This window comes from Engraulis encrasicolus, chromosome 5 (assembly GCF_034702125.1).
Source record: "Engraulis encrasicolus isolate BLACKSEA-1 chromosome 5, IST_EnEncr_1.0, whole genome shotgun sequence".
NCBI lineage: Eukaryota > Metazoa > Chordata > Actinopteri > Clupeiformes > Engraulidae > Engraulis > Engraulis encrasicolus.
Window position 1 is genome coordinate 46,838,506 of NC_085861.1, and position 72,089 is coordinate 46,910,594.

General features: G+C 42.3%; 4 protein-coding genes across 4 annotated transcripts; all 4 read left to right on the top strand.

Annotated features, from left to right (window-relative positions):
* Positions 1–3,949: 3,949 nt before the first annotated feature.
* LOC134449572 (fucolectin-like) lies at positions 3,950–39,327 on the top strand. Its single transcript, XM_063199588.1, has 4 exons — positions 3,950–4,000; positions 4,174–4,235; positions 16,921–17,218; positions 38,453–39,327. The coding sequence occupies exons 2-4, from the start codon at positions 4,175–4,177 to the stop codon at positions 38,601–38,603; spliced, it is 510 nt and encodes a 169-aa protein (XP_063055658.1). The 5' UTR covers positions 3,950–4,000; position 4,174; the 3' UTR covers positions 38,604–39,327.
* Positions 39,328–43,792: 4,465 nt separating this feature from the next.
* Positions 43,793–45,229, top strand: LOC134449819 (fucolectin-1-like). The gene is made up of 3 exons (XM_063199927.1): positions 43,793–44,064; positions 44,580–44,706; positions 45,164–45,229. Exons 1-3 carry the CDS (start codon positions 43,793–43,795, stop codon positions 45,227–45,229), a joined length of 465 nt encoding a protein of 154 aa, XP_063055997.1.
* Positions 45,230–45,351: 122 nt separating this feature from the next.
* Positions 45,352–52,627, top strand: LOC134449570 (uncharacterized). Its single transcript, XM_063199586.1, has 12 exons — positions 45,352–45,391; positions 45,478–45,760; positions 46,049–46,197; positions 46,633–46,713; positions 46,929–47,211; positions 47,961–48,112; positions 48,647–48,763; positions 49,322–49,604; positions 50,314–50,468; positions 50,965–51,042; positions 51,735–52,017; positions 52,332–52,627. The coding sequence occupies exons 1-12, from the start codon at positions 45,373–45,375 to the stop codon at positions 52,504–52,506; spliced, it is 2,058 nt and encodes a 685-aa protein (XP_063055656.1). The 5' UTR covers positions 45,352–45,372; the 3' UTR covers positions 52,507–52,627.
* A 196-nt stretch (positions 52,628–52,823) lies between these two features.
* pkdc (protein kinase-like domain containing) lies at positions 52,824–54,108 on the top strand. Its single transcript, XM_063198283.1, has 2 exons — positions 52,824–52,965; positions 53,094–54,108. Exon 2 carries the CDS (start codon positions 53,103–53,105, stop codon positions 54,060–54,062), a length of 960 nt encoding a protein of 319 aa, XP_063054353.1. The 5' UTR covers positions 52,824–52,965; positions 53,094–53,102; the 3' UTR covers positions 54,063–54,108.
* The last annotated feature ends 17,981 nt before the right edge of the window (positions 54,109–72,089 follow it).

A 72,089-nucleotide genomic window follows, 5' to 3' on the forward strand; every position in this document is an offset into this window, starting at 1 on the left:
TCACTTCTAATTCCACTTGTTATGAAGAAGGCATTGCATGCAAGTTATGAAACTGCATGTCAGGTCTCTTTCAGCTCTTATCTGAACCAAGCACCTGGTAGTTTCCTCACACCATTGCGACAAGTCCAATATTTTGTAATAAATTGCTACATGTTAAAATGGTGACAGAAAAACTGAAACATTTGTATGCTATGTTCAGTTGTTCATGAAAACAATACTGTTTACTTTCTTTGACAAATGGAAAGTTTGTAATTTCTTCAACTCTGTCAAAAGGTATAAGAACAGACATAATTTAGCTAATTCTAGAGAGACGCTGGAGCACCCAGCTTTATTAATCCCTTATAGCCTTACTGTCACCAAAATTGTAACGGCTATGTCTTAATTGGTTACCTAAGGCTCTCAGTACTGTCATAGCAATGTTGTTATGATGTAGTGGAGTATTTTCAGCAAATAGTCAATAGGCCCGACGGCAACCCCATCTGCAGTAAGAGGCTAGGGCCAAACATCAGACTAACATGATGTTGGAACATTGTTGCAAATGCCAATAGAGTTAGAACGTTGTCCGCGCGCCTCTAAGTACTTGCAACAATATCTAAATGACTCGGAATGGCTCGGAATGACAATCAAATACTGTCTGAATGGCGGTGTGTCGGAATGGCCAATGCCCAGCATTGTAACATTACTACAAAGCTAAATATAGCATTTTCACTATGACAGGCCTATGAATGTGGATCAAAAAGTAAGTGATCTCTACGTCTGTATACTGTATGTCTTTCCCTCCTTCTATTCCCCATTCGGTGCCTGGGAGGGATCCCTATTGCAGGTGAAGATTTCAGCATGGGTTTCCATGCTGTCCTTCACAATGGAATACAAGTATCTTGTTTTAAAGTGATACTGTGCCATTTTTGGAAATAAGCTCGTATTATACCTCCCCTTATACCTCGTATTATACCTCCTCTTATTAACTTAAATGATTGAGTTTTACGTTTCTCCTGTACTTTCAACCGTACTGTCTCCTGTACTTTCACCCACGTGTGCGCGCGCACACACACACACACATACACGCACACACACACACACACACCGTACAGGGTACAGGGAGGCTACTTTATTTCACGGCATGTTTTACTTTTAGTAAGCCTATACATACGACAAATAAAACTCCTCCTAAATAAACTTGTAAAAAATCCTCCTAAAAAAATAAACAAATAAAAACATTGCCCACAGCTTTGGCTAGGGGACCAGGTTGTCACTTCTAATTCCACTTGTTATGAAGAAGGCATTGCATGCAAGTTATGAAACTGCATGTCAGGTCTCTTTCAGCTCTTATCTGAACCAAGCACCTGGTAGCTGACTCACACCATTGCGACAAGTCCAATATTTTGTAATAAATTGCTACATGTTAAAATGGTGACAGAAAAACTGAAACATTTGTATGCTATGTTCAGTTGTTCATGAAAACAATACTGTTTAGTTTCTTTGACAAATGGAAAGTTTATAATTTCTTCAACTCTGTCAAAATGTATAAGAACAGACATAATTTAGCTAATTTTAGAGAGACGCTGGAGCACCCAGCTTTATTAATCCCTTATAGCCTTACTGTCACCAAAATTGTAACGGCTATGTCTTAATTGGTTACCTAAGGCTCTCAGTACTGTCATAGCAATGTTGTTATGATGTAGTGGAGTATTTTCAGCAAATAGTCAATAGGCCCGACGGCAACCCCATCTGCAGTAAGAGGCTAGGGCCAAACATCAGACTAACATGATGTTGGAACAGGGAGGTCAGGGGGCATTGAAACCTACACCCTTCAAATTGAACATTTGAGACTGGTCAAATGCAATTTCAAACTTCTGTGCTAACCCTGTTACATAAAGTTTTGACAATAAAGTACACTTGACTTGACTTGAAGGAACATTTCCCTAACCATTAGACCACAGATACCCATGCTGTTGATGTGCAATAATTTGTAACCCTTGCTATACCTAACCTCTGTTATGAGGCATATCTGGACTGTTGTGTCACTGCTCTTTATCCTTTTTTTCTTTAGTAATGCACTGACTATCATGTGTTAACTTTTATAATGCAATTTTACTTTTAATGGGATGGCCACAGCTACCATAATTATCAAACAAATAATTATCCAGTAAAGTTAACTCTTATTTTTATCTAAACAGTGCAGTCCTCCATCTAGCAATGTCACAATAGTGAACTCTAATGTTATGCAGTCTACATTTCAAAAGCATACCCCAAATTATGCACACTTTAAACCACTGTGTAGGCTATAGGTGTTTATTAAACATATAAACAGTGCAAATGTCAAAGTGTAAAAGAACAACCTGCACTTTATTGTTTTGTCACCACCACCTACTCTCAAACTGATGTGTGAGGTCTACGCTATGAGACTGGAACTGTGACTGAAAGTGAATGCAGCATTTGAAAGTGAATGCAGCCTTTGAAAGTGAATGCAGAAGTATTCCAAGATAGGCCTAATTGTGTCTGAGTCGTATTTTCAGCAGTGCCTGTGACGGAGGTCATCTTGCACCTGTTCGCCCCCCTCGCGGCGCGAACGTACGACTTCGTCAACTACATCGGTCCGGTAATGGGAGGCACAGTACAATACTGCTGGACTAAAGGACAGTCCCCCAGCCCAACGGCATCGACACTGTATGAGGTTATCAGGAAGGAGGTTTACTAACGTTCCACACCAACTCTGCTAGTTAGCCTCCGTTACACTCTCCCCCTTCAGCCTCACTCCCATCCCGGGTCAATCGGCACCACTCTGACGGAGGTCATCTTGCAACTGTTCTTCCCCCTCGGGGCGCGAACGTACAACCTCGTCAACTACATTGGTCCGGCAATGGGAGGCACAGTAACATAGGCCTGCTGCTGGACTAATGCAGTGGTTCCCAACCTTTTTCTTCAGGGACCCATATTTTTACCATTTTAAGCTTTGGTGACCCAGCGGCCGCATGAGAGAGTCACATGATTCGCTCTATTTCCTGCGAAAACTCATTTTAGTTATCATTTTATCCCTCAATTTGTCTTTGCTACATTAAACATTTATTCTGTTTTTGAACAAAGTAAATTTTGTTGCTTCTATGCATTTGTCATTTATTCAACATGGGCTACATATGGTATTAAAATGAAACCCCTTAAAATCAAGAGGGCTTCGCAACCCCCTGTGGATCTTTGGTGACCCATAGGTTCGGTCGCGACCCATAGGTTGGGAACCACTGGACTAAAGGACAGTCCCCCAGCCCAACGGCATCGACACTGTATGAGGCTATCAGGAGGGAGGTTTATTAACATTCCACGCCAACTCTGCTAGTTAGCCTCCATTACACCTGGAGAGTGATTGTCAGCTTGAGAACAGGATGTGAAAAAACAATGAAAATTATTTATTACGATTTGAAAATGACACAAATGTTAATAAACACTTTTTTCAGGCCACCCTGCATGTGTACAGTACAGCCTGGGCCCATCCATACTAACTGTGATGCTGCCAAAACTTTCACTTCTCATTTAGTCAGGCCATTCTCATTATCTAGAACATTTCAATAATTAATGAGATACAGGACCAATCAATTTTGAGAATCTCCAACATCTCAATGGCATGGCAAGGCAAGTTTGTTTACAGAATAGCCCATTTCATACACATTCAGGGCAACTCAATGTGCTTCACAAATAAAAACATAATCTTTGCAAATAACTGTCACCTCCGCCATTCCACTGAGGCCCTGCTGTTTTTTCTTCACTGTGAAAAAAATATAATTTTCTTAGAAGTTATTTCATCATGAACTGTTTTACTTCCTTTTGTTGAACTGGTTGGTCCTTGAGGCCTTCTTCTGTAATTGGCTGGCCTTGGCTGTGTGGAAACCACGTGGCATGGCTGGCCAGCAGCATATAAGGACACATCAGTACACACCTCATAATATCTCGCAATCCGCATGATCTGAGACATCTCAAATACTTGTTAAGATAACTCAAGAAACACAAGGTGAGTACAGGCCACTGTGTTGTTATTTATGTTAGGCTCTGAGGAAAAAACATTATGAAAACATTATTAAATTAAAGCACATTACAGACTGGATTTGCTGTTGTAGGCCTATTGCAGATAAATTATCACATATTATTTCCAAATTTTAATCATTGATTTTCTTCCATCTCCAGAATGAAAATCGTTTGCCTCCTTATCGCTTTTCTTACATCAGCGCTGTTCACTGGAGTACAAGGTAAAGTATGCAGCATCATTACAGTTGATTTAACTTTGATTTCTTTAGTTTAAGATATTTACAGCATGTCACGAAAGTGAGTATACCCCTCACATTTTTGCAGATTTGTAAGTATATTGAGAGTACCATGATCTGCCTCAGTAGTCACAGTGCATGTTGACATGCATGTTTCTTTTAGGTGCATTATAGATTTCCAATGTTGACGGTGAAAACTTTTTAATAATTAAGCTAAAATGGGGCATTGTGAGACTATCTGAGAGGGATTTTTTTTTTTTTTTTTTACTTTTGTGCTCACTCTAAAAGTAAAAAGATGGTGCACTTCAACATGACTGAAAAAATAGGAACATATGCCCCCTATGAAATGCACTAATTAAGCCATTAATTAGCTGTAAAAAAGCGGTGGAGTTCAATTATCAGGAAAAACAACTAAACCAACTGTGAGGTGTGGGGTAGGCTACCTGTTCACTAACCATGCAGACTTCCACAGACGGCACACTTCAGGATTTGGGAAGGGGGTAAAGTTCGGACACAACTCTCTCACACCTCTCTAGGAAACGTCTATCTGTGACTGATCGTCTGGACATCTTCATATAATCAAGTGCCTTCTTAGAACTGAGAAATTTGGTGTATAACTGTGCCAGCCCAGCCAACCTAGAGACGCGCTTTTTCGCTCTTTCAAAGTATGAAGGGCGGGACTTAGATTGAGCTCGCGTTCTTGTTATTGGCTGTGCCGACAAACATAAATACTGTGATTGGTCAAACGTCATTGTGTGGCATCTCTCCAGTGATTAACCATTACAACAGAACAGTGGCAGCTGTTTGAAATTTTCTGCGGTAGGCTCTACACTTTTCTCCTCGCTTTTATTTTTTCTTTCCGGGACAGACCATAAAAATCCGGGACAATCAGGAAAATCCGGGACAGGTGGCAACCCTAGAAACAGCAGAATACGAGGAACACGTGACGTGTAACCAAGCTTTCATTAATGGAGCTCTTTTGAGAAGAAATACTTTTTAGGAAAAACAACTAAACCAACTGTCGCTGTTACATCCACTCATTCACTTCTCAACGAAATGCTTGCGTCCCGTTTGTTGTTAGTTGTCAGAAAGGGCCTGCCGAATCACGATGTTAAATAGCATGCAGTTGTGCATAACTTTACGGCGAAATTAATATTAGAACAGAGAGCGGTTAAGCCATTTGATCATGAGAGGTGTGGGGTAGGCCTTCCTGTTCGCTAACCATGCAGGCTTCCACAGTTAAGTCCAAAGGCGGCACATTTCTGAAAGGGGGAAATAGTCGGACACAACTCTCTCACACCTCTCTGGGAAACTTTATCTGTGACAGATCGCCTGGGCATTTTCATATTGAGAAAGTAACTCCGCCAGCCCAGCCGACCGAAGAGACCTCGGTTTTAAACTTTTGCGCTGTTTTTCAGAAGTATGAAGGGCAGGAGCGGGACTTAGATTGAGCTCGTTGTTATTGGCTGTGCCGACAAACACAAATACTGTGATTGGTCAAACGTCGTTTTTGGTTGTGGCATCTCCTGTCATTACAACAGAGTGAGAGCTCCTCGCTCTAGACCCCCCCCCTAAAATTTTCTCCTCGGATCTGCACTATTCACAGAAATTACCCATTTTGATTTGAAAACGTCGAATTTCGCCGAAAGTTGGCAAGTTTGCATGCCTGGGACTTGAAATGGACTTCATTACCCATGGGACCTTGTGCGTGTTACGTCGTACACAGAGCGCTTTCTTAAAGGGACACTCCACCCATTTTCATTAGGCTTTCCATTGCTAGACACTAGAGCATGACACGGGAGTGGATTTTCACTCCCGTCCCATCCCGGTCCCAGAAAAAAAATCCCATCCCGTCCCGTCCCAGAGTGGAGTAAAAGAAACAAATCCCATCCCGTCCCGTCCTGAAAAGAATGTCTCCCAATCCTGCCCACTTCCACTCAAAATCAACCCCACTCCTGTTTCGTCTAAAAACGAGGCTTTTTTTGTTTGTTTTTCAAAGACAAAATACGCAGCATTCCCGCACCTGTTCATCTTTATTTCCGCTCATGCCCGCTCCCATTCATCTTTATTCCCGCTCCTGCCCGTTCCCGTTCATTTTAAAAAATTTGACTCCCATCCCGCGGGAATCCCGCAGGACCTGCGGGACCCACGGGAATTCCTGAAAAATGTCATCCTCTACTAGACACCCAGTCATACTTTTGAATGGTCATGCAACACTCTCTCAATTCCCCCTGAGACAGGAGAAATCCGTATTCACCTCTTAACACTTCCTCCTACAATGATGTAAAAATCGTCATTTTGCATCATTGGCTACGTTTTCATGATGTTTTGGAATCAGATTTAATAGATCGGATTTAAGTAGATCGGATTAAGAGTTATTTTGCGACGTGTATACATGGCACTTTCACTTAAATCTGATTAAACGTCTGGTGTAGAGGTGTGTCGTTCACGAACGAGCCGGTTCTTTTGAACGGCTCCCTGAAGTGAACGATGGGAACCGGATCACAGCTGGGGGAGCCACTCGACTGTTATTTCGTTCATTTTTCATTCATTTTAAGCATGTGACCTCGACCAGAGTAATTCAATTTGGGGAAAAAACACAATTGTTTGCCTTAAAGAGTGGCAAAAACGGTATTTAGAAGCAGGAGGACAATCAGTTGTTGTTTGGACAAAATTTCCTTGAGGTGGAGTCAAAATATTACATTCTTAACACCGAATAAACCATTTTAAAAAGAGCCAAAAGAGCCAGTTTTTGGAACGGCTCTTTGAAAGGAACAAGTCACTAAGATCCGGATCCCGCTAAAGAGCCATAAATCCCATCTCTAGTCTGGTGAACAGAAAGCATTGCGATTGGACTGAGGAGTAGAGATGGGATTTATGGCTCTTTTTCGGGATCCGGATCTTAGTGGCTCGTTCCTTTCAAAGAGCCGTTCAAAAAACTGGCTCTTTTGGCTCTTTTTTAAATTATTTATTCAGTGTTAAAAATGTAATGTTTTGACTCCTCCTCAAGGTAATGTTGTCCAAACAACAACTGATTATTCTCCTGCTTCTAAAGACCGTTTTTGCCTCTCTTTGAGGCAAACAATTGTGTTTTTTCCCAAATTTAATTACTCTGGTTGAGGTCACGTGCTTAAAATGAATGAAAAATGAACGAAATAACGGTCGAGTGGCTCCCCCAGCTGTGATCCGGTTCCCATCGTTCACTTCAGAGAGCCGTTCAAAAGAACGGATCGTTCATGAACGACACACCTCTACTGAGGACGCACGTGCTGAGCGAACCAAATAAGGCGTGGGGCGTGGTCGTTAACCTTCATAACTACCAGGACAGGTGCTAACCTTCTGCTAACTTTCTGCCTGAAAATGAATGCCTTCAGTCGGACATCCCATCTCTGGTTCTTTCAAAATGCTAGTTAGCTTACCCACCTAGCTCAGAAAAATGAGTGGTCAAAGGGTGATGTGCTTGGGTAGTAGCCATGTTTGTTTTTCATGTTTCCGGTTGACAGGGAGGTGGCGCACAGCATGTTGGGTATCAAGGCAGCGAAGTCAGCATCTGATGCTGCCCTCAAAATATCCCTGTTACGCCCACAAATGCAGTCAACTGCCAAGGGAGGAAATAAAGCAATTTTTCGTTTCGATCCACACTTCATGACTCGATGTCCAGTTAGCTCACTGGAAGGACAGCTGCCTTCCCTGTTACGAGCGGACCCTGCGATGCTGTCTCCATTTCGACCATTTAGCACTTAAAATATTATTATTAGATCATTACCATCATTAGAATGTTGTGGATTGAGGAGGCTTTATGATTATGTGGCTTATTATTGACAAATTTACTAGCGGCGCTCATATCAGGAAATATTTATATATTAAAATAATAATAATAATAATAATAATAATAGTAAAACGCATAAGGGCCTACCCCCTTTAATTTCGAGACGATTCGGGCCAACACGACCCCTTCTCTACCGGATTTTAATCTGGGATGTACTCACTTTTGTGGGTACATGTTGAAACATTAATGACTGTATTTTGATTTTTTGTGAGTGAACAACAAATTTAGGCTGTTCGAAGAGGGGATTTCTGCATTTCAGCCTTGGTGGTGCTCACAGTTGAGGACAGCAGTATCAAGACAGGCTGGGCTACTTCAGAGTGACTAGACCCAGGGATGACTGGAACACAGTCGGCCCGTACCCACACAGAGTAATTCCGCTCCGCTCTCATTGGCTTTGAATGGGGGCGATATCACGCTTGACAGCGCGGAGGTGAAGCGATATCGCAGCGGGACGCGATTTGATATAGACGAGCTCTCTATATCATGCAAATTTGATGGTCCAATAACCAATCAGATGGGCGTATGGGTAGCAAGGGCGGGAGTTACAATAGAGTTCTTCAGCGGAAGCGGAAGCATGTAGTAGATTGTAGTCTTTCATGTTAGCATTTAAGGACGTCCTGGTTCCTATCGGCTTCCGGCCTCCATTGAGAATGAATAGGGGTAAATTTCAAATAAGCTCCGAGTGCAAGCACGCGCTTAGCGAACCCCCGCAAACTGTCGAGGGTGTTAAAAATAGGCTGTAGGTATGACATGGTTGATCATTTTGTGTCAAACTTCGACATAAATACGATGTTGCGTCCATATGCTAAACCCGGAAGCTTTTGGCGACTACAAAAACGGCGCCAGTATCTAACGGCATGTACGTGCGGAAGGTTGTACCCATGGCAACCAAAGGAAAGTATGTAGTTCGGAAGTTTTAATGATCAGAAAGGGGTTAGCAATATTGAATTATAATCGTCATGATTTAACATGTGAATACACCAACATGATGATACGATCCGTTCCACTAATGAGAAAGGGATGCGGGGACACGCTAATGTTCGTTGTTGCCGTGCAACTTATATTTTTGCCAAACCTGAATCTCTATGGCGTTTTGCAATGTAAAAAATCGCCAGGGAACCGGTAGTCCAAACGCCGCATACAAGTTGACGTCAACGCTGAAGAGCTCTATTTTTTTAAAAAAACATGGCGGCGATTTCTGTGATTTCCAACATCACGTTTTTGCTTAATATAAAGACCCTAAATGCTTATAAATGTCATGACTACCACGGATTGATGTAAAAATGCACCACGAACTTATGTAACACAAATAGGTTACTCCACATTGCCATTTGTTCACTCAATGTTTTGAGCTAACCGGGTAAGCTAACGTTAGCATTTTACCAGAACCAGGCAGCTACAAGCTTATATTAGACTACTTCTGTACTTCTATAATGATATATAACAGGGCTTAAATGTTATCTAGGACCAAAACACAATCGTATTTAAGCCATGTACACACTGTGTTGTGATATTGAGTGAGTAATGTGTGCAAACGACCGTTCGCCGTTTGTTATCTCGCTCGGTCTACCCGGTGTCAGCTGCGAGACACAGCCCGCGCCGCGAGGCTCGAAAGTCGGGTGAGCAGCGTAGTTAGCCCCGGGGAGAATCTAATGGGAGTATCCGTGACCACACCCCCAGCGCGATATTGCGCGTCGCGGATCCTGCCTGGTAGTTTCCCCATTGGGTACTAGCTGTGAGGAAGGTGCAGGTGCGCCAAAACGTCAGTCATTTTGTGCACCAAAATAATTTAAAAAAAACCCCTCAAAAACAAAAAAAGTTGCTGAGTGCTCCAGTCATCCCTGACTGAAGTAAAGGCCTGCGCGGGACAGATTTTCCAGTCCCGCTCCCGCAGTGTTCAGTCCCGCTCCCGCAAAGAATTATGATTTTCAGTCCCGCTCCCGCTCACACCTGTAATAGTTTGTCCCGCTCCCGCCCGCACTTCCCGCATGATTCTGATGTTGGCCTACTGCTCAAGGCAATTCGTGTCATTAGTTTGAGAAATTAAACAGGCTGTGCTTAGCTGAGCACCAGTGTTGCCAGATTGGGCGGGTGCCCGCCCAATTGGGCTACTTGGGATGAGCGTCGGCGGGCAAAAATGGGAAAAATTGGCCATTTGGCGTTTTTTTAAGCCGTTTTGGGCCCATAGAAGTCAATGTAATTTGTTGAATTTGGGCGGAATTTAGAGCATTTTGGTGGTTTTTGAGAACCTATTGGGCGGGATTTGGTCAGACACATCTGGCAACACTGTTGAGCACATTACTGGCCGATTCTTAATCATAGTGCATGACGCACGTTAGGTGGCACGAGCTGCAATAGCCTACAGCTCCATCACAGCAATACCCAACTAAAATACCAAAATCTACTTAGGATACCGGTATTACCGTATATGGTACTCATCATCACGTTCACATATGAAATAAAAATATAATAAGTTAAAGTTAATCATTTTAAACACCGTATGGAGACCCACCCCTCGAGTGCATTTGACCATAATAGCTGTCGACAGCTCACGTTACAATTGATTTAAATGCAAACAAGTGAAATGGAAAAAAAATATTAACCTTTTCTGAATCCAGAATATTGAAAATGTAACATGTAATCCTAATAATTAGTATTATTTAAGTGGGCTAGCCATGGCCTGTCCCCCGTGGTGCATCTCCTGAATAAAAGGAGCGATGGATCGCGCTATTGAACCTTTTCCGTCGTTTTAAGCAGTAGGAGAAAGTGGTTGTTGCCTATATGATATAGTCTAATAATTGAATAATAATAGTAGTAGCAGTAGTAGTACTAACCTACTAGTATTATTAATGATAATGATGAGATCAGTAGACAAGCATTTAAGTCCAAGTGGACATTTTATATTTATTTTTCAGCAAAACATTTGGCTAACCCAGCATTATGTTATAGCCTAACAAAACACAGTCCTGAATGGCGTTGACGGACGCTCCTCATATAGGCCCTAACAAAAAAATCAACAGTTGGCTACATAGCAGTCACTATTTAAACGTCTGCATATTTCGAAACTAGTTGGGCTCGAGTCCCCAGCGCGCACGGCTTTGTATGAATAAGAAAAAGAGAACATTGCCTAAAACGTGGGCAGCCTTGCATGTCAAATAAAAAACTAGAATTTTATGTAACCAAGTGGAACTTTAGATATTAATTATCCTTAGATAATAATTACCAATATTATACAAGCACTCGCACGACTACGCCACTGGGGGAATTTCGCCCCCAGAATAAACCCCTAACTAACCAGGAAGGAAAGATAAGGCGACACAGGTTTGTAAGGACACCGGAGGCAGGAATCTGGGAAACAGTGAATCTTCTTTTTATTAACACAGAATCTTAAAATATTGTCCACAATGACGTTAACCAGGCGCAAAGCACGCGCGCACACACAGATTAGACCTGGACAGGGCCCTAATGACCAAGACTACCCCACATGCCCAAATTAGGAATGTAAAACACTGCAATCCACCCAGTTAGTACACACCCTATTGAATAAAATCATTCAGAGAACGTGATATTGACACTGCACACAGGTAGTCACACCACGGTGCCACAACGCACCTGACACTGCAAACGAGGAAAATTAATATGGGCGTGGGATGGCCTAGACCAGTGTTTCTCAACCTTTTTTAGGCGAGGCACCCTTTCAATTCATGAAAAATTTCAAGGCACCCCAAACCAACAAGCCGTAACATGGCATCACATCCGATACCACACAAGCTTAGAAAAGTAACACATTTGGAGACGTCACACGACCTACGTTCGAAGTTACAGCTGACTGGGGCGACCCAGTATATATTTACTTTATTGTGCGTAAATGGCAGATGAAAGATTCCACTGACTAACATTAACTTATCAATTTAGACAAATATGTATTATACATTATTTTATTTACCAGCCACATTTCCGCGGCACCCCTGAGGGTGGCCCTCGGCACCCCTGTTGAGAAACACTGGCCTAGACCTTGGACTGGTCAAAATAAGTGGCGGCGTGCACAAACAGGGACAAACAAAAATAACAATAAAATTCAAGTAAACAAAAAGACAATCAAGAGGACTTATTTCCTCGTTATTGATGGAGGCCAGAACGGGAAAGAAAACATTCAGCTACGCACACACATTCACACGCACCACATTCATTCACGGTCACACGCGCTCAAGGACGCGCGCAATTACGCGCATCGTCTGTAGCCCAATCCTCACACAGAACAGCAACCCGGCCCAAGCAGGCTGCCTCCGTAGATCATCAAACCTGTACACACATATGTCACCCCACATAAGTACACATTCACTATAAAATTCACAATAAACGAGGGAAAGGATTGTGACATACCAGGGAGGCACAGGGAGCCTGCTCGGCAAAAACAGCAGCGACGGCTACAGGGATAGGAATGCCTGACATCCAGTCCTATATTGGGTAATTGCAGCAGTAAGATACCCACGCAGTCTTAATGACTCATTAAACCATATCAAACACTGTCATCAATTGGTACGTACCAGAATACGATATGCGTAGGCGCTTAACGCCAGTGAGATCAACAACTGCAACTCGGTGGGTCAACACTCCACAAGAACAGCCAATTTTCTGTGGAGTTTTAGGACTGCTGCATGAACTTAGAAATTGAGAATGAAACTGGCGAAATCGACGGCCCTCAGCTCTACCGCCCTGCTGCAGAAACCAGTGCAAACGATTTAAAAGGGGATCTAGATGCCGGCAATTAGCGCGACTCCAATCAAATGACGGCGCACAATTAAGGAGGTAAGATGATGTTAAAGACGCAGGCCACTTATGCCACATTTATAATATAAAATATATATATATTTGTTTTTCAGCAAAACATTTGGCTAACCCAGCATTATGTTGCAACAAAACACAGTCCTGGCATTGACGGATGCTCCTCATATAACAAAGAAAATCAACAGTTGGCTACATAGCCGTCACTATTTAAAACATCTGCATATTTCGAAACTAGTTGGGCTTGAGTCTCCAGCTCGCGCAGTTTTGTATGAATAAGAAAAAGAGAACATTGCCTAAAATGTGGGCAGGCTTGCATGTCAAATAGAAAACTGTTTAATTCAAGAAACAACTAGGCACATCGATTAGGTAATCGGGTTCTTTGCACAGCCATGGAGAAACAGCAAATTATTCACTGTTGAGGGCTTCAACATGCTTTCCTCCAGTATGCGACCGCAAATGCTGAATGCACGCTCGGATGGTGCACTTGCTCCTCGGATGGCCAGCACATGCCGTGCCAGTTTGGCAAGTGTGAGGAAGTCGTAGCAGTGTTTTTTCCACCACAGCAGGATATCTTCAGATTGGTGAAGTTTGACTCTGAGATAGTCATCAATCTCCATGTCTAAAGTCTTCGATTCAGCACCCGTAGCACCGACATCCTCCCATTCCTCGAAGTTACAGAAAGTGACCTTTTTAGGTGGCTCAGCGCTTTCATCAGTTTGGACATCAAACCCCAAGTCTGCGCTCCTTTCTTTGGCAGCTTCCATCACGTGATGTCTTTCACTTGCATCGATCATCCTTAGATGACGCAGCTTTGGAGTAAGGAAAGTCGCTACTTTATAGAGCATGTCAATTGAGTTTGGGACAAGGTGACTTGGAGACAGTTGTGCGTCTAAGCGTGGCGCACACGCAGATGCGATGGCACTGAGTAGGGGGTCAGCCTTGGACACTTCACAGTGGTCCCTTAACTTCACGGACACTTGTCACAACAGGCAAAGGGCAGCTGATTTCCTTCTGCGTCATACACGAGTGAGAATGACTTCCAAATATCTGATTTCAAAACTTTCGATTTTTTCACGGTGAATGTTCCTCTCTTTAGACCAGCACTTACTTCTGAAGCATTATGTGTTGTTTCAAAAGAGAAGCCACGCTCTTCTGCCATGATCCAGAACACGGAAGAGCAGAACAGAATCGGATATGTGAGATTACACATCCACAAATATATTCCAAAATATTTTTATTAATAGAACGGCTACCAAACACAATATCCAGCACATTGTGATATATATAAATGATAGACATGGACTTATAATTTATGACTTTATTTTACATTTTAAAACACGTTTTTAGTTCGCGGGACTGCCGCTTATCACCGCTCCCGCCCGCACCCGCACTGTGCGCTCTCCCTCCCGCCCGCACCCGCAATGAGCTTTCAATATTGTCCCGCGCCGCACTGCTTTGCTTTGGGTCCCGCGGGACTCCCGCTGGAGTGCAGGGCTCTACTCTGAAGTAGCCCAGCCTGTCTTGAAATTTAAGCTGTTATATAGTAGGCTATGTTGATAACAGGTCACTAATTCTTTAATGTTGTCCTATGAAAAGATATACTTACAAATCTGCAAAAATGTGAGGGGTGTACTCACTTATGTGACACACTGTAAGTTAAAGGACCAGTTCAGTCAATTTCAACATGCGGTTGTAATGCTCACACTACCCTGGACTTGTCAGTGCGTGACATTTTTTTCAGCCTTTTCCGAGATCCTGGTCATTGTAATGGGGGCTGCGCTTTGTTTACATTAAAAAAAAACATTTTTAGTTATTTCCAAAAACATCCAAAAGGTCATACAACATCAGCAGACAACTAGCAAACAGCGGTGCCTTTTGGGAAAATATTTGGAGTAGGCCTATGTAAACAAACACTGCCCCGATTAGAATAGCTCATATCTCGGAAAGGGCTGAGCCGAAAAATGTGGCATCACCTGGTACTGACAAGTCAAGGGTAGCGTGAGCAATACAACAGCATATTGAAATTGACTGAACTGGTCCTTTAAGGATGAGGAATAAAGTCAAGTCAAGTCGGCTTTATTGTCAATTTCTTTACTTGCACTGGTCATACAAAGGATAGAAATTACGTTTCTTACTTTCCCATGCAGACATAGACATACTTTAGGTATAGACATACACTGTACTAGACAGCACACATACCTGTACAGTACACCTAGAGTACTCATACAATACACATAGGCTTAGAGACATTCAAAGCGCAAGATTGGACAAACAGAGGACATACAGAGAACATATATTAAAAAGAGGTATTGTTGTGCAATTTAGTGTCAATTCTGACAGTGATAGTAGCATTGTGAAATATTCATATTAATATTAATAAATAGCAAGTAATTTGTAATATGCATGTATCAACATTGTCCTAGTATGGCATTCTAAAAAGTGGTAGTAGTATTTGCAAATAGAAATAAATACACAGTTTAAAACAGAACTAGACAGCTAAAAAGTGTGTTGTGTGTATAATTATATTTGGGTTAGTAACTATTTTTTTCAGTACAGTCATTCAAGTGTAACAGACCTGTGTGAAGTTGGCACCCCATATGTTGAAAATCTGAATAAAAACATTTTGGTTCTTTTGTGCATCGTTTGTGCAGGCAAAATGAGCGTTTGTGCACAAACCCTCTTTAAGTTATTTACATTTTAAGAGGTTGGTGACCGTAGGTCACTCAGCACCCCGGCATTAACATCCAAATGACTCAAAAATGGTTAGAATTGTTTGTGCAGGCAAAATTAATGTTTGTGCACAAACCATTTTTTTATTATTTAACTTTTAATTTTTTGAAAGTAGGTCACTCAGCACCCCGTCAACCTCCAAATGACTCAAAAATGGTTGGAATCGTTTGTGGACGTTTGTGCAGGCAAAATTAACATTTGTGCACAAATCGTTTTTATGCTATTTAACTTTTAATTTTTTGAAAGTAGGTCAATACCCAATACCCCGTCAACACCTAAATGACTCAAAAATGGTTGGAATCGTTTGTGCTTCGTTTGTGCAGGCAAAATTAATATTTGTGCACAAACCATTTTTAAGATATTTAACTTTTAAGAGGTTGGTGACCTTAGGTCACTCAGCACCCCGTCAACATCCAAATGACTCAAAAATGGTTGGAATCGTTTGAGCTTCGTTTGTGCAGGCAAAAGGTTGTGCATAAACCGTTTTCATATTATTTAACTCTCAATTGTTTGAAAGTAGGTCACTCAGCACCCTGTCAACATCCAAATGACTCAAAAATGGTTGGAACTTTAATTTTGCCTGCACATACGTACGTGCACAAATGAAGCACAAACGATTCCAGCCATTTTCATTTGGATGTTAACGGGGTGCTGAGTGACCTACTTTCGAAAACATTAAAAGTTAAATAACATAAAACGGCTTGTGCACAACATTTTATTTTGCCTGCACAAACGATTCCAACCATTTTCAAGCCATTTGGATTTTGACAGGGTGCTGATTGACCTACTTTCAAAAAATTAAAAGTTAAATAGCATAAACATGATTTGTGCACAAACGTTAATTTTGCCTGCACAAACGTGCACGAACGAAGCACAAATGTTTCCAACCATTTGCACAAACTTTTATTTTGCCTGCACAAACGATTCCAACCATTTTCGAGTCATTTGGAAGTTGACGGGGTGCTGAGTGACCTACTTTCAAAAAATTAAAAGTTAAATAATAACAAAATGGTTTGCACAAACGCTCATTTTGCCTGCACAATCGTGCACAAACGATGCACAAACGAACCAAAATGGTTTTATTCAGATTTTTAACATATGGGGTGCCAACTTCACACAGGTGTATAACCTGCATGATAAGCAGCAGTAACATAATTGTGTTTGTGTGTTATTTATTTATTTATTGTTATTCAAAATAACAGCTACTTAACAAAATCCAACAATGTGGCAAACTGTCAAAAGCAATGTAATCACCATACAACATGGTCTCAAAATATGTATAGATATGTATATAATTTAACTTAATCAATATCCATTCTTCAGCTGCTGAAAATTTGGCTCTGTATGGAAAGGCCACCCAATCAACCATTGTTAGGTCCCCCTGGACCGCTGAGGGCAGTCCCCGAAATGCCATTGATGGAAATTCTGACGGAAATTTCCATCATGGATCCTGCAGTCACACTGACAGACAGCTAAAGCCATGGTGGAGGGTTGACCTGCTGAAACGCTATAAAATCACATCAGTGGTCATCACCAACAGAGATGGCTACGCTGAGAGACTCAACGGAGCTGAGATTCGCATTGGCAACAACTTGGTTGACAACGGCACCCGCAATCCATTGTAAGTTACCTTTGAGGGAAAATAAATTAAAAAACAAGCTGTACATGTGTAACCAGAAGGGGGCGCTACTGAGCATGAAACACCTTTTTACCTCTTAAAGGTGCCTTAAAGGCCAACTTCCGATAAAACACAGTTTTACTCACTCCTTTTGAAGATCGGACGGTCACCCCCAGTTAAACTCACTTGCAAGGCTCTCATAGCGGTGCGTCACCTCACCTGGCTGTGTTTCCCGGTGTTTCCCAATTTACATAAATAATGCAGAGAAACGAGCGAATCACGAAAGCCTTTCTGTGTTTCGTCACGTCGAAAGAAAGCGATGCCCACAAAGTTTTATGCCGACCCATTTTTCTAAAAACATGTTGAGTAATTTTTTTCTGCTTGTTTTCCGCCTGGTCGACCGAAAACTAGCGTAGCTTAGCTATCAGCTGGTTGCTTCTCTCAGGTACACACAGAGCACAAAGCCTCATCCATACAGCAAGCCCACTCTGGTTGCTCCGTGCCTGCAGCTGTTCTAGGGGTCGCTGTCGAAAGAGCACAGCCCTGAATGGAGCATGCACGCCTCCGTTGGCGCCCCTATAGTGCAGTACCACCCGGAGAGGTGGCGACTCTGCTTCCCATTACATTCTCTCCAAGAACAGGAGGACTGAGCCAATCAGAGACGCGTTTCCATGAGAGCAGGAGGAGTGAGCCAATCAGAGACGCATTTCCACGAGAAACACGGAACACCCTCTCGTTTCTCCACAAGCCACCTTTCTAGCTTGCAAAAACAGCTTTAAACAAAGCAACCAGAACGTTTTTTAAAACAGGACCAACGCGTAACACATTCAATAACAATGGGGAACACAGCAATATTAATCAAATGACATTGAGAGGCCATCTTTAAAGAAGAACTGAAACGAATATTTATCTAATCAAATTAAATATTTCGCCTATTTCAAAAACATCAATCCAGCTTTAAAGGGACACTGTGTGAGATTTTTAGTTGTTTATTTCCAGAATTCATGCTGCCCATTCATTAATGTTACCTTTTTCATGAATACTGACCACCACCATCAAATTCTAAGTATTCATTATGACTGGAAAAATTGCACTTTTCATACATGAAAAGGAGGATCTTCTCCATGGTCCGCCATTTTGAATTTCCAGAAATAGCCATTTTAAGCTGCAAAAATGACTGTACTTGGGCCATACTAGAACATATTAGTATATTAATTAGTAAACTTTCATGAAAAGGTCAAATTTGGCAATAGGCAACACAGTTTCAATGAGCAGCATGGTTGCAGTACCTTTTTTGAGGTTGCGAGACGATTCGTCGAATGAATTCTTGAGAGGGGATCATTAGTATAAACCTTGGGACCATTCGTATAAGGCATGGGGTGGTTCGTAGAGTACCTGAGGACGTTTCGTAGAAGACCTAAGGACGTTCCGTTCAATCCATGCAGACCTTTCGTGCAACTGGGCAGACGTTTAGTTCAGTCTGCCTATTTTATTATTATTTTTATATTTTATTAAACGTGTGTGCCTACCACCACAATGCAATGGCCACAAACAAAAATTGAACCATGTAGAAAGTGCATGCGCCTCCATTTTGTATTATTTTAAATTTTATTTCAGGGTGCCTTTATTATTATTATAATTATTATCATTAGTAGTAGTTGTATAGCCTATTTTATTAATTGTGTGTGCCAACCACGTTATATATTGTAACAGACTGCCTCTGCCTCCTCCCGAGTGAGAGCGCAGAGTTACTCTGTGTGCACCACATGCTTAGCCTATAAAATGGCGTTAATTTCAATGGCAGGTGAAACTATCAGCACAGTGGGTTTACATACAGCAGGGCTATTCAATTGGCAGCCTGCGGGCCAGATGCGGCCCGGACGCGGCCCAGATCCAGCGGCCATTCACAACAGTGAAACGCCATTGTGGAGTCTCCAGAACAAATTAACATTTTAAACCCTCGGGGAAACCAGTTAGTTTGTCTCTCTCTCTAACAGTTAGTCTAGTCTCTAATAGTTTTGCAGTCTCAATGTGCCAGTTTGTGGACTATGCCTACAACAAATAGCCTATTTTCAATTAGACTGCGTCGTTGGAAGAGGTGCCGTTGCGCAACACGCAATGTGCAGCACACGCTCGCGTGCCAATGCTGCATTGTGCGAGGTGCCTGCGTTTGAGATGTGTTACTGTTGCATTATAGGTCTGTGCTTCTTGTGGAAGAGTTGTCGACTGAAAAAATGAGCAACTGTAGTCATGGAGCGTCTTACAACGGAGATATGAAGTTTGACAACACAGTTCATGCAACACGGAGACGAGGCGGCATCTAGAAGTTATGTTCTTAAAATAAATGAAATCTACAAAGTCTGACAAAACGACACGGCAGCGCTGATGAACATTTCACACTGTGAATTTGAACTGTGCATGTAGCCTAAATGTCCGTATCCACCTGAGAGAAAGAAGTGTGTGACCGTCAAGTAGGCAGGGAATGCAGACGAGACCATTGGGCATGTGGAGAGGGAGAAGACGTTTAAGTAGCCTATTTTATTACAGCTGAATTGGAAGGTGTGGATGACAATTGCAGCATTGACTGGTTTTAAAGTGAAGCTGCAACGGGCAGGCTGTGCTCTCTCTTGAGCCTCAACGTAGTTAGTCAAAGCAGTTAGTTTTGTTCCATTCTAGGTCTGCGCTATCCGTATCCCGCAACGGTAGGGGCAGCGACAGGACAGGAGTAGCGACAGGAGTAAACTAGACGTGTCTGTTGTTTTGTAGCCACACAGACTCGGCGACAATGAAAACGAAACAAATATTTATGTCACATGCATTTTTGATGGCACTACCAGCCACCGCGGTAGTTTGGAAGAAGTGGATCAACGCTTGAGAGGGGGGGAATATTAGAGGCGCATTCAGAATGCAGATTCTTCGACTTGTCAACTCACTTCAATGCTCCTTCAACAACGTGTGTCTGGCAGTAGGCTAGTGTTCTATGGCTACAGAAATATGATCACTCATGCCCGTAACGTCCGTTCCAATTTAGGATGTGGTCACTAATGAATGATTTCAAGATCACTTGCCATTTATGAGGTCAGATAACATTAGTCATTGAACTGTGCAATACTGCAATATATTGTGTCCACCATATTACAATACAATCCACCATATTACAATTGTGCTAATTGTATTGCACAGAGTAATTTTTAAACTATTATTATTACCTTTATTTAAATAGGAAGATCCCATTGAGTTACCTCTTTTTTCCAGGGAGTGTATGATAGTCACCCCTGCAGATTATTTCAGTAGGCCTAAGTGCTGTAGCACTGCAGTTTTGATTTTGCATGGACAACAAATTATTCTCTTTTTTGTGAATCTCTGTCCTGATTGTAGGATTGAACATTCAATGTTAAGATTAAAGCTAGCTTTTAAAAATCTAGAAAAAGTTATTTTACCACCTATAGCCCAGTGACCGGCGGCGGCCGCTGACATGTGCGGCCCACCTTCACCTCTTGGTTTCAAAATGTGGCCCACTTGAAAAACTAATTGAATAGCCCTGCCATACAGTGTTGAATCTCGCCCTCAAACCCGTGCCTGCAGTTCACCTAGGGAGCGCTGTCGAGACAGCAGAGCTCATAAGGCTGGCGCTAATAACTGACAATTGTGCTCGCTGTCTACTGAAACTTGACAATATTACTGTAAGTTCTGAGAAACCAATGTGGATTTCAATGAAATGTACAATAACCTGGGAGTTATGTCCTTCTGATTTCCTACAGCTTTGGCATTTATGAGTCAGGCTCCGCTAGCATCTTGCTAACAAAATTGCTTTACGGCCGTCGTGATCACAGCAATGCAGCCGGCCGCCCAATCCAAACGCAGTGTGTGAAGCCACTCGTGACGTCATATTGACAATAAAGACGTATTTTACAAAGATCCAGCAAGTTTAAACATTCAAACTAACTGCTGTTTGAAAGGATAATCTATCCTGCCTTTTGGAAAAATAAAATGAAACGATGATACCAATTCTCTCCCAAAGCAATGGCAGCATCGTGGTTGAGCTCCATGGGATTTCAACAGCCTCTGCGCTCCTTGGCGCTCCTCTGCACTGTCTGGATGGTGCCACTTAGTGGACAGTACCACCCGGAAAAAGTAGCGAGATTCCTTTCTCGTACTACCCATAAACTCTCTCTGCTATCAGGGAGCAACAAGCCGAGAGAGCAAGAGAGAAGAAAGCATGAAGTGTGTGCGCCGTGAAAATCACAATTTCTAAATCGTTAAAGCCAGACATTTGCGCTGTTCCAAATAGAGACCAAGCGCGAGTCTGCAAACAAGGGTTTACTAAAAATAAGAAAAGATATTCGTTGTGTTGAGTTATTTCCAATGTGTTGGTCACTGTTTTTTAATTCATTTTTGGAAAGGTATAAGGCTACACTGATGGCAGTAGGCCTATTATTGCTGCCTGGCGCGTCGGTTGCACCGTTAGAATATGGACGAAATGTTTTAAAATGTACAACAGTAATTTAAACATTCAATTTAAATGACATATCTTTATAAGTTTGTGTTGTTATAAAGATTTTTCAATGTCATTTGAGAGTCTGAGATTTCGCTTGGCCCACAAACCGCGCCCAAAAATCAAACATAACTGTCGCATGTGAGGCGCAATAGCCTAGGAGGAAACCAATGGTGTTTAATTTTCAACAACAAAGATTGTCTAATCAGCAGACGCGTTCACAAGCTGTATAAAAATCCCTGCCGTGAGAGCATCACGAAGCAAACATAGCCTACAACGGAGAGACTGGCCGCTGTGTTGTGTAGCGCGCATTACCAAATCAGGCGCAGTTAAATTTCATACTTATATGATTCTTATGTATATTCTTGTATGTACATGTATATGCAGGAATATAGATGTATATGTCTGTGACTGAATCTATATAGTTCCAGTTGTGTTAAGTATTGGGTAAACTGTGCTAGAGTGTGAGGGCTGTCAGCTGAGGTGTGATTGAGCTGATTAGCATATGAGAAGACTCTGGGCTGGTTGGGCCAAGGGCTAATAGTCCACGGGCCAGGTGAGATGTCGGTACCACTCAGAGGGGCAAAGGTTGCTTATATTTTTTTAAAAGATACATGTCTGAAGTTAACATTTTTGTATGATAACCCTTCTGGAAGTACAGCCAAGTTAGGGTTATCAGCCGTTAAAGTAACACCCCCCCATCAAAAATAAAGGTTTTTAAGATGGGTGTCTGTCTTTCTACTGGCCCTTGTTTAAGACATATAGGGATGGTTAATTTTGTTATGTGTGGTATCGTTGCGAAGGGGAGACTCTGAGCTTTCATCCGACACCTTTCGAGAACATATTGGTTAAGTATAGCCCTCCCTGCAGCTCTTCAAACATTTACTCAGACACATTTTTTTCCATTTTCGCCGATATCATCTCTTGTCTTTTCATACTGTGGCATCAGGGAACATCAGAGAAACCTATTTAAAACTCTAAAATACTGTCTTGAGTATCAGGAATCTGAAAATATATCCTTTCACTATGTTATCCCATTTTTAGGGGGTGATTTTCAGTCTTGTATCAGGGATGCCACTTTTTTGTTTTTTGTTTTTTGTGTCTCGTATAGTCAGACCTTTTTGAGACATTCTGCAGTTGGTTATCATAGCTTGTTATATATCATCAAGGAAGCCGACGGGGGGGGGGACAAAGGGATGTCTTGTCCCGGGCCCAGGGAGAGAGGGGGCCCAGAATTTGATCCTCATCACATTGTATGTATTGAATTTGGGGCCCTTTCCGATGTCTTTGTCCCGGGCCCAGCCAAGGCTGTCAGCGACCCTGTATATCATATGAAAGCTTGGATTGTAGTATACAGATATGACCATGTATTTGGTGTACCTATTTGCATAGTAACATATTTGCATAGCAACGGTTGCCAATTTGTTGTTATGACTGAAACTTAATTATATGTCCAAAATACCTCAAGACGTTTCAACCTTGAAGATGAATTTGAGTGGTAACCGTAATATATCTGACTCCCACTCCACTTTTCTTTTTTACACTGCATTGTACATGACCCCACACTACTCTATCAGTTCCATGTAGTGGTAAACTGGCAACGCTTCTAGGGCCATTCTGCAATTGGTTATCATAGCTCATTATACACCATATTAAAGCTTGGAGTTTGCAGTATATTATGATATATTTTGCTGTACCTATTTGCTTAGCAACGCAGGTAAAGCATTTTCCTTACCAACCAGCATCAATGATACAGTTTCTCAGCGATTCCATTGTGTTATGATATGTGAATCCTGACTACTTCTCCTAATATCAGTGTTGTGATGCAAATACATCAAGAGGTTATATACAACATCTGCAACATATGTGATAATGGCCCATTTGATGTTAGTCTTCCAACCGAAATCATAGCAAATGTGTGAGAAATACAATAGGCCTTTAAACATATCGTGTCAACTTTTGTAGACATATTGTGTCATGTTAAATATGACTTAAAAATGTTCGGTTACTACATGTCAGACCTACATGTATCTTAATTTTACATGTGCTTAGCAGAAGAGATGGGAAAAGAGTTGTAGTTGTACTCAAGTGAGCGTAGGCCAATCTTACTCGAGGGGTAAGTAAAAGTCATGTACTCATCCAAAATCTGCTCAAGTATAGGTAAAGTAGTTAAAAAAAAAAGTACTGAACTTAAAATGTAATTTGATGAAAAATAGTTCTTTGTTACTTTCAATAAGATTTCCTCTAGTGGCCTAGGCCTCTTTTTTTGGTCTTTTATGGCTCATTTTGTGACAGGAAAGGATTGGCGAGAGAGAGAGGCGGCAGTCTGGTGCCCTATCTAGCAACGGTCCATGCCTAGTCCTTTTGAGATGCTCTTCATTTAGTGGTTTTGTTTAGTCAATAATGACACATCTGGTGTTCCCAGGCAAGCCCTCTTGCAGGAAAACCAGCAGGTCTATCATCTACAAACCTAAAGGCCAACTTCAGTCTTGGGTAGTGGTTTGAACAGGCAGCAGGGCTTTGTTGCATCTGGTATTGGAGACCTAGACTGTATCAGAGGTGTCATGATATATAGCAAAATGTAAAACCTCTCTGTGATATAACAGTTGAAGATCATGAAGAAGTTTAACATATTGCAAAGGAAGAGTGAGGGACAATACCATCAGAAAAGTGCAAAAAGCTCATTGATGAATGAAAAACATGTTTGGAAGCCGTCATTGTCATTGTGCACCCAAATACTACTGGTGAGGACTGTATACTGACCATTCAGAAGACAAAAATATAATTTCAGCAGGGGATGTTTTCTTGGCACACGTTGGGCCAGTGTACAGTTTTATGCTTAAGTCAGTATACAGGTGGGATTTCGACCTGCAACACTCTGATCTGATGTCCATCTCCTGAACCACTACGCCACAACTGCCCCATGTGCTGTTACAGTATGTGTAACATGGCTGTTATGTAACTGTATGAATGCCACAGTTGGTCCTACTCTCTACATTTACAGTGCATGTGCAGGGAGTACTATTCAGTGTGATATGAGGTTCTGTGCTATTGTGACATTAGCACATGTAGAGTAGCAGGGCAATAACAAACCCATTACATCTACTGTAACTACCAGGTTCATAGAGTTCAATGCTCAGCATGGTCTCCAATTGTAATGCACTGTACTCTACTGAACTATACTCTACTGTACCATACAGTTGTCTACTCTACTTCACTCTACTCCATTGTTCATTACTGCTGCTTGGGTCTAGGGATGGGTATCAGTGTATGCCTGGAAAGTGAGCTGCAGTTGCTCAGTTGGTACACCAACACATGTGAATACAGTACATGTATGCATGTTGCTTCATCGGTGGCATTGTTGCAGCAGTATGAAGTTCAGAAATCGTGCTGTCTTTGTAAAGCTCTGATGACATTGTACCCCACTCTTCGTTTGCAAACCTCTTCATGATCTTCACCTCAAATCAAGTGTTCTTGCAGAGGGTTTTTAAATGTTGCTGTAAATCATGATACATGTGGTACGACCAAGGCCTCCAGGAGGAGAGAAGTGCCGCAAATTCTCGAATTAAATAAACAAGTTTTTAATGTGACAACTCGAGAGTGTGCAGCACTTCTCTCCTCCTGCAAGTGTGCAACTGCACTCAGGACCCGCCAGGTTAGTGGGGGGATTAATTAACCAGTGCTCTCCACCATCCTCTTCCATGACTGAGGAACCCCAATTATGGTACCGTCCCGCTGCACTGCTGCCTTTCGGATGCCCTTTGGGGGCTGCCCCCTTGCACGGGTGAGGCATAAATGCAATTTTGTTGTGTGTCGTGAGCACAGTGTGTAGTGTGTTGTGGAGTGCTGTGTCACAATGTGAATGGATGTAGGAGTTAACTAGTTGGACTTTCACTTCACTTTCTACTACTAAAGACTACTAAAAAGGGACAAGTTAAGGAATGAGTTTATGTTGTGTTTTTCACACAATTGCTATGATTTCAGTTGCAAGACTAATATCATAGGGGACATTATCACATATATTTCTGGTATATAACCTCTGGGCGCATAACATTGATTTTAGGACAAGTAGTCAGGATTCAGACACAATGGAATCACTGAGAAACTATATCATTGATACTGGTTATGGAAAATGATTTGCCTAGTTAACATTGCTCTGCAAACAGGTACACCAAATATGATAATATATGAATATGCTACCCACTCCAGGCTTTCATATGGTATATAACAAGCTATGACAACCAACTGCAAAATGCACCTAGAGGTATTGCTTCCTGAACTTTATGAGAAAATGGTAAAACTGTGTTTTGAAAAAAATAACATGCCTCATACAAGACTGAAAATCACCCCCTAAACATGGGATAACATAGCGAAAGGATACATTTTCAGATTCCTGATACTCAAGACAATATTTTAGAGTTTAAAATAGGTCTTTCTGATGCTCCCTGATGCCACAGTATGAAAAGACAAGAGATGATATCGGCGAAAATGGAAAAAAATGTGTCTGAGTAAATGTTTGAAGAGCTGCAGGGAGGGCTATACTTAACCAAAATGCTCTCAAGAGGTGTCGGATGAAAGCTCAGAGTCTCCCCTTCGCAACGATACCACACATAACAAAATTAACCATCCCTATATGTCTTAAACAAGGGCCAGTAGAAAGACAGGCACCCATCTTAAAAACCTTTATTTTTGATGGGGGGGGGGTGTTGCTTTAACGGCTGATAACCCTAACTTGGCTGTACTTCCAGAAGGGTTATCATACAAAAATGTTAACTTCAGACATGTATCTTTTCAAAAAATATAAGCAACCTTTGCCCCTCTGAGTGGTACCGACATCTCACCTGGCCCGTGGACTATATAAAAGACCCAATGATGCCACTAGGAAGGTGTGTTTTTTACCAAAGAAACTCAAGAGAAAGAACAATCTCTTGGCGGGGAATGCATTGGCCACGGTGTAGTACGGGGGCGTTGCCTGAGGACACGAGTGGATGGAAAATTAACTCCCTTGCGCATGGTCATTGGTCAGTGGGTGCGATGGATACCATTTTCGTACTCCCTTGCACATGGTCAGTGGGGGCGACACCATGATGGATAATTTGTGGCCAAGTAACGGCAGCTGTTGGTCAGCAGTAATTGCTGGGGGTAATTAAGGACAGCTGACAGACATTCACGCTGTCCTATGACCTGTTCCACAGTGAATAACATTTCCGTACTCCCCTCGCCATCATTTCGTACTACGCTGTTATGACGTGAGTAAGCCCTCTTGTCTCAAGCCTCTTTGCTTTTTACCGAGAGAGATCAGAGAAGGATGTTTCTCGCTAAGACGTTCCCTGTTCCAAATCTGGAGCAGTAGCCTAATAAAATCTGCAGTAAACTCACCAGACCAAAAGTGCCTGTCTGACATTAATGAAGAAAAACCCCGGTTAAAATATTTAGAGTTGAATAGAAATGACAAACATGCCCGATGATGCTACCAACCACATTCCCATTGCAATATTTGTAAGCGCTGATACTCTCAAATTAACCTCATATGCGTTCCCAACCGTGGCTCTCTGATCATAGCTGACCTTTTAAAAAAAAAAAAAAAAAAGTTAAACGTCGACTATAATGCACCTTCTGCAGACAGCTGCTGGCACTGAGCAGAAAGCTATATAGCAAAATATTGGTTGTATTTTCATAACAGCATTTAATTGTGTAGGCCTACATTTTTTCTGTGCGTTCCGGGACCTCTGTCCAACTCATGATCGTTGTGATGCCATGTGTATTTAGCGTTCAGTTACCTTGTGATTTAGAAATATTAAGCATTTTAGTGCTGTTATTATCGGTCAACACCATGCACTTCACAACTCAGGCGCATTCATATTCGGACGGGACTTTTATTACCTATGGACCCCCGGTAATTCGGAATAACTACGGAGAATGTCTGAGTTTTTAGTCCTGTGTGAATGTGCCATGTCCGCGATTTGAGAGGTAATAATTCCGCCGCGAATTACCTACTGTAATTTGGCGAAACACAGACGTCCTGGGGTAATTTCACATAGGCGCGCCGTCTGCACCCCCTTGTAATGTCTGTGAATTGAGTAAATAACAGACGTTTATTTATCCCGTCCGAATGCGCGAATTACCAGGGTTCCATAGTGTAACCGGGTGGGGTTACTAATATTACAGACTTTTAAGTAATTAGTTTTTAGAAGGTGACTACGCCAGTCTCGTTAAAGGGTGAGACAACCCAGATGTTAAAAAAAACAATTTTTCCCCGACAGGTTCTAGATGACAAAGGATGACACAGCTGTTGCACATACAATAGTTTTTATTTTCTTCTGCTTTCAGTCTTATTTGTATTCAAAATGTGCAGGCAGTTCACTTGAGTTTATATACACAGAGTTGTATCTCCACTGAAGTCAATACAGATAGATATCGTGAAACAGTGACGGCTGAAGTGCGAGAGCACTGAGTAGGCTAGTACAGGTCATTTACTGAGCGTGTTACCTACACACTGCACTGTGAATGCCAAAGAACACTGCAATCAAAACTGTACACACAAAACATAATCAAAATAAACAAAAGAAGTCACAGCACACTGAAATGATTCACAGTGAAGAGGTAGCCTATGTTTATCAAATCAGGCCTCTTGGCAGAGGGTTTACTATACCACTCAGGGGATCTACACCTCACCAATAAGTTTACACGATAATGCTACTAATCTCAACCGGCCAGTCCCCAATAACTCATCCCTCGTCTAAGGGGTGGGTAATTGGAGCTGACCGTGTCAGACCGTATGGCTGAAAGACGAAGGCGTTGCGCACCTGCGCATAGAACAACAACCTGCCACTACTAAAAGAGCTTGTGGTGGTAAAAGGCAAAATAACAAAACACAAACACCGGGAAAAGACGACGGCGTCCCCCCACCCCAGCCCATTGACAATATGTGCGCAACCTTAAGTTGCAACTGGGAAGCACCGAACCGAGCCTGGAAGTCTACGGTTGACAATTGCTTCTGGTTCCGACCATGCAATGCTGCAGTGAAACATCACGTTAGCCACATTACAAACATAATTGGGTATCGCCAGGTGCACAGTGCAGAAGGGCTTACCTTCAAGCCGGTTAGGCTACATGCAGCAACCTGGCGTCTGCATTTCAGCTGCGCTAGTACGCGCTCCAGTATGGGTCCAAAACCCAACACGCCAACATCACCTACTGCACCCAGCGTACAGGGCTTCCCAAAGCGCCAACCGGTACCGAGGTTAGCCACACCTGGCTAACAGCCAACATAGTAGGCAATTTATACTAACCGGAAGGGCTCCGCCCTCGCCCACACGGGCAGCTGTTTTCAATTACAACATGCACACTAACAGGGGACCTAGTCCAACCTGTTACAATAGGTAATATTTATCCCGTCCAAATCAGACTATAAGAAAGGTTCCGCGCTCACAAATATTGTAATATGAATGTGGTAGCATCACCGGTCATGATATATGATAATGGGCTTTCTGAGCATACTGACCTTTTTAAAGTTAAACGTGGGCATAACTGTGGACAGCTGCAGGCACTAAATTATTTGGCTATTTTATTAACCATTTGCCGATGGTATTTTAGGCTAGTGCTTTTATTTTCTGTCATAACACCATGCACTTTCCCCCTCCTCATCTGTTTGCTTAATAGACTTGTGCTCAACAATGTCCAGTCACATTGCTATTATTTGATATACTTACACATATAATGCTCCTTATTTTCGCTGCTGTGTCAACTGTGATGAGCCTATTTACAATTGTGTCCTAAGACGGCAAACTGGTCCTGGTTTAACGCATCACTGTTACGTTATTTTTCTACTGTAGGCTATGCATCTAGGCCTATATTCGTTATAAAAACAGATATCTTAGAATGAACTCTTATGAATGATCCACCATGCTTAATTCCATAAAGCATGCCAAATGAACTTGAAAGAAATGCGAAATGAAAACAGCATGTCAATGCAAGCTCTTTATTTGTTAATAATAAATACAGTATGAAATAGTGTACACGGTCAGTGCTGGTTAAAAAAAGAGATATTCCAGCGAGAGTGCAAATTACAAGTAGCCTAGGCATATAGCCTACAACTGGTACGTACAAATTACAAAGAACTATTTCTTAGAGTCAAAGTCAAAGGTAAAAAAAAATAAGAGTTGGTATTCTAGCCAGTGCAAATTGCAAGTAGCCTACATCTGACAAGTAAAGCATTACAAATTAAGAACATTTTTAAGAGGTCAAAGTAATGTGTGCAGCGCAAAGGCCAAATACAACATGTCAAATAGAGTGGCTACGTCAAACTTAACAGAAAATGTGCTTATTTACAACATATAGACATACATGACGCAGTATCTTTTTTTTGCCTGTGTGCATGTGGCTTTTTCTGTTGTTTTTTTCCCGGTGTGCATGTTGTTGTTCACACAAAACGTCCGTTTCCTCCTAACAACTCCCCAAAAAGCATGCACTTTTCCTGTCCGGGGGGGTGATGCTTGGTGAGTGCGGTGCTGGCTCCGGGACGAAGCGATGACAAGCGCACAGGAGTCCTTCGGCACTCAGGTCCCCCCTTTCGAACTTCGTCCACAAGTCACGCCGCCTCTCTTGTCCCCGTTTTGCAGCTTGGGCGCTGGTAGCGCGACAGTTTCTTCTCCTTTACCAGCCTGACGCATTAAACCGCACTGCTCTGATTCAAAGCGAGCAGGCTGTGCTTGGTCCCGCCTCTCTGCCCGCAGCTGGGGCTACTCAAATACTGTTCCAGAAATGTAAGGAGTAGAAAGTAACATAGGCCTACAGATATTTGTCAAAAAATGTTACGGAGTAAAGTAACGGCGTAAAAGTGAAAAAAAAGCTTCTCAAATATTGTTCCAGAAATGTAAGGAGTAGAAAGTAACCTAGATAATTGTCAAAAAATGTAACAGCGTAAAAGTAAATTGTCAAAAAATGTAACAGCGTAAACGTAAAAAAAACCAACAACATACCAGTTAAAATGAGTAAGTACATTTTATTTATGAAGCACATCTAAAAACAGCAAAGAAACAGCTGATTTGCATGTTTAAATCAGCAAAAAACAAAACTAAACAGCTGATTTACATATTTAAATAAACAAAACCCATTAAAATGAGCGTTAAAAAAGCTGATTTACATTTCTAATATAGGCAGGTTGAAGGGACGTTAAGTTCAAACCTAAGGATCTTAAGTTCAAATTTAAGTACGTTTCGTAGGCTTTTGCGGTAGACGGAACGTCCTCGACGAATTATCCCATGCCTTATACGAATGGTCCCACGTTTCATACGAATGGTCCACTCTCAAGAATCTGACCTGTACCATTGTTTTGACAATTTCCTCCACAGTGTACCTTTAAATCAATTTTCCGGGCATAACTTGTTAAAACAGCAACTTAAAACTGTGCCTTTGGTGCGACAATATCCACAGGGCCGTGAATTCATAAGGTTGACTCCCTCGTTTGCTAGTATGGCTGGCTGCGGAAATAACACATTTGATGGACCCATATCTCATAAAAGAAACTAAATTCTGATACAAACATCAACATGTCGAAAGAACACACCTCTAACATTACGTTGAAAAAATTCACGTTGAATTTATATTAGAGGCTCTCTGTGATTATCCACCTCCCCTGCCATGGGTTATGAAGAAACCAAGTCACCATTTTCAGCAGAGGTCCAGGATCGACAGGCACAACAGCCATCACTCATACTACACACTGATAATTATTAAGATGATATCAATCAAATGACACAATAGTGTATGCTTGTGGTAAACTGGAAAAGATTGAAACATGCCTCATGTTTCCCAAATTGTAGAAATTGGTTCAAAATGAGAAGTCGTAAGTCCCGACGTCCACTACAGTGGACATTGAAAAAGAAGTTGTGATTTGAAAGGGTTGTTATTAAAATATAATCCTGAAACTTGACTAGCATTTTGTTTAGGGTGTTACATTTATGAAACAAATTCATTTGGACACATGGAATCATACATTTTTCCAAAATATGATCACTTCCTTCACCTGTGGCCATTAAATCTGGCTAGTGTAATGGCGGCCATTTTGGAAGCAGATTACAGGTGTTTTACAGGCCCAACCCCCACAAATGTGGTATCACTGTAAAGCCCTAAATGTCTAGTTTACAGTAATCCCAGATTGAAATAGGTTGCATAAAGTTTTTCTGAGATACACTACAGTGGACAAAAATGAATTGCCGGGTCTCAGGAGGATACTATTTGTCCATAACACTGTTGACAAAATAATCAAGCAAATGTTCGCTTTCATTAGAGTATTTATCAAATTATTTAAGATTAAGCTTGGCAATTTGTTTGTTTGGAAACTTAAATATATACACTATGTAAACATCTAGGTCATTTAGTTGAAAAAAAAATACTGATAATTGACATTTTGCTTTTGCCAAAAGCGTAGGCGAATCGTAGAATCACTCTTATAGGTCTGGAAAGGTGTTACAATATTAGAATCTGGCCTATTCTCTGTGGTGCTTAGTAGGTCTGTAGAACACGGGGACTCCCTCCATCAACGTTGGATTCTAAATGTTTGTTTAAAAGAAGCCGCCGTTATTTTTGACGTTTTCTGAAAATGTTGTTTATGCAATAATTCGGTATTTTGACATGCATCACATCTAAATTGATGTATTGAGGTTCTTAAAATGAGATTTAGTGGTGTTTAACCTGCAAGATACACTTTAAAGCAACACTAAAGAAAAAGTCCAGATATTGCAGATTGAGTTTGACCTTATAGAATATGCACCATATGCATTTTTGCCCGCCTGAATTTGATATTATTATGGTTACCCCACCCTCTGGAAGATGAGGTCCCACAACTTTCAAGCTACAAGTGAGCTTATTCCTGGTAATGAATGGGATTTTATCGCTAGAACCTCATCTCCATGACATACTGCTGTATGTATGTGTGCTGTGTGTATATGATGTGTATTACAGTACAGTATGTGTGTGGTTGTGTGAAATGCCTTATGGCTAAATTTGTGTTATATGTTAAATATGAAGAGTTCAGATGCAAAACCCCCTAACTCCATTTCTGAAGACCTGCACTTCTATATTTTCAGAGAACCCTGCTGTTGGTTTGGTTTACATTCATGTACTTAATAATACATATACATAGTTATATTACATACATTTTGATAGCTTTGTATTAAATAAAAATGACTAATATAAACATGATTATTTTCTGAAAAGGCACTTAGGGGGTTTTGCATCTGAACTCTTCATATGCTGATGAGGTTATAGCGATAAAATCCCATTCATTACCAGGAATAAGTTCACTTGTAGCTTGAAAGTTGTGGGACCTCATCTTTGAGGACCCTCTCGAAAACGAGATTTTTATCTCAAGAGGCTATCCTCCAATAAAGAAATTGGAAATATGTTGTGCAATAATATGTATTATGTTTTGCATATCTATTTATGCATGCTGCTAGAGACCTTAATTTCCTTCAGGATTAATAATTACAGTTAGGGCCATAAATATTTGGACATCTGAACAATTTTCATCTTTTTGGTGCTGTACACCATCCCAATAGATTTGAAATGAAACAAACAAGATGTCCATTAACAGCACACTTTTAGCTTTAATATGGGGGTGTTTGCATCCAAATCGAGTGAAATGTGAAGGAATTATTATATTTTCTATCAGTGCCACCCCTTTTTTAAGGGACCAAAAGTAATTGGACATTCTAGTATTTATACATCAAACTTTCAATTTTTAATTATTTGGTTGCAAATACTTTCCAGTCAGTTAATTTGCAATCCATAGACATCAATAGACACTGGGTTTTATCCCCGGTGATGCTATAGTGAGCTCTATTGCAACAGTCTTCAGTTCCTGGTTATTCTTAGGGTATTTTCCCTTCAGTTTTGCCAGCAGCAAGTGAAATGCTTGCTCAACCGTACTCAGGTGAGGTGATTGACTGGGCCATTGAAAAATATTCCACTTTTTTGGGGGTAGAAATGGTTTAGTGGCTTTCAGATGAAGCTTTGGGTCATTGTCAATCTGCACTGTGAAGCATTGTCCAATGAGTTCAGAACCATTAGGTTTAATATGACATGATAATATAGCCTGAAAATCTTCAGAATTCATCCTGTGGCTTTTGTCGGTAGTCCTCATCATCAATAAATACAAGGGGAAAATAGTATTGACAGATATGCAGCATGCCCACACCATGACACTACCACCACCATGATTCACTGATTGGGTTTTATGCTTTGAATCATGAGCAGTTCATTCCCTTCTCTATACTCCTTTCTTCCCCTTTTCCCTTGTACAAGATGATTTTTGTCTCCTCTGTCCATAGGATGTAGCTCAAGACCTACACAGTCTTTTTAAGACGTTGTTTGGCAAAGCCAAATCTGGTATTGCTATTTCTGATGCAATCAATAATTTACATCTTTTAGTGAACCCTCTGTATTTCCTATGGTGAAGTGTTCCTGAATGTTCTTGATCTTTTTCTTGATTGTTGCCTTGGACATGTATCCACCGTTCACCTGGACACTGTTCTACATCTGGCAAACTGTTGGGAGATGGGTTTTTGTTCACCAGATACAGAATATTGTCTGTCATCCACGACATTTGTCTTCCATGTCTGCCAGGTAATTTGGTGTTGCTCTGGTATTTCTTTTTTCCAACATTCTGAACTCTTGAATTAATCATATTCAATGTTTCCCCATCTCTAAAATGGGTTTGTTTTGATTTTTTTCAACCTTATGATGGCTTGCATCACTGATGGTGACAGGTGGACTTTGGATCTCATGGACATTCCGTAAAAATATATGGAAATGCAAATGGAACACTTCAAATGAACTCTAAGACCTTGTATTGACATCTTGGTGATGGTGTAGTAAGGGAATAACACGCATCTGACTGGAAAATAGCTGAGAAGCCTACTGTCCAATTACTTTTGATCCCCTGAAAAGTGGGCAACACAGACAAAAAACGTTGCTATTTCATTCCTGTTAATGCGATATGGATGTTAACACCCTCACATAAACGCTGAGAGTCTACAGTTAATGCACAGCGTGTTTGTTTTATTTCAAATCCATTGTGGTGGGGTATAGGGTGGAAAAGGATGATAATTGTGTTGCTGTCCAAATATTTCTGGCCCTAACTGTATGTACTCTACTCAACAGCACACAGTGTATCGTTCAGAATTTTGAGAGTAGTCTAGGCTTTCCTCTTGGTTACTGTGCCTGCAGATGGCAAAGGGTGCTGAATGATATTGTGTAATTCTGCCGTCTCCCACTTCTGTGAAAATAGCTCAGTCACATACACAAAGTATGTACAGAATGTGCGGGTGATGTACTGTATGTAGTACACGTACGTTGTGTGTGTGTGTGGGGTGTGCAACTCATTGCTGGATCCCGCACTTGTGTGCGTATGTGAGTGTGTGTGTGTGTGTGTGTGTGTGTGTGTGTGTGTGTGTGTGTGTGTGTGTGTGTGTGTGTGTGTGTGTGTGTGTGTCATTGCTAAGTATACAGTGTGCTTTTCAGCATTTTGATTGTAGCCGGAAATCCTATTGTGTTTCCGGGCCTATTGATCACCAACTAGAGGTGAAGTCACACAGATCCATTGATTTTGGTTGTATTTTTAGATTTTTTGCTGTGGAATCAGTACACTGCTTAATAAAAAGAATGCCATATTGTTTCATGAAGATATTATGAAAATATAGCAAAAAAAGTGAAAAACGCCTAATTATATGACATAAAATTGAGCCAAAATCATGTACAAATGTGGTTTAACAATATTCTTTATTGGATATCATCAGTAAATGTGTCCTTTGGACCTGGAAAGCCTTTATTGACAGCTTACCCAAGCCACCAAGGATTTCAGGTCATTTTTCATTTCCCAGATATTTCTCTCTGAAAACACTACCATCACCACAGATCCATTGATTTTGGTTGTATTTTCATAGTTTTTGTTGTGGTATCACTATACTTCTGAATAAAAAGAATGGCATATTGTTTGATGTCAAAACATGATGAAAAACCTGATTGCCAATGAGGTAAAGATGAAAATGTAGCAAAAAAGTGAAACAACGCCTAATTTTTAAGCATAAAATTGAGTCAAAATCCTATTGAAATGTGGTTTAAGAATATTTTTTCTATTGAATGTTCTCAGCCTTTGTGCCCTGTGCACCTGGAAAGCCTTTATTGACAGCTTACCCAAGCCACCAAGTTTTTCAGGTCATTTTTCAGAAATTTCTCTCAAAAAATGAAGGGTCCATACATAACTTTTTTTCACGATTTTTCCGCCCGAGCAGACCCTCCAATTATTTCTCCTAAGGGATAGAACTATCAAAAAAATCACAAATAAAAAGTATGGCAAGCCATGTCAGGTCCAACCCAATTTTGGGACTTATATAGTGTGAGTCGGTTATTATAGGTTACCATGGACACGGCCTGTTTTCCCGCTTTAGCATGTTAATAGCAACATCGTATTTATGTTGCAGTTTGACACAAAATGATCAACCATGTCATCCCTACAGCCTATTTTTAACACCTTCGACAGTTTGCGGGGGTTTGCTAATCACGTGCTTGTATTCACACCTTATGTGAGACTGTTCCCCATTCATTTTTGTTCACTCGTGGGAACCGGGAAGTCCTTAAATGCTAACAATTAAGTAAGGGTTAACGTTCGGCGAGAAGGTCGCTACCGTGGAATAGCAGCACGACAGAGAGAATCTTTAGACCCCGACGCGGAGCAGAGGGGTCTTGTTCTCTCTGAAGTGCTGCTATTCCACAAAGCGACCGACTCGCCGAAAGTTAACCCGCTTATTATATGGATATACTTAAATGATTCACACATGGCGGGGACATTTCTTTAGGCCTATTTAATGTGAAGTCTATTATAGTTTTTAATGTCAAAAGATTCTTGCTGCGCAAAACAAAACAGTGCTGTTGTGGAACACCGCTAACAGCTAGGTAGCCAGGACAACAGGTGTTGTCTATCACAGCAGCTGATTAGAGTCTTGTTGAAAAGTCGCTTTAGCAGTGAAAAGTCTTGTTGCCATTGACAGCGGTCTGTTATAGACCAACCCGTCCGTTATCGAAAAATAACAGACGTGCGAACGTTGGGGAGCCCGTTGAAATGAATGGAGCATTCGACCGATGACGTCACAACCATATAATAAGACTCTTCTACATGCTTCCGGGTGACTTGCGAACTCAATTGGATCCACAAGCTTAATACTGTTGAACATTATGGATTGAATGAGAAACAGGATTTGAGTGTTTTCTTGTGAATTGATGTGTGAACCTATGGAGTAGAGAGGGGCAATACGCCCCTCTTAAGGAAAAGGTATTTTTTCTCCAAGTAGATGTTAACCATCTGTGTCAATTTTAACCATAGTTGGTACCAACAGTGATGTGAACAATAACCCATCATGGAAAATTGCCCCAAGTTAACCCTTCGTGATATTTTAAACAAAAAGTGAAATTGTGCTAAGGGGGCCTTTTACCCCACTAGTGGCGTGCGCTCAAAATGACGTCACACACCCCTTCGCAAGCTGGCATGGCGCGAGGTCGTGCACCCCACATTTTTTGTAACCAGGTAGGCAGACAGAGCAGGAGATGTAGCCTACAGTTGCCTATAGAAGAGATACAGCTACTGGACTACAGAAGGGACCCTGCATCATTTGAGGATAATATAATGTCTTGGCGAGCTATTTTATCTTCTCCCTTAAGTTTTGTACAGTCAAACCATTGTTTACTTTATTCAGAAGCATGTTGTGTTTGGCGATCTATTTATAGGTCCTACATTCTGCAGACAGAACAATGCTCTCACATTGATCTGGCAATGTAGGCTACAACAAAAATCTATGTTTCATTGTGATAAGTCATAAGTCAGACGTTCAGTAGCCCTACAGTAGCTGTGTTTGGCTTTAGAACAGTGGCTGCGAATGTGACAGATTCTGCCGTTTCTCTCATGAACAGCAGAGGGCACACTTCCAAAAATGCAAGCGAATGCCTTTAAATGGCGCTTTTGACTATGAATGGTCTGCCGCATTTGAATGGTTCTTGCGCCAAATGGCGAGAGGTACGCACGTTAAGTATAATGACGCCTTAATTCTGTGATACTTTAACCTAATTTTGTGAAATGGATTTTTTTTATCCTAATGATGAAGTGTTGGTTGGGATGGGTTGTCAGATACTTTTCATGTTGGCATGCCCCTACTCACTGGACAATTATGAGATGCTTTTACCTGCACGGATTCATCTGTGAACATGATGGACCTACTTCATGTGCTTGTGTGAATGGGGGTGGTGAATACTATGCACAGACTTTAAGCAACTAATCATGTAATCATGTGATACCTTATTTGTACACTTGGGTAATGGGGGTCGGTAAAGAGCGAACCTGAAGATGCACTGTTTGCTCCAAAAAATAAAGAGAAAAAAAGGACAGTATCTAGTGAGCGGTGTTTAATGAACTTTTCATATTGATCATTCACATTTTCCTGCCTTACACCTGCACCTGGACAACTGAAAGGTTTCATGCACTTTAATACAAGTATAGAACTAACTTCTGAAATATTGCCATTTAATACATTTGGCCAGAGACATTTGGTTACGAATAATTCAAATAATTCCTGCCTCATCAGCCAATCAGCAAACACGATTCCATTGTTAAGGTAATTGAAATGCAATGCAACAATCTAACATGTAAGCTCCTAAACAATTGTCATTGTTAACCTTTTTCTTTTTTTCAGGTGTGCTGTAATCTCCTCGATTCCTGCTGGAGATTTGGAGACGTTTCAGTGCAAGAACGGCATGGAGGGGCGTTATGTGACTGTGGTGATACCTGGACGTGCAGAGTATCTCACACTCTGTGAAGTAGAGGTGTACGGCTATGGTCAATAACCTTTGCCTCTCACTGGAAAGATGCTGTTGTTGCATGACACAGTAAATATAACTGTGAATCACTTCTTTTTAAAAATGATATGTGATTTTAGTTTAATCATAGTGATATTATGATTTCATTGATTTAGGCTACTGCAAGGATATTAGGCTTTAGCCACTGACGTATATATGTGCATGGACAGCGTGCTTCTGTTGTATTCCATGCAAGGGTTTTGAAGCATCCGTCTGCATTCGTACCTTAACAAGCGCTTGCGTTTGCGTTTGACTGTCAATCAAAAGAATTCTGAAAGAATTCTGTCTATCAAATCAACTAACAATGCTCATTGGTCATTTAAAGAATTTTAATACGTCTCTAAAATTAAGAGTCAGGATGAAAAAATATTTGGCTGGTTTGAAATGGATGGGAAACTAACAGTTTGCACGAAATAGAGTATGGCTAGAATTGGCAAGGAGATGCATGGTTTCAAGTCTCCCATAGAGGAGAATTGGAAATTACATTTATTTTTTTTCGGCTTCCGGGTCTAATCCCACCCCCCGCCATTGCCTCACTTAAGAATACAACCCATGGAATCTCTTCTATTTACTGTCAATGGCTATAGCAGAAAATCTTGTAGTGAAATGTTGTGAATCATTATTTCTGTCTTTTCTTTTCATTTTTACTATGATTATAAAGCCTACACATCATTTCCAGGTGAATATTATATTAAAGGAATTCAGCATTGCACTTGGGTTGAGGAGCTGTGTATTTGTACCCCTTTCTTTGAGTTCAATCTTCAAGTCAAGTCTTACTTTGCTAGGGGGGTCAGTGTGAACCCTAACCACATTATTTGAACACTTTTGCAGACAGCATCTAGCCTGCAGCTACCTGCAATCATCTTAGACATTTGGCCTCATTCACCTTGGCCTGTTTGAGTTTGTAACATAATAACCAGTCAACCCTCAGCCACTCAAAAAGAGGCAAGGCAGGTTTGTATAGCAGATTTCCTAAACAGAGGTTGAATAACTTGAAAAACGGGCCTAAAATCAGAGAATAGTGTATCTTAACGCTCCATTAAAAAGCTGTCTTAACACTTAATAAACATTGTATTATAATGAACCAATTAGAAACAAAACATTTACAAATGTTTGTAAATGAGTATACCACCCTACGGCTGCCCAGGAGTGGGAATTGGGAAGTTGTTTGAATTAGGATGGTGTGTGCCTGTCAGATACTTCTATATCCAGTGGCTTCATCTAGTTTGCCTTTTGGAGGACAAACTTCTTACGTTACATTACATTGCATTTGGCAGACGTTTTTTTTTTTTTTTTAACCAAAGCGACTTACAATCGTGACATAGTCATAGCCAAAATGCACAAGAGATACAAAAGATACAAAATGCACAAGAGATATGCTACAGAACAGTAAGTGCAAATGCTAAATAGGGTACGTTTTTTTAAGTACGTTAGCACAGGGTAGTAGACGACACAAACACATCATGGCATAGACTCTTAATCTGGTTCTCACGCAGATGGTTGTTACCGAGCCCTCAATGACGTTGTCAGTGTAGTTTTCAAATGCAAACGCATGCATGTCGTAAATCAACCACGAGGTTCAATATCGTAACTTAACCACAAGGCTAAAATCAACCACGAGTCGGTAGGCAGCAGTCAGGCAATTCAAATGAATAGGCAGCGGAAGTGTTTCCCAACCACCAAAAACGAGCAATAACGTGAAGGCACCACGAGGCTCCAGTTGATTTCTCCATTTTTTTCGTGAAAACTTCACGAAATGACCGAGATACGGTTGTGTTACCGCAGTTGGGCGAAAATGCTCCAGGGTCTGTGTGACAACCAGGCTAATAGATTCTGGCCTGGGAGTGGAATGGGGAAGCTCAAACATTAATTTAGTAGATAGTTACGAAGGAGAAGAGTCTTTACTTGCTTCTTGACGGTTGAGAGAGATGTGCCTAGTCTTGCTACCTCTGTGTCTAAACAAAGGGTCTAATGTATTATGAAGGGAGCATTATTCTAAAGTGTTACCAGGGGGCACTTCATGCTGGATGTCATACTTCTCCTTTAAGATGATAAAAAATAAGTCAATGAAAGACAACAGGTGAACCCAGGAGATATAGGCATAGCATACCTCAGCTCAGATTCAGAATTGGCATGTAAATTACAACAGCCAGTAAATTAAATCATTCAGCATACTCATGGAGGCCCATGTGTGCTGCCCCGTGTGTCTGAATACACTGAAAACAATGGCATATCTTCCCACTGATTGAGTAAGTGTAATAGTTAATAATTGGTCGATTCATTACACAAACATCTTATCCCCTTAAGACACAGCATCATAAATTACCTGTTACCAGAATGGCAATGACCTAGTCGTAATGCATTACTTAAGTCCTCGTGCATTGTCATAGCAGTGTAGTAGTACTAGTAGTTAACGTTCAATGTCTATTACAGCGTACCACAGGAGGTACGGTGTGCATTAAGGGGCTACATGACAAAGGGAAAATCTGGAAATAAAGCTGCATGTGGTGGCCAACATTTTTATAAAGCAGGCGTTGGTTAAAATGATTTAATATGTCCCCATCAATTACAACATTTTCTTGCCTGGCACCTGCAGATGAGAGAGTAATGTAATTAAGACGTTGTAGAATGCCTCACGCTAACAAGGCTCTTTACGTCCTGCCTGTTCCCTTGTGTAATTGGTTTGCCCTTGTGTAATGAAGAACAAAAGAAGACTTTTCTGGGATCCACATTGAAATTCCGTGGCCATACTCTTGGCAGATGCGCACAGGGCCGCTGACAGCTTTGGCAGGGCCCAGGACAAAGTCATCTGAAAGGCCCCCCCAGCCTAGATACAATGTAATCAGGACCCAATTCTGGGCCCCCTCTCTCCCAACAACTGTCCCTTTTGTCCCCTGCTGTTGGCACCCCTGGATGCGCAAGTTGTAGCTGAAGACTTGGCCCATTCACATGTAATTAGCAACTAGCAACCCACTTCTCCGTCCAGCATAGAGTTGCCAACTTCATTGACACAACAAACCTTCACACAAAAGTCTGTGTACGTGTGTGTGTTTTTTTTACCAGCCAAAAGAGTTCCCACTCATTGAAATGCTGCATGGGGGCTCATTAATAGCAGTGTGTTGTCTCTGCTTTTCACTGAGCGGGATACATGTGTTAAATTCAGGGGGGGGGGAGATCACCAACAAGGCTCTTTTGAGGGCTATTTGAAAGCCGAGCTTGTGTTGGACAGAGGAGACAAGCTTTGGCAAGCTGAGCCTGAGGGAGAGAGAGAGAGAATGAACTCAGCGGTACCCTATGCATGTTAAGATCTGACGCAGCCTACACTACACATGCCTTCATACACGGACCTACGCACGGACACATGCATGTTCATCACTGTGAACAGCCAGCACGGGATAAGATAATAGTGATTTAGCACTGGCAGGTGAGTGTCTTGAGTATACTTTTTTGCATTTGAGAAAGATATTGGTAATTTTTCTATCATGTTTTTTTGCTTATAAATGTAAGCCTACATATGTCTTTTTTTCCAATGTATTTTTTAAGCTGTTTTTTAAAAAAAACCTTAGTCCTTGTTACATTTTATTTGAAGCAGCGCTGTACCTTGACAATGTGTTAATAGGCCTACTTGCAGTTTCGTTTAGTACATTCACGTCAGGCTGCCTAGTTTGGCGGTAGCTAGAAAACACATTGCGGTTGTTCTTTTTCTTTTCAACTCAGCACAATGCAACTGTGAGACTGCCTTTACTCTTTCATAGAATGAGGACACTGTGTCTGCTTCTTGGGATTCTCCTGATGGGACAGGGCATGTGCAATGAGGAGTCACCAACATTAGGTAGAGTCACCTTCTTTCATAACAACTAACAGTGTAATCACTATGCATTCCCTCCTCCACCTGCATGACTTTAAAGGTGCACGGTGTAATATTTTTTGTTGTTTATTTCCAGAATTAATGCTGCCCATTCATAAATGTTATCTTTTTCATGAATACTTACCACCACCACCAAATACCGCCATTTTCAATTTCCAGAAATAGACATTTTTAGCTGCAAAACTTGCTGTGCTTTGGTTATACTAGTAAATACTTGTTTATTAAATATTAATTGAATGATCAGGTTTGGCAATAGGCAGCACAGTTTGAATGACTGGCATAGTTGCAGTAGCCTACCCTTTCTACACAGTGCACCCTTGAAGCAACACTAACTCGATTTTGTTGCTCTTGATCAACCTATAGGTTAGAAGTGGAGTTATTTGGTAACACTTTATAATAATGTTCCTTAGTAAAGAATCAGTAAATAATTAACTAATGATGAATAAAACATTAACAAATGTTTTTATTATTAACTAAGTTTTATTAATGCTTAATGAAATATCTACAAATGATATATTCAAGACTTTACACACCTTATAACAGAGTATTTTATTCATTTACAAGCAACTTGTAAATGTTTGATAAATATAAAATATTAACATAGCATTTCCTAGTCATTTACTAGCATTTGTTTACATTTCCTAGTCATTTACAAACGTTTGTTAATGTTTTGTTCATCAATAGTTAATTATTTATTAAGTCTTTATAATGCTTTTTTGCATCCATTATTCTAAAGTGTTACCAGTTATGGAGACAAACTGTTCCTAAAAACTTAATGTTTAATAATATGGACCTCTTATCTACTATGTAAGAAAGGATTTTAGAGATTGTATTGTGTTCATTATGGCTTGGCTTAAGAGACTTTATTTAAAGGTTGAAGAAGACTGCTTACTGTTACTGCTTCACTCTTGCATTTCTGAGTAGTGCTAAAAAGACAACACTATATGCAAAAATAGTATTGAAATGTGTATAAGTGTGCAACCAGGGGAAGAGAGGGGTGGGGAGAGGGGGTGTTGAAAAAAAACAAAAACAGGGGTGCATTTCTCAAAAGCAGAGTTGTTAGCCAGTTAGCAACTTGGGTAGTTGTCAATGGGAAATTGCATTGCAAACAACAAAGTAGCTAACATAATTAGCAACTATGGCTTCCAGAAATGCACCCCAGATTTGCCTCACCTTGTAGTCTTTTAAACTTTGAACATCAAACTAATCTGACAATTTTAGTCTTAGTTGGGCTGCTGGTTGATGTTTATTATTTTTGTGGCACAACAATCTTCACGTTCCCCAATGAACTCTCTCAGTCAACGTGGCTATGAGGGGCAAGACGAGTCAGTCGTCGACGTTCAACGGTTCCACCGCAGCCAGGCGGGCCATCGATGGGAACCGAAGTGGAATGCTCCAGGACGGCTCCTGTGCACACACAGAACAGGAGACCAACCCATGGTGGAGGGTGGACCTCCTGGAGGCCTTTCGAGTCACCTCGGTGACCATCACCAACAGGGGGGACTGCTGCGCGGAGAGGATCAACGGAGCAGAGATCCGCATTGGAAACTCCCTGCAAAACAACGGCAACAGCAACCCAAGGTTAGCACATGGATAACACATAGCTTCTGGTTCACCAGGAAAACAATTCAATTAAGGCAGGGGTAAAATCAATAATAGCTGACCACAGCCACTCAAGAATATACACATCAGACAAGCCTATAATATGCATATTGCATACAAAAAGGTCTGTTGTCCTTGTCACAGTTGTCAAACTCAAGATGCTGTGGACAATTGCAGCCCGCAAAGTCATTTTATATGGCTTGTGACATCATTTCAAATGTGTATGACAGTTGGGCCACATACACCATTAATGTATAGAAAATATGATTTGAAAGCAAAACATTTTTGCATCACAGGAATTATGCGTGGGCCCAGGGTAGTGTAATAGAGCACATACAAAACGTGCATGAAGGGAATGAATATTTGTGTTACCCTTTTTTTTTTTAATACATATTGAATACGGCTCAAATCTTTTGATCAAGATTTTGATTTTGGTCCACTATGAATTTGAGTTAGACACCCCTGTCCTATTTGATGTGTCCCTATTTTAACAGGTGCACAGTGATCTCTTCCATACCAGCAGGGGGAGCCAGCACCTTCCAGTGCAACGGAATGGAGGGCCGCTACGTGAATATCTTCAGGAGGGGTTACAAACAGCATCTCACTCTGTGTGAGGTGGAAGTAAACGCTCTACCTGTTCCTATTGGTATGGAATTGTATCTGGCTAAATATTAAACATGACGTAGTCTTGCTCTCGCCAATATGTGTGGTTCCACAAATCTCGGCCTAGCTTCACACGTAGGTCTGGAGGACCGCCCTATTTGGGGAGCTTTGCAGAGTTGGCCATAAACGGGTCGATCGGTATCGCTGGGCAGGAATTTCACAGATATGGCGTGGACAAAAAGGGGGAGAAGTTGTTTCAGACAACAGCGGTGGCTCCTAGGGAAGTGTCATGCACTGGCATTGATTCTGTACTTTTAACAGTGTTGTCGAATCCACCACATACTGATTCTTTAAAAGATGGACTTAGAACGGATTTGAAAGAAATCATTGGTAGCACCCTAATACCCTCAACAGGGGTTTGGCAAGAGCTTGAAGCCACACCTTCTGAAAATGAATCCATATGGCGCTCTACCAGATGTATGTGGAGCAGGGCGGAACCACAATCATCATGGCGACAGCCAGGTTCAGACATATCAAATAGAAAAAAATAACAATTGCTTTACAACTGTCATTGAAGATTCTCATTCATCCAGTTTTATAATGGTCATGGTTTAGTTCATTCCAGATCGTTTTTTTCTTTCCCCTTATCCAGAAGTCAAGCCTACCACCCTGGATGGACTTGAGATGCCGGAGACGCCTGAAGGTGAAGTGAACATGATGGTCCAGTCAACATGTCAACCGTCAGTTGTCATGAACTTGTTGTAACTTGTTGTGTTTCTACTCTCACAGAGAACGTGGCTTTGAACAAAGAGGCGGTTCAGTCATCACAGTACAACTACCTGGGCAGCCCCGGCAATGCTGTGGACGGAGGACGTAGCTCCAGGTACAGCGAGAGGTCCTGCAGTCGCACCAAAACACAAACAGACCCCTGGTGGAGGGTCGACCTGCAGAGGCCCTTCAACGTCACCACGGTAACCATCACCAATCGAGAAGACGGCGACCCCGAGATGATTGATGGAGCGGAAATACGAATCGGCAATTCCCTGGAGAACAACGGGAACAACAATCCACTGTAAGAAGTGTGCTTTCCAAGTTTTATAATGCATTTGTCATCTATTCACCTTGTATGTTGTGTGCTGTTTGCCACAATATTTCTTCCATGCACTAGAGGTGACTTGACTTCAATTTCAACAACATGAACACATACGTGTGCACGTGCACGTGCGCGCGCGCACACACACACACACACACACACACACACACACACACAATATAGCAAACACTCTGTGTGTGCGGCGCGCATGTGTGGGATTTGTCCAATTGTCCAACCCCAGTTTATCGCTCATGTCTCTGTTTCCAGATGTGATGTCATTTCCTCCTTCCCTGCCTGGGAAACTAAGGCGTTTCACTGCAGGGCTCATCTTGGGCGCTACGTGAACATCTTTCTGCCGGGCTGTGACAAACACCTTGCACTGTGTGAGGTGGAGGTCAGCGCAAACCCGCTGGAAGGTCAGTAGAGGTCAGCCAGGAGTAGCATTCGATTTGACAGAGTTTGGCCTCTTCTATTTTGAGGTTACTGGTGTCATGTCAATTTGACCTTGACCTACCCATGAATCTGAGCTATGTACAAACTGCTCCTGGGTCTGGTCAGGGGTTAGGGTTTTGCTTAGGGCTATGATAACAGGCTACTAGCTTGGTTCAACAAAGCAGTGCATGAAGTAAATGTCTGTCACAGAACAGTTAGAACTCACAATGAATAGAAACTAGGATTAAAAAATAATAAGAAGAAGCAATAAAGAAAGGACAAAAGCACTTTTGGTGCTTGGGATATAATAATCTGTACAGGAACAAGGGCCTAACCAGGCTAAGTCAAGAATTTTGGTGATGTGTTGTGGCAGTAGGTTTTTTTGTGACAGTAGTTTTTTTCCCTGTCTTGTCTCTTAGAACAGGAAGGCAAGGATATGCGACCAAACCCTGCACAAAGGAAAACAAAAACTAAATGCCCTGATACAAAAGAGGTGCTTGGTAAGACCTATCAGTTTATTTAAAAACAAGTTCAAAATGCAGACATTTTGTTTTACAGAATTTAAAGGGACAATTTTCATACCTTTGAGGAAATTATTACACAATACACATACAAAGTAGCTTATTTTTCGCCTTGAGAATAGCTTGTGAATAACGTCATCACTATTGGCGTACAGTATTTGTAATTATCATGCTGATGATGGCCCTCCTTTTAGAGAATGCAGCCACTGGAGGCTCTGCGATCCAGTCCTCTCAGCTGGACAGTCTGGGCGGAGCCAGCAACGCCATCGACAGGAACCGCAGCAGCACCTACTCAGAGGGCTCCTGCAGCCACACGCGGGCCGAGATCGACCCCTGGTGGAGGGTGGACCTGGGGAGGGTCCACAACATCACCTTTGTGACCGTCACCAACCGCGGGGACGAGTACTCCGACCGCATAAGCAGCGCTGAGATCCGCGTCGGCAACTACCTGGACAACGATGGCAACAACAACCGTCTGTGAGACAGTCCTTTGGTGCATTCATTCATTCATTGTGATTTGTTAACTTAGTTATGTATGTTAATATCACTTTGTGTCAAGGATGGTTTTGTATTGTGTGTTAGTTTGAGTCAGGGTTATTCAGGCATGCATAACCTGAAGGTTTTGTTTGTAATTCTGATCCTATATGTACCTACTCCTCACAGCCTTCTGTTGTTTAAGGGTAGTTCTTATAGCCTGGCCTTGCCATCCATAATGCTCCAGTCAGTTAACGTGAGCTTCGTTGTTACGTCTGGGTCAGGTCGTCTGGAGGAGACTATTCATGTTGCCAGACAACCAACTAATCAGCAACGCAGGTTACATGTGTCTCAATTCAGACATCCCAGAATCTCTGCAGGAATGAGATTACTACAAGGGTATAGACTAGGCTTTAGCTCTAAGTAGATGGAAAGCAGGTCTATTCAACTAGCATCCTAGGCCCATTTTAAATGTCCTGTTGGAACATGTTAAGGATGGATGTATAGTATATGGATGGGCTGATTGAACTAAATGAAAGACTGTATCACAAAGCCAAAATATTTTTTTTTTTGCTTCAGTGCATAAAAAAGAGTTTTATGAGACATATGTATTATAAAAGACTCTATGTGATAAACTGCATTGTTTGTGATACTCAATATGCTATGAACTGATGAAATAAGATGTTTTTACACATTGGCTGTGTTATACTATACTGCACTGGTGCTATATGAAGCCTCTGTCTCATCTGCAGGTGTGCTGTGATACCTTACATCCCCGCTGGCCAGATTAGGACCTTTGAGTGTGGTGGGATGGAGGGTCGCTATGTCAACATTCGCCTCCCTGGCAGAGAGAAATACTTGACCCTGTGTGAAGTGGAAGTGCATGCAAGCACCTTTCAAGCAGGTAATCTGGTTTCAGCAACTTGGTACTACAGTAGACTACTGTTGTGCATGTTGTTACTCTCTTGTGACTTTACACACACACACACATTCAACCTTAGATGTTCTTCAATGGTGCACATAAACACAGTAGGTCACGTTATATGAACCCATGGCTCCTTCAGCCTATTGAAGAACTCATTCTGAACCATAGCACTCCGGTGTGCATACTTTTACACAACCAGACACATCTATGTGCAATAATTAAATAAAATAGTTCCCAATATCCCACACATAGCAGTTACTTTAAAATGGTCTTATCTCACAATATCATGGTGTGATGGTGTGTGACCACTGCTAGAGTTGTGGGTGTGCCCTTTGTCCAGGGCTGCCCTGAGGGAGAAATATGGCCCGGGCACGTTTGGCTTAAAGGGGCCCCTCACAATTAGCGGTGCAGAACTGACTCACCGGGAAATGCCTGCTATGTCAGATGGCTAGTCCAGCCCTGCCTTTGTCACGCGTTCAATTCACTCTATTTCAATGTGTGTGTCATTGGCAGTGCTGCTCCCTCAACCAGCGCCTCCAGTTGCTGTGCCTGAGACGGTGGCCTCCAACTCTTACCTGACGTGGCTGTGGAGGCCTTGGCAAAGCCGGCAGCCCCCTGTGGCCAGAAGTGGTAAAGCTGATAGTGTTTGCATGCTTACAGTTCATCCATAGACAAACAGTTTACATAAATATACATAGACATACTATGGGTATGGGTACATCAATCAGTCATTATATTACTTGCCAGGTTTAATAAGTTAAAAAATGGTTTCATTTCTTGTGCCTCGGAACACCAGGCTTCGAACATAGCCAATACATTTCAATGATAACGTGTCAGTGTAATAAAGTGGGTGGCCATGACACTCGAAAAGATATAGCCTCTTACTGCATATGGGGTCGCCAGTGGGCCTATTCACTATTTGCTGAAAATACTCAACTACACCATAACAACATTGTCATGACAGTAGGCCTACCAAGAGCCTTTAGAAACAGATTAAGACCTAGATTTTGTGACAGTAAGGTTATGTCATAAAAATGACTTACTACAAGTAAGTTTCCTTGCAAAGTAGGTTAATGTTCTTCACTGTGCATGTAATGAACTGTTTTTTTTTTACTTAACTCTTGCCTAGCTGCAAAAAAAATTCCTTTCACCCTTTCTATCTTTACACCTGCCTGTATGCCCTGGAAGATAATGTTGCGCTGAAGGGTAAAGCTACCCAGTCGTCTCAGTTCAGCCGCTTGACCCATGCGGAGAACGCCATCGACGGTGGCCTGGACACCGAGTACCTCTCTGGCTCCTGTGCCCACACGCGGCTCCAGTCTGACCCCTGGTGGCGAGTCGATCTCATGGCCGTGCACAGAGTGGAGTCCGTGACCATCACCAACAGAGAGGACTGCTGCGAGTGGAGACTCGACGGGGCCGAGATACTGGTTGGGAATTCGCTGGAGAACAATGGCAACAGCAACCCTGTGTGAGTTGTGAAAGTAACTGTGGGACTGAAAACAAATGTATTTTTTTTCAACCATGAAAAAATGTTGGAGGTGACGTTGTCCAGTAGACTAATGCGCAGTAGCCTACCATTATGCCGGCTACACAGGTTGATTCCTGCTCGAGATCATTTTTCTATCCTTAGCCACCAATGTCTGTTTTCCATTGCCCTGTCAAACAATAAGGGCACACAAACCCTAAATATAGTATATATATAAAAACACGTGAAAAAATGTTTGCTGTTTGCACGAGCTGCAGTCACATTAAGAAAGGTTAGATAAGTGGGCAATTTCTCTGTAGTTCAAAGGAGAGACAATTTCACTCTCGGCCTGTATAGCTTAAACCAGTGTTTCCCAACCTTTTTCGTCTCATGTACCCCTGAGCCTTTTTGTTGTGCCATGATTACCCCCTAGCTCATGTATTACTTTGCTTTTTCTTTTCCAGTGTGACTATGCTCCATGCATTTCTTAGAATTACATTTTTCCAAGTACCCCCTGCAGTGTGCTCGCGTACCCCTAGTGGTACACGTACCCCTGGTTGGGAAACACTGGCTTAAACTACCGTGACCCCCGAGGGACACTACGTAGTATTGCTATAAGTTTACACATATTGCACAGCAAGTTATTAACATGATCTATATTGCTGCTGGCTGGAGTGACTAATGTACTGTATACCGCATGTGATTTTCACAGATGTGCTGTTGTGTCATCCATCCCCGCTGGAGAGTCCATTACCTTCCAGTGTAACGGAATGGAGGGGAGATTCGTAAACATCATCCGGCCGGGATGCTTTAAGTTCCTCAGCCTGTGTGAGGTGGAAGTCCACGCAAGCCTCGTAGCTGGAGCTGGTGAGGAACACATATATACTATACTCCTGCTTTTAGCCACACGGCATTTCAATCAGGTTCTAAGGGATGTACATTAGTGTGACATGTCTTAAATATTGTGACAAGCATTTGCTGTAGTTGTGTGATCGTCAGTGAAAATGACTTTTTTCAGCAGCTATTCATGCATACAGTACACCTACAGCATACACTCTATGTGTATGCTTTTCGTGTCCCCCAATGTCATCCAAATGGTCACTTCAGAATGTCTGAAAATTCACAACAAATCACAAACGATTATTTTATGAGCAACAATTTTACAAACAATTATTCTATTAATATGTTTTGACTCATTGCAAATATGCTAGTTTGTTATGTTAAAGTGCCCGGGCCCAATTTCTCCCCCAGTCCAGCCCTGGCTACCATTACTGTCTGCCACTGAAACACATTACTCACTCACACACATACGGTATGTAAGAGTCAATTAAAGGCCATGTCCACTCTTGTTCTTTACTTGCAGTTTTCCCTCCACAAGATCTCATGGAGGATTATGTGGAGAAACCTTCGGAAACACAGTGTTCAGATATCCAAGTGCCTGGTAAAGTGTTACATAGCCCTACTGTATATGCAAAAGTGTGCCACATGCTAAATGCATATTGTCAGATCAGTCAAAATGCAGTGAAATCACATTTTGTGTTGTTAGGTTTTGTGAAAGTGTGTTGTGTGATGTTATTGTTGAATGGCTCTGAATTCATTCCTATTGTAAGAGGGTTATCCCTGACTGGAGCAAACATATAAAGTCACTCCAGCCAAGTCCCAGTAAAAATATGAAAGTAGATGATGTGTTTCAGAGTAAGAGTCGACTCTTTTAGCAACTGACAGCTTGTACCACCAACAGTTTAGACTGAGACTGGCTTTTGTGAGGAGCGGGCAAGCACATACAGTTTGCATTTGAGGATTGCAACACCCTGGAAAAGTAAAAATAGCCTCCTTCAGATAAGCAGAGGCCTGGAGACCCTAAAGTCAATGAAATCAAATTTAATTTACAGTACTGTTGAGTGATTATTAGTGAATCTTAAGATTAATTCTCACTAGTTGGTCAAAGATTCGCATTTCACAAGTTTGATGTTCACCCAAGGTAGCTATCACACCACAAAAAAAGGTGGTTTGTGAAGCAGAGTTGTATAAAGTAGAAGCACTTTTACAGATGTTATTACATCATTAGTGGCATGATATTACAGTGCACACATGCACTGAGTGAAGTGACTGCTTTGCCCTCTGTATGCATAGGGAACCTCGCCTCACGGGGACGAGCGGCCCAGTCCTCTCAGTATGATCACCTCGGAGATGCCAAGAACGCCATCGACAGGAACCGAAGTCCGTTATACCACAGCGGCTCCTGCTCGCATTCCAGGCAGGAAACCAGCCCCTGGTGGCGCGTGGACCTCCTGAAAAGACTCAGGGTGGCCTCGGTGACCGTCACCAACAGGGGGGACTGCTGCGCTGAGAGGATCAACGGGGCAGAAATCCGCATCGGAAACTCCCTGCAAAACAACGGCAACAGCAACCCTCTGTATGTTTCTGGGGAGTTAAAAGCTTACCGCTCTCGCTGCTTAGAATTGTGTCACAATTTTAACTATTTAACACACAATTGTCTAATTTAATACATATAATTTAATACCACTGAGGGCTACCCAGGAGCGCCACTGAGGGCTACCCCCTTGCACGGGTGAGGCATAAATGCAATTTCGTTGTGTGCAGTGTTCACTTGTGTGCTGTGGAGTGCTGTGCCACAATGACAATGGGAGTTGGAGTTTCCCCATGGGCTTTCACTTTCACTTCATATTTAATCTAAATAAGTATCTCTTACCTGTGTTTATTTGACAGGTGTGCCGTTATAGATGAGATGAGAGAGGGAGAGACCGTCTCTTTTCAGTGCCACAATATGGAGGGCCGCTATGTCAGCATCAGTCTCCCAGGAAGATGGAAATACTTAACTCTGTGTGAAGTAGAGGTCCGGAGCACCAGAGAGTCGTCCCAAATGAAACCACTACAGAACTAGGGAAACATACTCTGATTTTTTTTTTTTTTAATGCCTTCGATGCATTTTTGAATTGCCATGTTGTAATGTTTTTAGTGTTGTGCCTAATGTGGCAAAATATGACATAATGAAAATAAATAAAATAAAGGGAGTAAAAATATTGCAAGATGTGATTGTTCTACTTTTTTAAGTAAACCATACACACACGTGCATACGCGCACGCACGCACGCACACGCACACACACACACACATTCAAGGTTACTCCTTACCAATAGATGGCAATGCATTCATCAGTGCGACATAAAACACCAGAAGAAATTCTGCTACAGCTCAGCTCACTGTGAAATACATGTTGTAAATGAAATGCCCCTTGCCCTCGCTGGAAATGAAGTTGTAGGAGTCGACGTGTACTTCGAATAACATGTTGAATTTATTTTTCCTCGGTAGAAAGACTCCCATTTGACTTACAACAGAACGAGGTTGGTTTTTGTTACTTGTCCAGTCGCCTCCTGCACCATTTATCTTTAGCCTGTCATAAAGTGTTGATGTCTGATCAGTGTTGACAATAGATGCTAGTTACACAGTTGTATTTACTCTTTTTAAATAGGCCGTTGGGATGCAAAAATATCAGGATCTAATTCTGCAGGTGACCGGAGCGAAGGCTGCGCGCAAAGGTGCCAAAATACAAACTCTTTGGAGTGGATATGGGGAGATAACGAGAATTCACTTGGAAGGCTGCGACCGTCCGTCTGTGGTGGTCAAACACGTGAAATTCCCACAGGAGTCCTCGCACCCGGGTGGATGGAATACCGACATGTCTCACCAGCGCAAGGTGCGCTCGTACCAGGTGGAGACATATTGGTACCAGAACTATGCCACTAACGAACGTTGCCGCATCCCCGTTTGCCTCGCTGCTCGGTCTTTCGGCGATGAGCAGGTGATTGTCCTCGAGGATCTCGACGTGGCTGGATTCGATGAGCGAAGGGATAATGTCAAGGACGGCGAGATTAGGGCATGCCTCAGCTGGCTAGCCAACTTCCATGCGCTCTTCCTCGGGGTCGAACCAAAGGGGCTATGGCCCATAGGAACATACTGGCACCTGGAGACCAGACCCGATGAATTGGAAGCCATGTCAGACAAGCAGCTGAAGAAATTCGCTGGCGAGATAGACAGGATACTCAACAACTGCCAGTTCAAAACTATTGTACACGGGGATGCCAAATTGGCCAACTTTTGTTTCTCTGGGACGGGAAGTGGAGGGGTGGCAGCCGTAGACTTCCAGTATGTGGGGGGAGGCTGTGGAATGAAGGACGTGATTTATTTTCTGGGTAGTTGTATGAATGAGAAACAATGTGAAAAGAGAGTTCCCGAGCTGTTGGACTACTACTTTTCTGAGCTTAGGGCAGCTGTTGGCCAACAGGCGAATTTCAAGGACCTTGAGGCGGAGTGGAGAGACATGTTTGCTTATGCCTGGACGGACTTTCACAGATTCCTGCTAGGATGGATGCCAGGGCACCATAAAGTTAACAAATACAGTAGGAAGCTTGCCCGAGATGTACTAAGCAAGCTGAAGTGAGTTTAACAGAGACAAATGTCACATACAGTGTTTGTGTATCAGTTATTGGGAATAAAAATGTTATTGATTCATTTTGGTATCTTTGCAGTGTTTCCCGCAGGAAATTGCTTGGTCAAGGGGTGGTGTGGCTTCAGCCAGGAGGACCAGGGGATTGGGGAAAAAATAAACAACGAATGTGTACAGTACAATCAAGGGAAAACATTTAAAGTGCAAAATTGTTTATGGCACGTGGCTAGTTGTATCACTGCATGATATCCTCGTCTTTTCAAAAAACCTTCTGTTGCCCTGCTATTGACCTGCCCCACTGGGGATCCATTAAAGCTAATTTTCACAAGTGAGTTATGCAAGTGTCACAGGTAGGGGCCTATAGGGGGTGCGCGTTTCCAGGCGGCACCCCCGTTTGATACCAAATACCCCGAGGAACAAACTACACCACAGACACACCAGGCAACACATGAGTTCACAAGTTATATTTTATTTATAAAATTTTATTATTTATTTTATTTTCTCATTTTATCTCTTATTTTTCTTTGTCTTAACTTCTCCATGTAATGTTTTGTCTGTAGTTTTGATATGGACCATGTACTTTGAGTCTGATGTAAATAAAGAATAGAATTTATTAAATAGCCTATCACTAAAAGTGTTTTTGGAGGAAGGAGGAAGCTAAAAGTTCAGTCAATGTGCACGGGCCCACGGTACGGTACCACTCAAAGTTCATGTCCTCCGTGTGGGCCCATGCCTCAGGGTGGGGTAGACAGGCCAGCAACATCCCAAACTCCGGATGGCTGCATGTGCTGGCTCCTCTGTCACGACCCCCCTCATCTTCGGTGCAACTGCCAGCTGGAGGAACAGGGAAATGACAAATGCGCACAGACAAATGAGTGGCTACTGATCACAGCACACGTTTAAGTTCAAAGCACTGCACGAATTTCACTACAAAGTGGGCAGAGGAACACAGCAAACTGGGAGCACTCTAGTGCAAACAAAGGAGTAGCCAACTCCACTTATTATGTACACTGGCAACCAGGGCTGTAGTCAAGTCCACCAACCTTTGTAGAGTCCAAGACCAGTACTGGTCAAGTCCGAGTCCAAAGAGGTTCGAGTCAGAGCAGGCCCGTCACTAGGTTTGAGAGACAGGGGGGGCTTAGCCCCAGAGGAAGAAAATGCCTGAATTTTTTTCAGCTCACCTGCTAAGGTTTTGTCTATGAATTCATTATTTTAAGAGCAAAGAAATCCCGCACACTGTCCATTCCACCAACAAACTTTAATACATTGTTTCGGTCATCCGACCTTCTTCATGTTGTATTAAAGTTCGTTGGTGGAATGGACAGTAGGCCTATGCAGGATTTCTTTACACTTGAATGACAACCCCACTGGGATAATATCCTACGCACCTGCCCACCTACAGAGGTGTGCAAAAGCGTCTTCTTGAACAATTATTTTAAGAGCACCATACCGCTTTTTAAAGATCCCATGGCATGGTCCTGTGTGGTGCTTTGTATTGGCTTGCGGGGGGTGTCAGGATGTTATATCTGCAGGCTTTTCTCAAAATAAAGCTGAAATGCTCTATTTTGGCGTCTTTGAAGAAAGACCCATTTCAGTGCTTTCTCCAGTGCGTCAGTTTGCAGGGGGGAATGGGAGGGAGGGGAGGGGTGTGTCCCGTGGATGAGTGGGGGCGGGACCAAGCTCCTGGTGGCGACAAGGGTGTGTTTGTTTCAGTGACGTGCGCTGGGATTTATGGCTGGTGAGGCAACTTTTTCAATATCAGATTTTCAAATAAATAATTGCCAAATAGGCCTACCGACAAGTTCAATATGTCATAGCAGCTTTCTTAACATAAGGTAGGCCTACATATTTTGACATACTGCATTTCCGCAGAGAAAATGCTATTAGATCTCTCTCTCTCTCTCTCTCACACACACACACACGCACACGCACACACACACACACACACACAGGATTCAAACAGTGGTCTCACATAAACCACTCAGCACCAATGTGGACAGCAGAGGAGAGGAGAGGAGAGGTGAGAAGGGGAGGGGAGGGGAGAGGAGAAGAGAGAGGAGATGAGAGGAGAAAGGAGGAGTGGGGAGGAGCTCAAGGAGAGAAGAGGAGAGGAGATGGGAAAAGAGTATCCTGGTGAACCAGTAGCCTGTAACATGGTGTCATATAGACCGCTGAGCACCACGGCGAACAAACCGGTGTGATGGCTTTTGTGATACGCACTGGATTCTCGTGCAAATGTAGGCCTACATCTACTTGTACGAGGCTACGGCAAGCGATGTGGGACAAAGGTGTGGCAGGAAGCGAATGTCAACGTAAACAGATATTACACAAGCTTCGATATGGTCACCAAATATTTTGGGACTGTCATTTCTGTTATGCCTACACCTTGGAATTAAATCAGAGTCTTGTAGTTACACGGGTATATTTGATTTACCTCAACGGTACCCTGTACTCAACTTTACAAACAGTTACCGGGCACATGAGAATCCGGTGCCCATCACAAAAGCTACCACACCGGACAGAATCACGGAGGATTCTCTCTCTCCCCACGGGTCTCACAAACACAGGCTTCACACACAGGAAATTGGTCTTACCTGAACTCCTACATCAGGTCCATGCGCCGCTCTTTTCCTTCACTTTGTGAAGGCGTTGTGGGGCGTTGTGCATGCTAACGTTACTTTAGCCGGTGCTGTTCATCCAAAGCCCCAAACGTCGCCCCAAACGTCCAAAGCAATTTGGCATTGAATATGAGTAGCCGCGAGGATTTGTGTTTCGTGAGGCTCCTTAGTCCTTAGTAAATTGTTAAGTCGTAAAATCCCATGCGAATGGTCTTCCACACATTCTCGCCGGTTGCAAACAAGACACAGGGGAAACAACAAATATTTTCTGTTGTACCACTCACTTTGAAATGATCGGGTAGTTATAATCCTCTGACCGGTCACCTGCAGTAAACCCTTCAGCTCTGTCGGTCCTCCATTCTTTATCACATATTTTCCCCTTGGAAATCCAACTTTGAGAATGCTCTTAGTTTCGTTATGAAATCCACTTGTAGCAGTCAAAGTGAACAAGCTAGCCAACAACACCGACTGACTGTATTGTGAACTTCAGATTCGCTATGACGTAACTGTCCAGCAAGACTCAACACCAGAAGGAGTCTGCGGCCAGGCTACTGCTCGCCTCACCATTGTATCTTTCAGTGGGCGTTATGCAAAAGCGTCCAGAGTAAAGAAATGATAATCACACGTAGAAAATATTTTAAAAATATCAGGAAATGAGGGCACACCATACATACTTCTATTAAGTGTATAAAAACGTTTAATACAATATTACCAGGTTGCATTCACAGAACGAGCAACATGGCGCATGCGCTCAAACTTGTTAACGAGGGATTGCGCAAATTCAGCGTATTCGGAGCAATTTGACATGAAATGGGCAAATATTACGATTTTGGCCACGGAAATGATTGAAAATGAGTGAAACTGTTTAAATACTGCTCAAATGGTAGTTATGGTGCAGATGCTCGAAAACAATAGCTGTTATTGTTACTATTATTCACATTTACTGCATCTCATCATTCTCATCTGGAGCTGGGGAGGCCGTGCCTCCCCTGCCGTATTGGAGTGCACGTGCCTGGTTTGTTTGTTAGCTGCTAACTAATAGCTGTAGCATTTCCCATCGGCACGTCAAGCAACTGGGTGAATTGACGCTTTTGACCCGAAGACGAAACATGTAGGGAGCTACCTGCTCATGGACTTCAGCGCAGGATGTCTCAGAAGGGTGAGTTTGAAATGTTATGTCTGGAATTTCATTTGTTGGGTGGGTCCGAAAGCCCTTTTGCTAGCCAGTGACTGGCTGGTAATTATTATAGCAGCAATATTTTGCATAGACGTCCTTGCTTGAAAGTGAACATCAAAAACAAACAATATTCTTTTTTATTTAGCCTACAGTAGGCCTACGTATAAGTAGTCTAGACAACCTCATTTGCTTGGTGTGCAGTGCATGTTACTGACATCGCGACTCCACAGTCTCTAAACCCAGCAACTTTCTCAGTTTGGAATGGATGGATAGTATGTTGAACTAGTTCTATGTAGATATTAGGCTATGCCTACGTCCTTCATTTCTAACATGTATATGCTACTACACCAATACGTGTAAAAACAATGTGTTATTATTGAACGAGGCGGGCAATTTTCAGAGCATTAGCCTATAGTAGACTGTTTAACTTTACCCCCTTCAAACATCGTTCTGTTTCGGATTATTCGGATATGATGCTTATCCCGCATGTGATCACCACTACTGCTGTAAACACTATTGACCAGTCTGTTTGGGGAAAATAGGTGCGCTAACTTCTGCACTGGAAAATAGTCAGCATTCCCTTTTCCATGTATTCTGGCTTGTGTGCATTGGTGAAATGATCGAGCTGATCTGTTGACATCACATTTACCCATGAGTTGCCACCAAAGTTTTTCCATTGTGAAATGTGTATGCCTCATCCTATGTTTACCCGAGGAACCAAACACGATCATAAAACTGCCATTATGTTTTGGAAATAAGCTTAGATGCTAGCGTGGAAACGAATACAATGGTCAATGCCCACAGAAAGAGAGACCTGTGAATAAGGTGAAGGATTTACCATCTCTAATCTTTATAGAATAGGAGATGTGCTGGGAGAGCCAAGATGCACACTTGATTCAATTTATACAAGTAATAGTGAGTAACTACTTGTATACTATTTGGGGGCACCTGTGGCCTAGTGGTTAGAGAGTTGGTCTTTCATTCAAGGAGTTGCTGGTTCAAATTCCCCCTGACCTCTCCCTCCAGGCTGAAGTCCCCTTGAGCAAGGCACCTAACCACACATTGCTCCAGGGACTGTAACCAATACCCTGAAAAATAATAGTTGTGCGTCGCTTTGAATAAATGAAAGTGTCAGATAAGTGTCATAATCAATAATATATTTCGGGATCACACACACCCACATAAGCTGTTAATTCAATTATGCAGACAGTGTAAAGACAGTGTGTGAATATTTATTTATGACAGCATCTAGAGTATTCCATAGGAACATGGGGATATTTATGGAATACAAATATTGTAGTGAAAGAATTACGTCATTAACAATCTCTGCAACTGTCTTTTCAATTTTTCAGCCGCTTCAAGTATTTGTCCAACAGTGATTCCTGTGTTGACTTGCATATCCATGCTGAGTTCCTTGATGACGAAGGACACTACACCAGGGATTCAGACTGCAGTACACGTGAACCTCAACACAAGGCTGGCGGTGACCTCCTCTTTATCTGGCTGGCTCGTCTGTGAACGGCACCAACGCCAACATTGCCTCAGTGTGTGTCGCAGGGTTCCCAAAGACCTTGTCCAGAATGAGGTCCACCAGGACATGAACCTTGACACAAAAAAACACACATATTGTTTAGAATTCTAATGATCTTATTTTATGGACTTAACGTGATATTAAAGTAACACCAGTAAAAATGTTATGTCAAAATGAGTTGAAATGAATTCTTTTGAAATCTTATCAATACAAAGGTTGTCATTATCTTTTTATGGTTGATGCACTATCCCTTCTTGGTCTTTGCGATTTTGAAGAAAGGTAGACTTCCTGCAGGTAGCCGTAGGGGCGGTAGTTGGTTTGAATTTTCATTGTGGATAGCCGTCTGTAAGTACAACAAACAATGTGTGAACAGTGTCCCAGTGATTAGTCATTGGAAAGGATTTGAAGAGCTCCAAAATACAGCAAAAGCCATTTTATACAATTGCCATGAATTGTATAGTTCATAATAGTTATAATTTCATCAAGTCAAGTATCATCCGCAACCTCATGTGTGTGTAAATTATACATTTTCTGGTAGAGCAAATATAGAAATTACATTCACAGAAAACATTGTGTTTTCAGGGGGCCTAGTTAAGGGATCCACTCCATTATCCAAACTCATGTCCACCACATGTGCTTGTGGCCTGATTCCCACCATCCATGGAGAAAATAATACAGGTTCCCTGTTATGCTGTCAGCCTAGGCACAACAACTTTTGGGGGACTTTTCCCTATCCCGATTACAAATGAGAATATGACATTTGAATTGGGCTTTTGTGAGATATTCCAATTAAACATCTATCATCAAAGTATTTTGCAATGTCATCACAAGGGAGAACAGGAGTTTAGATAGTGGAAAGAACTATGATGATAGGCGTTTCTTGCCATTTAAAGCAAGATAAGCCCTGCTAAATAATGAAATTTCAGGCACCAACTTTCAAGAACAACAATCTTCTCACATGCAGCATTCTAATGAAGTGGAAGTCAACATTCTTAGTGGCAATTCTGAGGATGACTGAATGAAAAGGCTGGTACTCTGAGGTCTCGTGGTGGGGCTGAGCTTTGCAACATCATTATGCTTCTTTTTACTTGTCATGACATGAGTTTCTGTAGATGAGAATTGCTAAATCATTAGAAGAATACTGCACACCGCTTAAAACAATGATCCAAAACAAGGCTCTCCAACTATACAAGACAAGTGAGTGAGTGAATCAGAACAGACAGAAATGGCATGGAAACAATTGTCAGTAAACCAAAATGTTGAAGGCCTATAAGATGCTGTCATCTTCCCCAGGTATTGGAATGGCCGTCACTGTCATTTCTGATGTGGCTCAGTAGACATAGTCATGGTGTTGTCATATTTCTGATTCCAATCAATGACTGCACCATACCCTGATACAGTTAATGTTTTGTCCTGTAACAATATCGTGGAATAACATAATGTTACACAACAAAGGAAAAAGGAAGTAACCGTTTTGAAGCTACACAACAGTATTGGAAGTGGCAGCTACAGTAGGCTACGTACATTTACTCCATGACTGGGGCGGCGGCAATGTCTTCAAGGATAACTGGTGTGGCTGTAGTCCAGGTGGCAATGCGGTCTGTCTGGCAGGCAGCATCCATGACCCATATGTCTGAACGTGTACACTTGATGTGGTGGCCTGTGAAGACAACAACCATAGAGGTAGAAAATAACAATAGAGGTGACCCCGCCCCCCTTTTTACGGCAGTCTGTATCGGCCATTATCTGTAGGTAGATCAGAGAAATGGAAATTAACGGAGAACAAGGCTCACCTCTGTCGAAAATGTCCATCAACACACTATACAAGGACAATAGTTGAAGTGTGTTGCTAACTATGTTCATAAAAGATATTATTTGATTTTTAAATGTATTTTATCGACTCATATGATTTAAGTAGATATTTAGCCTGACATTTCAAATCTGGTCTTTGATTAATGTGTTAATTAGTCCCTCCAGGAATTCGCGATGTTGCGATTTGAAACTTTTTCGTAACTTCAATGAATCCCCGCGAATTCTGCGCGACAGCGCAACTTTAACCAATCACCGCGATTTCATGTCCGTAACGTGTTGCGCTAAACATGTTGCCATACGTAAACATGTAACGTGTTGCCATAAACATGTTACTATCTGGGAATGGTCCTTGTGAAAGAACATGGTTTGCTGAAACAAATAAGGCATTAAGGGTGGTAAACTGTAATCTATTATCTATTGCTGTAATCTATTGTACATCATGGGAGCACTGAGCTAGACTATGGGTGTGACATCGGGAGCACAGAAAAAATGGCTATTATCTATTCTATCTATTCTATAGGGTGCCTCAATACGGTAGAGTTTGGCAGTCTGAGCTACAGCAGAGAACACCTCTACAATAACATCTAGCTGTCCAAGTTATCAAAGAAGCGTTTGTAGTGTAAAATTAATCACTCATCACTTATATTGTCTTGGGCCGATTCAAAACTTAGTGCGTGAACATGTTGTGAGGAGGCTGTGAGACTAGTGGTGGGGTCGCCACCTGTTAGGAAGCGCATGGACAGCGCTGTTTTTCCCTCCCCTTGCTGGAGCTTGTGGATTGTCAATGGAAGGAGAGAAATAAGCGTGCGTGCTGGACTTTGCTATTCCCACGGCAAGATGACTAGGCTACTTTCACAGACTTGCTGTAGGCCTATAGCCAATAGTTATTAAATAGCCTAAATACTTAGAGTTAAATTGCATTTTAGTAGGCAAAAGTGACAACGATAGCAAAATCAAATACCTCAACAGCCGAGGTTGCAACGTCCAGGCTCTCCTGCTTTTAACACTCGGAAATACAAATAGGCCTAGGCTATTCAACTAAAACTAAGGAATAGACTGGTGTCACGGGGGTGACTTTGAGTGAGGACTTTGTAAATTAGAATGGGGAAGTAAACATTGGGAAAACACGATTATGGGGTCAATTAAAGTAAACGGCTACAGGTGGGAATAGGAAATTGGTGTGGTGATTGGTGACTTTGGATTGTGGGAGTGTTTATATGCGGAGACGCGAAGTTGGACGGGAGCGCGGAGGGAGAGGGAGAGCAGCCACGAGAGAAGAGGGGGGCCTCGGAGGAGAGATGCGGCCGTGCCAGAGGGACAGGTGTAGAGGTGGAGAGAACGTTCAACTCCGGTAGCCGGAGAAGAGGACCAGGCCGGAAGAAGACACTGGTGATCCTATGGATCTGCGTGCAGACGGCTCAGCAGCTCGACGGAGGGAGCGCGACTGGCATTGTGCCTGGTGTGAAAGTCCGCGACCAGAGCTAGAGTGGAAGTGCTGCTTCGGAGGACGACCGGGGGGTTAGGACGCTCCCCCCGTCCAAAAGTTAAGTGTCTGCCTGGTACCCCGCACTACGTTAGAAATTCACCTCCTGTCCGTGCGCGCCATCGCCGCATTCTCTCTCTCTTGCTCTCGCCCCTCCCTCTCTCTCTCTCTCCAAACCCAGCAGTTGTACTTGGACTCACGTTTAATATCGCTGGCCTACCCAGGTGAATCGCAGCACACATTGTTTGCAGTGAGCTGTGCCGTGTGCGAGTGCTGTGTAACTTCACCCCTAATGTTTAACCTAGACTAGCGATTGCAGTGTTGTAAATCACGTATGGAATAAATGCAGCGATTACCTGCGTAGCCTACTTAATTATGGAAGTGAGTGTCATTTGGACTGCCTATGGAAACAAGCCTACTGTCACCAAGCTCTTCCTGTCTCCCCAGCCTCGCAATGGATGGACACCTGGCCACCGCTCCTCCGCCTCCTTTGGAACTGATGACTGTGGGGGGGAATCTCTAAGGAATGGACATGGGACTGGGTTTGGGATTTCGGACTTTTATAGACTTGGGGTGCCCCGGGACTCTTTTAGATTTCTGTTAGTTAATAAATATTAACAGTGTACTCTCCAGGGTATTTGGTAACAAGGAGAGGTGTCGCTAGAAAATGCGCACTTTCTCACCTGCGACATTTGGCGTAGTGCGGCAGGTTTACCCTGGATTGAGCGCTGTGTGCCCCAAATGCGTCAAACAAGGATCTAATGAGTGATTGTACGGTCATGTCAGTCAGCCCCCCCCCCCCCCCCCATTTTTTTTTAATAACGGGAGTTCCGACGACGAATGGCAAGTGGGTGGAAAGACCAATGTTCAAACGGAACAAAAAAATGGAGAGGATGGATCTCCTCCTCTGGTTCTCGGGACGAGAACCGATTGGTCGGGGAGGGTGTCACGGGGGTGACTTTGAGTGAGGACTTTGTAGATTAGAATGGGGAAGTAAACATTGGGAAAACACGATTATGGGGTCAATTAAAGTAAACGGCTACAGGTGGGAATAGGAAATGGGTGTGGTAGGTGATTGGTGACTTTGGGTTGTGGGAGTGTTTATATGCGGAGACGCGAAGTTGGACGCGAGCGCGGAGGGAGAGGGAGAGCAGCCACGAGAGAAGAGGGGGGGCCTCGGAGGAGAGATGCGGCCGTGCCAGAGGGACAGGTGTAGAGGTGGAGAGAACGTTCAACTCCGGTAGCCGGAGAAGAGGACCAGGCCGGAAGAAGACACTGGTGATCACAGACATCATATAGGAAGACTAGATGCGTCGTCCGCGTTCCCGTCATGCAAGTCGAACGTCCGCGCATGGCGGCCATGTTAAAGCAGCCTTCTGGCTCAACCAGTTGCAGTGAGTTTTGGGTGTTGTATACTCTTCAGATGGCCATAATTCCCTCAAATTTATATCGATTTTCGAAAGGGTTGTTTTTTTATACAGTATAAAAAATTCCAAACGAAAGTATATGTTGATACTGCATAGTGATGAATATTCACAATATTATTATATTATATTACATTATATTATTATGTGCATAGGTCTAAAATCATGTATAATATAGTTCAGTAGGCTTATTCATGTAATTAAATAGATCCCATAAACAAATGCACAACGTAATATTTTATATTTTCAGTAAAATAACAAATAAACGTTCACTTGTAGTATATGCTTTGGTTTCGACAGCTCCACCTTGTGTTCAAAATGAGTCGTGACGCTAAAGCCATCCAGATAGAATGAACTTGTTGCGCTGTAGGCCTACATCTCTCTTCCAGTACGTCATCTCTGTCGTCTTTAATTTGGTGCAATGAATATATCCATGCCGTCAACGTAATGCACAGCAATGGTTAAAATGTGTATTTGCTGTAGGTCTATCTAAATGTTTGGACAATAGGCTAAGTGGGATGCATCTCTTGGGCGTTTTACCCCAGTCTACACTTAAGTAAGGAGCCCTACCATTTATAAACACGTGTCAATATTTCAGCGAAGCAACAGAATACATTTTTAAGTATCCCAACGTTTCAACTCTTCAGTTTACTTCAGGTGTAACGGAGGGTCTGTGGAGAGTTTAGGCTGCTCTAATATGGCCGACCTGTGCGGACGTGCTTGAAATACGCGATGACGTATCTAGTCTTCATATATGATGTCTGTGATGGTGATCCTATGGATCTGCGTGCAGACGGCTCAGCAGCTCGACGGAGGGAGCGCGACTGGCATTGTGCCTGGTGTGAAAGTCCGCGACCAGAGCTAGAGTGGAAGTGCTGCTTCGGAGGACGACCGGGGGGTTAGGACGCTCCCCCCGTCCAAAAGTTAAGTGTCTGCCTGGTACCCCGCACTACGTTAGAAACTCACCTCCTGTCCGTGCGCGCCATCGCCGCATTCTCTCTCTCTTGCTCTCGCCCCTCCCTCTCTCTCTCTCTCTCTCTCCAAACCCAGCAGTTGTACTTGGACTCACGTTTAATATCGCTGGCCTACCCAGGTGAATCGCAGCACACATTGTTTGCAGTGAGCTGTGCCGTGTGCGAGTGCTGTGTAACTTCACCCCTAATGTTTAACCTAGACTAGCGATTGCAGTGTTGTAAATCACGTATGGAATAAATGCAGCGATTACCTGCGTAGCCTACTTAATTATGGAAGTGAGTGTCATTTGGACTGCCTATGGAAACAAGCCTACTGTCACCAAGCTCTTCCTGTCTCCCCAGCCTCGCAATGGATGGACACCTGGCCACCGCTCCTCCGCCTCCTTTGGAACTGATGACTGTGGGGGGGAATCTCTAAGGAATGGACATGGGACTGGGTTTGGGATTTCGGACTTTTATAGACTTGGGGTGCCCCGGGACTCTTTTAGATTTCTGTTAGTTAATAAATATTATTTTAAAACTCAATCTTTGTGTATTGGCGTATTTGTGGTGCACAGTGTACTCTCCAGGGTATTTGGTAACAAGGAGAGGTGTCGCTAGAAAATGCGCACTTTCCGACCTGCGACACTACAACACATTTATTTAGGCCAATTGATCTATTAGGCCCTACCTCCAACACCAGGTATCAATCAAGACCTACGCACACCCTTGCAATCTCTATCTCGCATAACATTTAAACTTCACAATAAGATAGCCCTGATGTCCTTATAAATGTTTCGATTCAAGTCATCGAACAACAAGCAGTGATGTTCGGGGTGCATAGCTTGTTTATAGCCTGCGCAAGCATCGCGGGCAGCAGTGCTTGCGCTTTAGAGTGATTCTCTAATTCGCCTACACTTTTAAGTCTGTGGATTTTATTTGGCAATTCCACTAACTATTAACTGCATCCAATGATGTTTTGGACATTAGAAAACATTTATCTTTCATATAATACAGAAAGTGTAGACATAGCATTATTTCCCTCAGCAAGAATGAATATTTAATACTGGTTTTGGGCGTTTTCATGCCGTCCTGTTTTCCAAATGTCAGATTCAGTCTTCATATTAGCATGTAAAGAAACTTGTTTTGCCCAAGACGATTGCAAATGTTGATTCACAGTAATCATCACAATATGAAAAAACTGTCAGAAAGACCACTGTCCTTTCCATTATACATGAAATTTGCCATTTTGTGTGTGTCCACGAAAACTGTGTTAACCGTGTCACGGTCTGAAACCTCCTCCATAAATCAGTATGGTTTGGTCTTAGGCCATACGAATAACATCACGTGATGTCATAACCTCTTTGGCAGGATACAGGAAGACTTTTTGGTAAATTTTGAGCTCCATCCTTCCATAATTTAATCCATTCTTTTTCATGTTCTCATACCGGGAAAATTGCCTGTCAACTGTGTTATCAACATATTCATAAGAATCTGAATTAGAAATCACATGTAGAAAAACACAGATAAAGCATACAGATACATGAATTGATTAAGGTGTTGTGGTGGAACTTCTGAGGTCCTCAGTTAGCACAACACCATAAAGATGGCTGAAATGTCAACGGTGTTACCGTCAATGGTGTTACAATTAAGTATGACAGTCAGGGTAACCAGATGAGGCTGATGATTTCCAGCCCAAAAAATGATTAAAATCCGCCCTAAAAACCCGCCCAATTCTATTGATTTATATGGCATTGGGAAGGTTTTTCTGATACTGTAGATGCCATTTTTACCCGCACACGGACATCCCAAGTAGCCCAATTGGGCGGGAAACAGCCCAATCTGGCAACACTGATGACAGTTGAGGAGGAGTATGTTTTTGCCAATTTATATCCACATTGACAGACAAACAAACAAAATAATTTGTGTTCTAGGGAGATGGGTTTGTCTGCTCTGTTTTTTCTCCTAAAAAAGTGCCGACTTGTTCCCCTGCACTGTTGACCGTAACACAGTTGAGTAACACGGTTGACTGTTTTGAAAGTGTTTTTGCGCTATTGATCCCTTATGTGTTGGAAAAATCCTATGAACATACACAAGGGATTATCTCTGGAGAAGGAAGTCTTGTGTAAGGAGGGTGACTATATTCAAATCAGACGTTACAGGGATTTATGATGAAAAATGTGTCAGTCTGTATCATAGTGACTCATAAAATCCTACTTATGAAGCTCAACAATCACATTTTCTATATCAGTTGCACAGATTAATGACAACATTACTGCTAAGGGACATAAGCACTTTCAAACATATATTGTTTCAACTCTGTAGTATTTTTATATATGTTTGAAATGACATAGTATTTGTCCATAACACTGTTGACAAAATAATTAAGCAAATGTTCGCTTTCATTAGAGTATTTATCAAATGATTTAAGATTAAGCTTGGCAATTTGTTTGTTTGGAAACTTAAATATATACACTATGTAAACATCTAGGTCATTTAGTTGAAAAAAAATACTGATAATTGACATTTTGCTTTTGCCAAAAGCGTAGGGGAATCGTAGAATCACTCTTTAGTTTCTTCATTTTTTCACAATAGCCCTGAAGTATTCCTCATCTCGCGCCTTGACCAATTATTAGACATAGTCGGTTGTCTCTTTGCAAGACTGTCTTGAACAGACATGAATATAAATTATTTTCCTTGCGAACCATTCACCATAGGCAACCGCTCAGTAGAGCTCTTTTGATGAATGCAAGACCAACAGTTCTCTGCTAATAACCTATCAATGGTTTGGGGATGAAGTAACCACTCGCCTATTTTCGATTGCATGCTGGATGACAAAAAACATGTAGGCTATAAACGTGGCTTTTTTGTATTGATTGTAAAACTCAACCGATGGTGGTCAATGCAAAGAATGTTACCGATAGGCTACCCTTTCTAGACTGAGAAGCGCGAGCTTCCCATGCATTTTAAGTGCGTTGAGTTGAGGTGCATATCAGCCCTGCATATCAGGCCATTGCCTATGGAAACATCATTGGTTGGGGCAAACTAAAAGCAGAGCGTTAAACGTTAAACCCGCAATGGGGAAAATGTGCGTTACTCGCAAGGCTGGAATATTTAGACAGCTTATTTACACAGCTTATGAGGTTACTACCTAGGCTACCAAGGCTACCTCAAAAATACCAAAACGACCACTGAAAATAATATGAAAACACCAGAGGACTGGAATGTGGCAGTGTCCTTTACTTTCAAGCGTGGTGTAGGCCTAACACATTACAAATCGCACAAACAAAAATCGCACCTTTCACTTCATGCCGCAACAAAATCGCAACAACACAGTAAGAAACTCTGCAACTTTTATCGTGATTTTCTGGAAATCCTCGTGCACCATCTGGCAATTCATACCGGGATTTTTTGAGAAAATGCCCACGATTTCCTGGTGGGACTGTTCATATTCACACAGTTTTAGTCAATTTTTTAACAGGGGTGGGTGGGTTCTCCATTGACTTGCATTGCCTGAAGGTACCTACACTACCTACGGAAGTTGGGAAGCTCCACCTGCCATTTCCCAGTGCTGTCGCAAATTGTGTCCTCTCTAGTGTTATTTTCTACCTCTATGACAAGAACACTCATTGAGATTCAGAAATACATAATGCACCAACATGCACCCCCCCCCCCCCAACATACACACACACACACACACCCATCATGCATGTTCTGCATAGTTAGAAGACTCACTCTTTTGTCCCTCACAGACAGCAACACGTTTGCATTAATATCCTAGCGTTGTTCACAATTTCAAGTGGACACACAAAAGAATTAGGAGAAATCCATGGCATAACATTATGATGAGGTTATTTCACAAATTGCAAGAGGGCAGTGGGTCAATGACTGTGTAGTACTGATACCACAAAATATATTGCTAGCAGCGAGAGTCTGCATGCAATCACTGTAACACTGATGTAACTGTAACCGAGTGGAGGTGCACTGATCAAACCATTTGATTAGATATATTGAAGAGTGACTACGCCAGTCTCATTATAAGGCGAGACAACCTTGGAATTATAATCACACACGCTTTCCCCGACAGGTTCGGAATGAGCTTGAGGACACAGTTGTTGCAATACATTCATTTATTTTATTCTTCTCTTTTGTTATCTGGTACTTCAATATGTAAAACTTATGTTGGGACAGACAGGTGTGGATACACCTCACAGTTCCGTTGGCATACAGACAATAATCATTGATCAAGCTGAGAAGCAAGGTGCAAGCCAGGTACGGCTGAGGGACAATTGTACTGGGTGGCAGATGAACTAGTTATACTATTGGAGAAACCCTCTATATTGTGAAAGCACGGTTCGACACAGCAAACAAAATAACAAAAATGTGGAAAACCAACCAAAATAAATCAAAACAAATCAATAAGTATCATCACTGCACACCATGGTTAGTACAGGGTGTTCACAACACAGAGGTGCCTCAATTATGCTACGCAAATTACAATGCTGTCTCAGACAATTGAACCATGCCAGATGGGCCTACAACTCCAGATCACAGTATCTCAAGATAGGCCAATGCTTCAGTCGCTCAACACAACCCTCAACCTTAACAGAGCTCGAAAGACAGAAAAAAACCAAACAAATAAAAACCCCAGAAAAGACGGTGGTGTCCCCCCCCACCCTCAATGGCATGCCCAGCACGCTGCTAAACGTGCTTTAGACCTCCAAGGGTTACAGGGGCAGCAATAAGGGAATACGGAATAAGAATAAGGGACACGATACCATACACTTATTATTAAAACCATTACATGACATCTTACCTCCAAGGGCATGGCAAGGCAGGTCAGGGGTCAAGCACATCCCCACGTTGAAGCCAGACACAGGAAGAGGCTAAGAAAAAGTAGCACCCATTAGCATTGTAGGCATAAGCCATTTAAAGTTCAAATGTTCAGTGCAAGCAGTCATAGAGAGCCTACCTTCACTTATCAGGTCCAGAGGGTCCACACGCAAGCCACAGCAGCCACGCAAAATATCGGCCAGATGGCTCCAGCAAGCCCAGGTGAGTCAGGGCCTGGCGTCTCGCAGGTGCAACTGCTTAATGAAATGTATACACTAGAAAGGGATGTGCCTTCCTCACTCAGGTTTCCACTGGGTCCTAGTGCCCGCCCTGTCAACCCACAGGTAAGTCATGCAAAATGAATGGAAACCTCTGCACCCATTACCTCCGTCCAAATAGGACCACAGGTCTCACTGGTTACATAACACTTGTGGCGGAATGCACTTCCACCATGTCTCCAATATCTGAGTTTCCATTGACCAGAAGCACTGCACACACAAACACGCACCTGCAGCTACACTGATTGAGGGGGTGTGGCCATAAGCTGGCACCAGTTTTAAGATGCCAGTTTGGCAGTGTTAGCGTGAAGGAGCCCTGAGAAACTAGCCTGATAAACCAGCCTAAATGTATTAGATGCCTTAATTTAGTCTGGCTCCGATGAATGGATAAAACGGAACATTGTTGATGAGCACAACCCGTTGTCTTTCAAACCATGTCTGTGCTAATAGGCCAACGCTCTGACCAATCAGCGCAACTGATTGTGACGTAGTAAGCGCGACAGAAATCTGTGGTGGAGGGAGGGGACTGTAAACAAGGGAAGTAGTGAAGCTGTGAGCAGGACAGTGGATAACTTTAACGTTTTGAGATGGAGTCGGACTTTATGTCGCTTTTGCCAAAAAGACATGCGAGTTGCCGGTGTACTACAACACTATACAAAACTGTTCCAAAGTTCAACTTCAGCTTTGTCGGTTTCAGCGAACGTCTCGCATGCATCGAGGAAGCCCACGGTGTTAAACATACTTGAAAGAGATCTTCCTGTATTTATAGGCCGTCAGGTCACCTCAATTTTCGTTCATTCTCGCTCCACAGCATCCGAACACGATGCCCATAAGATGATGAACTGACCAAAGCTATTGTAGCGCGAGTCTGGGGGGTTACTTAAGTTGTGTACGCATGTTCTATGATTCTGTTCTATGGTTTGGTGGGTGCGAGGCACTGTTGGGGTTCGAATAAGGGGAGCGGGGAGTTCTCTCTGACAGATCTACGTAGCAGCTGTGCTACAGTTGGGTTACTGGTAAGCAGTGTACTTGTTCATTATTTTTATGTGGCGTGGCTGTGGCCAACTGTCTCCATTAAACGGACACTTCTGTCTACATCCTGTGTGTTCCCTGGCTACCAAACGCTACACTATGTTTCACTTCAGAGAGGTTCGGATCGTGAAAACATCCAAGGGTATAGACGTTTACAGAAGAATATTTTCCTTAGCTGAATGAGGAGACACGATACACCACGTGACCGCGCTCAACCAATCACGTTGCCGATTTGGACAGCTATCAGTCCTCTTGCGTTCCACAAATTGTACTAAAATAAGGTTTTTAAAATATATATCTCTCTAAGGAAGACAGATTGATTCTTAACAGTTAAGAATGACCGTGATTAATTTCTATCTTGAAGAACAATAATGCATGAGGGTGCCAAAGGCAAAGACATTAGCCCAAATAGAAATAGGCCTACAATATCAATAATATCCAAGATCAATAATGATCGTTCATATAGGCTATACAAAGTGGTCCAACTGTTAAACTGTGCTTCAAAAGGCAATGCAAGTTACCTTTCATGATATATACATTTTTTTTTTTAAAAAATAAATGGAAACAATTCCAATTTTCAGTGATATTCATTCATGCATTTAAAGTGGGATAAATGGATCCTAACATTATCAAACACAAGCAGGTAATTGGAGTGCTTCTGGGTCTTCACCTTTTTTCCTTGGTGCTCATCAGTGTAGGGGCTGTCAAACTTGGTCCAGGAAGACAGATGCTGAGGCATTGTAGCCAAATAAAAAAGGGAAAAAAAATGCAACCTTGAGTGCCTCGGCATCCGTCTTCCTGGATTCCTAACAGTGCTTCATTTATAACAAAACAATAATGCAAGTGGTGGTAGATCCCTTTTTAATCAATAATGGAAGCA

Bases quoted from the DNA above. Each gene is read 5' to 3' on its own strand.
- LOC134449572 (XM_063199588.1), top strand. From the start codon at position 4,175: ATGAAAATCGTTTGCCTCCTTATCGCTTTTCTTACATCAGCGCTGTTC. The intron at 4,236-16,920 runs GTAAAGTATGCA...TCCATTCTTCAG, and splicing joins GCTGTTCACTGGAGTACAAG to CTGCTGAAAATTTGGCTCTG. The intron at 17,219-38,452 runs GTAAGTTACCTT...TCTTTTTTTCAG, and splicing joins AACGGCACCCGCAATCCATT to GTGTGCTGTAATCTCCTCGA.
- LOC134449570 (XM_063199586.1), top strand. The intron at 48,764-49,321 runs GTAAAGCTGATA...ATGCCCTGGAAG, and splicing joins GCCCCCTGTGGCCAGAAGTG to ATAATGTTGCGCTGAAGGGT. The intron at 52,018-52,331 runs GTATGTTTCTGG...TTTATTTGACAG, and splicing joins AACGGCAACAGCAACCCTCT to GTGTGCCGTTATAGATGAGA.
- pkdc (XM_063198283.1), top strand. From the start codon at position 53,103: ATGCAAAAATATCAGGATCTAATTCTGCAGGTGACCGGAGCGAAGGCT.
- LOC134449819 (XM_063199927.1), top strand. From the start codon at position 43,793: ATGAGGGGCAAGACGAGTCAGTCGTCGACGTTCAACGGTTCCACCGCA. The intron at 44,065-44,579 runs GTTAGCACATGG...CTATTTTAACAG, and splicing joins AACGGCAACAGCAACCCAAG to GTGCACAGTGATCTCTTCCA. The intron at 44,707-45,163 runs GTAAACGCTCTA...GCGCTCTACCAG, and splicing joins TCACTCTGTGTGAGGTGGAA to ATGTATGTGGAGCAGGGCGG.